Genomic DNA, 72,089 nt, shown 5'->3' on the forward strand with positions numbered 1-72,089 from the left:
AAAACAAGGTCTCGGAAGCAGAAAAACGCCTGTGGGTTCAAAGGGGAGCTGTTCGAACTTCACACCCCCATCTGGGGTTGTGGCGGGATTACGCGGGCATTTTGTTTTGCCACTATCTCTGCTGCCTATTGCTATCAAAAACATGCATGAACCTGATCATTGTTCTAGGGCCCAAGTTATCAGAAAGCTGCAAGCTGTGTGGTGGTCGCCATACATGACACCGATGGTTGATAGAGAACTTGCCATGTGTCCTCACTGTCCAAAGTACAATGTCCGCAAAATGTTTACCCAGCCTTTGGCTCACATTCCCATGCCAGATGGTCCTTTTCGACATCTGGTTATGGATTATGTGGATATGATTGATCGGGTACAAGGAAAAAGATACATGCTGGTTGTTGTTTGCAGGTTCAGTAGGTGGATCAAGGCCTGCCCCACCTCCAAGGCTGATCACAAGGCTGCAGCAAAATTTCTGTGTAGAGAGGTGTTTCCCAGGTTTGGTATGCCAGACACCATTTCATCTGATAATGGTCCGCATTTTGTTTCACAGGTGATACAAGAAATGTTTAAAATCCTGGGTATCAAGCAGAAGTATGGATGTGTTTATCACCCACAGTCTCAGGGGTCTGTGGAGCGAGCCAATGGTGTCTTGAAAACCAAAATAGCTAAAATCATGGCTGATTGCAATGGCAAACTAACATGGGTAGACGCACTTCCCCTGGCATTGATGGCAATGCGCTCCCAAACTAACCGACTAACGCATCTAACTCCTCATGAGATGCTTACAGGGCGTCCTATGCCTCTCCCACAAACTAGAGGACCACCATGGCTCAGCTGGAACATGAGTTGGGAGATTATTTACGTGCATTAACTCAAATCCACAGACTTGTGTTCCAACAGGTGAAAGAAGCCCACGGCAAAGACGAGACACACATTCCCCTTGACGTTTGTGACGTTCAAATTGGTGACCTGGTGTTCATACGGGTGTTTAGGCGACAGTGGAACAAACCACGTAGGGAGGGACCCTTTAAGGTTGTGCTCACTACTCCCACTGCTTTGAAGGTTGAAGGTAAGCCCTTCTGGTTCCACAAGAATCACTGCACCCGCTATAGGCCACCAGACCCACCTGGACACTTTCCAGAACCGTCGGGGTCTGAGCATGCTGAAAGGGCGGCGCACAGCCTCCCTCAGGACACCGGTTCCAGTCCGTCACCGACCTCCTCAAGTTCTGAACCACTATCACCACATGGTCAGAGGAGGTCAGCCCGTCGGCACAGACCGCAATCCAGTGACTCAGAGCATTCACGTGCTGCTGAGACGCCTGACAGGCCCAGTAACCCTCTTACTGACGCAGGTGCTCCTGCAAGTCAGGTGGTGCCTCAAGACGGCACACCAGCACCTGAAGAGCACCATTCGCAACACACACAGGGTTCTGATGGCGGTGTGGCACGTTCATCAGATGGCCCGTCACATGCATGCCCATCGCCACTTCCACCGCAAGAGGAAGTACCAGGCCCATCTGACCCACAAACTTTCACATATCCACCCACGCCGGGAGCGGACTGGTTTACCTCTGATTCAGATTAGCTGCATGTTGGTGTTAACCTTCTGTGGGTTAACAACGGGGGAAATTATAGTAACCACCGCTAATCCTCACACAGTCACCCCGCGACACATATTAGACACATGCGCTTTGGCAATGACGACATTAGCCACTAACAGAGGGATAATAGATAGTGATAATGGGGAAATTAAATACATAATGCACGTCAAAGCAGATATATATGATTATGTGTTAACAGAAGAAATAGGAGCCGAGTCAATGGGTAAGCATTGGCTGGGATATCCCCAAAACGCGGACTGCAGTGGGGAGGGGACGGTGACCATTCAGGTAAGATGCACCGAGACAATGTATAAAAACACACAAACAGGACAGAGCATGTCAGTAGAAGAAGCCAGAATCAACGTAAGATTGATGAATAAAAGACAAAGACGGGATTTGAACAAATTAAGAACAGCACATTGGAACACAAATTTGTTCCAACAATGGATACAGTATTCAATAAGCGATATGTTTGCAGCAAGAAGGCAGGAAAAACGAGACTGCATTGCCTGCTATAATGCTAAAAAACTGCCCCAAGTTCAAATATTACCAGGGAGTAAGATAGGGGATTGTCCAGACATTTCCAAATGTTTTCCCCACTGTACTATGCACATGGCAGGGGGACTGTCGGGGTGGAGTGGAAACAAGAAGGTCTGCCCCAAAAAGCTTGCTTTTGATGATTATGACACACTGGCAGTACTTCCCCCAGTGGTGCGCAAGCCTGACGACCTTATCTTTCCTTTCTGCATAGCACGAGGAGACGAATTGGAGGAGGTTACGCAGAGAGCATCTGCAGTGATGACAGATGCGGAGGGATTGGTGAGATGCAGCAGATTAACATGGTACCCGAAACTAACCACAGGAAATGCCACAGGAACCATCAAAATATGTGAAACCAGTCCAAAAGCCCGAATACAATGTAAGCAAATAGTACCAAACGGGGGACAGGTGATTTATGAACAAAATTCGTCGTATATAGCCCAGTACAGACTGCTGGATTTGGGAAAGGGAACAGAACCATTGGGAGATATCTTTTGGACTTGTGAGAGTAATGCCACTATGTTGCCACACCTACCGGCCAATTGGACGAGCATATGTGCTCCAATAATGTTAACAGGACATTTATCCTTAATTACACAAGAATCAAATTAAACTAAAATACACCTTAGGAGCAAACGAAGTGCTCCTGTCTCCAACCCAGATAAGGACTGGGATGTTTGGAAAGCATGGGATTGGAGAGCATCCAATGAAGTTTATATTACCTGGGATCAGATCCCCTTGAGTGTTCCTGATGATAACACTGCTATAGGAGAAGCCTGGATAGAGTCTGGAAGGGGATTAGGCTCGGTTCCGTTTGCAGGAACTATAGCAAACGCCCAATACATAGCTAGAAACAGTCGGTGGGTCAATCTCCTTTGGTTTAATCAACAGAGATTTATGATTTTCACTGTCAAAGGGGTGGCGCTAGTGCGGGAACAATTACATGCAACGTCATTAATGACCTTACAAAATAGATTTGTGATAGAAACACGCATGGCAGAGGATCAGGGAGTTTGTGATGTAATTGGGGAAGAATGTTGCACCTTGATTCCAATGCACACAGGCGCCAACGGTAGTTTGACAGGAGTCCTGAAAGAAATGAAGCTGCTGCGAGATGAACATGTGAAAAATTCCAATTGGAATACGCAAATTACAAGCTTTTGGGACTGGCTAGGTAAATTAGGATGGCTAAAATACCTAAAAATGGCTGGAATAGTACTGGCCGGAATTGTGTTGGTGGTGCTGCTGGTGATCTGCTGTGTCATACCTTTGCTCCGCCTCCTAGTATCACGTCTTTTTGTTAGCATAACTGGACAATTCCCTGTAGTGTTGCTGCAAAGTCACCCAGACGTGGAAGAACGTATAGGGCTGTATGAAATATAGGTAAATAGGTAGGAAGGTAGATGGTCGCCGCCTGCTCCCCACAAGGTACGTGTTGTAAATACTCACATACATGTTGTAAATATTCTCGTACATGTTGTCGATCGTCATATATACAAAGGAAGGCAAGTCTCTCGTATACATGTTATACTTATATAACCACTAAAACCTACCATGTCTCCATCACAGACTGTTGGAAATGGCGGAAACTTTCTTTACCCGACCACATGTGGCCGTGGATGATTGGTTTGGTCACAGTTCTAGCAGAGGGGACTACACACACACACCCGTAGGAACACACCCACCCCTAGCTGCCAACCCATTTGTTCCAAATAGGCACCTTGGTGACTCCCAGCAGGATGAAAGGCACTTCGACCCGCCGTCAGGGGGGCCTGAGTGGAGCCAGTCTCAGACACCTCCAAGGGGGAATCCAGCAAGACCAGCAGCAGATCTATCCGACATCCAGTGGCCACCAGCTTTCCGCAGACCTCCGTCCAACCCGCAAAGTCCAGACGATCCAGAGGATCGAGGGCATCCTTCGGAGATCCACATCAACCAACCAGCAGTTGCGATCCAACCGATGGCAAGACCTCCATCTGTCAGACCGACCTATCTTCAAGTCGGCCCGGGTGATAGGGCTCATATCTCAGCATTCCTGACCCGGCCTTTCGATCAGTACATACAACTCAGTGATCTTCGGGGTGAGATTGGGACCATGACAAAAACAGTCTACTCTGCGCTGCGAGCAGGTCTCACTCCTATGGCCCGCAAACAGATCCAGAAAGTCAGAAGCTCCGCTCATAGAGGCAAGTACAAACAGAACCTGACTAGGGCGAGAGCAGAGCAAGAGCGACTGACTCAGCAATTGGTCCTTGCCCAACAGACAGCCAACTCTCTGCAAAGGCAGATGGATCGGACCCAGGCTGATTATGATCGGGCTCAGCTAACCCTAACGCATCTGCGACAAGCCAATGCCTCTCTTCTCACGTTCTGTCAAAACAGACTGCGGCGACAAACCACTGCAGTCAATGGAATAGAAGCCATACTGAGAAGGGGGGTGGGGGAACCCACCTTACCCCAGGAAGGACCGGCTGGAGGATTAAGACAATAGAAATGGGACTATCTGAAAGAGGATGTATAACATATTACGATGGATTAAAGGAATGAAAGTAATTAAGGCAAAGGTAGTAAATACAGATATACACTTAGTGCTTGGTTATGGATAAAGGGAATAATGATTAATATTAGTAAATCGGTAACCTTGCTGTGTAGGCATGGTTCAATGATGTATTCACAAGTGCATACGCACTGTGAATAAGTATATTGCTACATAGCACTATGTTGTGATGCTCTATAGCAATATACATACGGAAGTAGCGTGGGTATGAACCCTCGGTTGTAAGCTTAGCCTGTGTCACAGGCACAGGCCTGATGGGTGCTTTTAAATTGGTACAATTTAAGCATTGTCCTAGTGGCAATGAAGCTAGTGAAAACAATAATTAAAAATCTTTCTATAAAAAAAGTTTCAGAGGATTAACCCTCATACGTGTGCCAAGGGTTCACCCTTAGAACAAACCAAAGGTAACTGGCTGCGTGAGCAGAAATGGACATGGTTTGGTGTGTGCTGTTGCAACTGTCATTATGTCACAAGTATATTTACCCTGCATGTTCACGTGTGATTTTTATGGTACGCTTAGTTTAGTGTTGACATGTTGTACTGCTGACGTTGCCACCTGGCGAGGGCTTTATCTCTCAAAATTTACATGTGAGAGGATGTTTCCCTGGCCATGTCTGCAAGGTTCAGCTAGGAGCCGTCAGGGACGATCACGAGAGCCATCTGGATGGGCCAGTCCCAGGATGGATTTTAAGGTGAAGTCGTACAGCTGTCCTTACAGCTGGAACATCATCTTCTCGTGATCCTCACTGTGGGATACATATGTGCTTACTACTTACTTTTGGTGTGGTGTTTTTACCTCTATCATATAACCAGTGTGCTGTACTTCATTACTCTGTGTGTGCACGATATCTACTGGAACGTGGTTTTCTTTGATGGGTGGTCCTTATCAGGACCACAGGGGGGAAATGTGGAGTAAGTTTACCGGGCCCCAAAAGTTATAGAATAAAAAGGCATGCTGTCGAAAATTAAGGCATGCTGTCGACAGTTAAGGCATGCTAATTAAGTAATTAAGAGGTCGCCAAGTGGGGATGGGGCCACAGGAGAATTTTCACGTAAATAAGAACACGAGTACAGCAAATATGTTTTTCGCTCCAATGCACTGCTAACAGTGAGCAATTTTGATAATAAAGGTTTTACGAGATGATGAGTTTTTACAGTGTTTAATCCTTATTTTCTCATAGCATAAACAGGAGGGAAATGTTAGAAAAATAAGTTATAATATAAGAAAAGCTGCTAGAATAAAGGTTTATGTGATGGGGGGAGGCTTCCACCTACCTTTTGGTTCTCAGAACACTGAGTAGCTAGTGAAATTGTTTCTGGTGAATTGTTACTATTCATGTGGATGTTGAAAATGACAGCCTAAGTATTAAAGGGAAAATTTCGCTTTTTTAAACCTGGACCTTATTTCTTGCTGTACATATGTTAATTTAATCATTGTTTTATATGTTTATGCATTTAGCAGACGCTTTTATCCAAAGCGACTTACAGATAGGCAGATAAGGGGGTCTTGCCTAAGGACCCCAACTGGAGGTAGTACCTTTCATGGAGGGGATTTGAACCCAGATCTCCCACATAAAAGGTGGCAATCATACCACTACACTATCCAGTCCCACAACATTTTGGTGTTTTGGACTGTCTGGACTAATTTTCCCATAACATTGACTGGCTAATAATGTTAGTTTCCCATAACACTGTGTGGCCAGCAAACCAAGGCCCCACAATGGAAAGGAAAGACAGACAGGCTTTCGTGAATGTCTTGCAACAGCTCCAAAACTTGACTGAGGCGTTGGTTGTTGGAGCCCTGCTGTTCCCACAGAGAACGCAGCGCCCTGTCGTGTTCTCCGAGCAAGATCCCCTGATTGGATATTGCACTCTGGAGAGCATCTGCTGGGTCCATCCTGTTGGCCAAATTATGCTATTACAGCTAGCTCAACTAGCTGGCTCTTTCATACAACAGAGATCAGGCAACGGGAGCAAGACTGTAGGAAACAAAGACAAAATGTCACGCTGAGAAAAGGTTCTCTCTAAAGCGATATGAGGGAGCCGTTTCCCCACTTAGGAAGTGAGATAATCTGGCGAAGACTGGAGCTCCTTCAGATCCTTAAAAAGGGTGTTCTGATGAGGGTAGATGAAGAACAGGTCTGATGGCAGGAGCGATCCAGCCTCCGAGGAAACCTGCCCCGCCCTCACCTAAAACTCAGAAACCGAACAGCAACAACAGCCAAGCATGATCATGACAGGAAAGATAGTTTAACTGCTAACATTATCCTACTACAGAAACCGGGAAAAGACCCCGTACTTCCATCCAGCTACCGCCCAATATCTCTAATAAATGTAGACCTCAAAATTATTTGTAAAGCCCTTGCCAAAAGAATGGAAATAATAACTCCACTTATAATACAGCCTGACCAGACAGGTTTTATAAAGGGTAGAAACTCATCCACTAACACTCGCAGGCTAATTAATCTCATAGACTATTCTACCATCAACAACTTGGAAACAACAATTGTCTCTCTCGATGCAGAAAAAGTATTTCATCGAGTTAACTGAAAATTTTTATTCGCAGCATTAAACAAATTCGGGTTTGGGCCTACTTCATCAACTGGATGAGGATATTATATAGCTCCCCAAATGCATGTGTCAGGACAAATGATCAAACTTCTCCAAGCTTCAGTCTGCAGAGAGGTACCAGAGAGGGTTGCCCACTTTCCCCTTCACTTTTTGCTAGTTTCATCAAACCTTTAGCAGCTGCTATCAGACAAGATAGAAATATTAAAGGCATCTAACCCCAAAATATTGAGCATAAAATAAGTCTTTATGGTGATGATGTATTACTTTTCCTTCAGAACTCAGACGTCTCTCACTCACATGATAAAACTCATAAATAAATTCTCAGCACTTTCTGACTACTCTATCAACTGGTCTAAGACCACAGTTCTGCCCATTAACTGTAGGTTCCAGAATATACCTGTGATCACTTTACAGTCAGGAAATATTAGATATTTAGGCATAAACATTTCCGCCAGGCTCTCAGAACTAACAAAGCTAAATTATGTGCAATTATTAAAGACAGTAGAGGACGATCTCTCTCGTTGGAAGTCCTTACCTATATCACTTATGGGGAGAGTTACAACCATTAAAATGATGATACGACCAAAAGTTAACTACTTGTTCTCAATGATCCCCATAAAACCATCCGCTACTTGGTTTAAGTCACTAGATTCATGTATCTCCAAATTTCTGTGGAAAAACAAACCACCACGTATTAGTTTAAAAACCCTACAGAAGACCAAGGTCAGTGGTGGATTAGATTTACCTAATTTTCAGCACTATTTCTTAGCCAATAGGTTACAATATATATCAACATGGTTTAAACCTAGCCCACTAGATGAACCATGCATAAATATAGAACAAGCATTGTGTGATAATCTGGAAATCTCTGACCTACCACTTATTAGTCAAAACGTAAAACATCACAAATGTTTCAAAAGCATTAACATCAGGACTTCTCTGACAGCCTGGGGGGAATTTCTTAAAATTACAAAGTCTTTACTTCTCCCGTGTAAGCTTACACCCAGTTGGAACAATCCTGACATCCTGCTAAACAAAAAAATGCTAAACTTTACTGTAGGGAAGAACCAAGGAATAAAACATCTGGACCATATAATCCAAAAAGGATATTTTATTTCATATGGGATAGACAGCAATAAATTCCGAGAATATCAACAACTTAATTCTATAATAAGTTATGTACCTCAAAGAAAACTATTCTCATGAACTGGAAAGCGAAGAACAATCTGTGTATTGACCAGTTTAGAAATTTTCTTTTAGATTATATCAGCATGGAAACAATGTCTGCCTCCTCAAAACATCAATTGCGCCACACCCCAGCGGAGTTGAGGGAGGGGGGACATGTGCAGATGTATGTGATGTGCAAGTGTGTGTGGTGATGACTGGGCCTGGGACTTGCTGTCCTCTGGCCTGCTTGTGCTGTTCTCGATCTGGGGGGGAGTTGCCTCTCCCCGCTGCTCGCGGCTTCACCCACCTGTGGGCTTGTCTTGACTCCCGGGGCACTTGGCCGGGGGCACTGGAGCATGCGCTGGCCCACTGTGCTTGGCTGTCTGGGGCGCCTGGCCCTCTCGGGTCCTGGGTGGGGCCTCTACCAGGGTGTTTGGGGGTGCTGGGGCTCTTGGGGCCCAGGTCAGGTGCACATCCCATATCTGGGTTGCTGGGGCCTGTCAGGGTCGGTGGGCTGTTGCCCCAGGTTCCTGGGGGGCCTGTGCTCTATGCTTGCGGGGGCTCTGTCCAGGGGCTTCCTCTGCAGTCTTCTGGGTGGATGCGTGGTTGTCCCTGCGGTGGGCTTCCCAGGTTCTGTGCTCCGTTGAGGCTGCTGCTGGCCTGGGTCTTGTGGCCCTCTCTACCTGCTTCTTATGGTTGTGGATTATGGCTCTGTACACTTATACACTCATAACTAAGCACGATATTCATGTAGGACCTGTGCCATGTGTATTGCATGTTTATGCCCACACACACACACATTCATTAGCCCAGTAGCATGCTCGCTAAACAGTTGATGTGTTATCCTGTGGTTATCTTCCACGTAAGCTCTTTGTAAAGCTAGAACTGCTTATTATTCATCATTGATAGAAGAGAATAATCCCAGGTTTCTTTTTAGCACTGTAGCCAGGCTGAGAAAGAGTCCGAGCTCTGTTGAGCCATGTATTCCTTTAACTCTCAGCAGTGATGATTTCATGAGATTCCTTATCAATAAAATTGTTTCTATCAGAGAGAAGATTAATTGGATCCCACTATAATCACTGATATATCATCAAGTACAGCAGCTTTAGAAGTATCTTTAGAACCTGATTTGTATTTAGATGACTTCTGCCCAGTTGATTTCTCTGAGCTAACAACAGCAATAGTAGTAGTCTCTTCTAAACCATCAACCCAGACATCCCAAAACCTGGGTGAGAGGAGGGACCTGGGGCTGAAGACAGTCCGGTGGACAGGTGGACAGCCAGAGGACCAGCGATGAGGGACCTAGGACCCAAGATGGTCCGGCGGACAGCGAGACAAACAATGACGAGGGACCTGGGGCCGACGACGGTCCGGCGGACGGCCAGCCAACCACCTATCAAAAAGTAACAGTAACATCCTAAGGATGGTCCGAGTTTGTGTAGAATACCCTCAATGGTAAAAGTGTGTATAGAAGAGGCTCACTGAGGTCTGAGATAGGATTGAAGGTTGGATTGAAAGTCATCAACAGTTGAAAGTTACATGGGAAATGTTCATCCTAGGGTGGTCACCGTAAGACTAACAAGATTTTAGGTCCAGGAGTCTAGAGTAGGCGTAGCTACCTGCTTTTATCCAACCACGGCAACATGTACAACCTTAGCTTGTGAAGGTTAGGGTGTGTAAAACCAAGACAAACTGTAATCATCCAAGGTTGAGGACTTACACCTGTGAAACCTCAGATCGAGGTCTATGTACCCTTGCAAACATTTTCAATCTGAGCACCCTGCCTGTGGTAAGAGAAGCAATGATCATAAGGGAATTAATACATACCACCTCAGAGATGGACAACTAAGGGTGGAGCTACCTATAACTACTCTCAGGAGTCCTGTCATTCACTCACCTTTCATTCCCTCTAACCAAACTGGAGTGAATGTCTCTGACCATCAAGTCAACGGAAATTGTCAATAGTACAATGTGAAAGATGTCTGGGACCCAATGAAGGATATTGTGTGCTGTGTTCTTTTCTACCTTCCTGCCACTGTACATTGTCATCAGAGCAGTGAAATAGTGTGCTGAATACAGGACAAGCAGTTTTTTATTTGTCAGAAAAATTCTATCAAAATTAGGCTCAGAGTCGCTGGATACAATCAACACAAAACATTTATTTCTTGCAAGAAAGAGACAAGTCCGCAACAACCTATCAGGAAGTTGGCCCAGAGTTGTTTGACTCACAAAATGATACTATTGCGATTTAAATTATTTATGTTTACTGGCCATCCAATGTTATGGGAAAACGAGTTCAGACAACAGGGGCCACAGCCATGCAAGGATGGATTTTTTTCATGATCTAATTGATGGAGACATATTTAAATTGCACCCACTGTTTTTGAGAGTTCCCACAGCATTGCAATTCATTTTATATAGAGATGAAATTGAATTGTGCAATCCTCTTGCATCTCTGGCAAACAAAAACAAATTGTTATTGATTTGATACACCCAAGTTAACCCTAAATACAGCTCAAGACTTGCTGCCATTCGTCTGCTTGCCATGGTAAAATCAAAAGATCTTTCTGATTGTGGTATTGATAAGGTACTTGAGAGGATTAATATTCACTTGATTGAGCTGTATGATGGTGTCAAAGTTATCACTGCAAATGGTGAGAAGACAATTTTTGGAGAAAAAAAAAACGTTGATGATGTCATCCCACTAGACACGTGTGTAGAAAGCCTCCGATAAGCCCCCAATAACAACAACACGTCAGCTCTGGACTAACAATGCAATAGTACGCATTCATTCATCCATTTGTCTTAAAGTATTGGTCAAATAAAGACAGATAATGCCGTATTTAGAGGCTGTATTGTCTATGCCCCGTTCTCTCCTGTTATATGGATAAACGTGGCTCTGATGACATTCCCATGATCTTAATAGTGTCCGAAGGACGCTGACTTTCACCAAAATGTTATCGATGAGTAGATGAACGTATTCTATTCCAGAAATAAGGTTCAGGTTTAAAAAAACAAACTTCCCCTTTTAGGCTTTCCTATAAACAAGATATAATTTCTTAAATCAAGTAAGTCTAATCCCTGAAACAAGATGATGTATCTTCTGCAAATAACACAACAGCTTAATAACAAATTTATGTTATTATTAATAACCTGTTCAAATGTAAAAAAACATTTAAAAAAAAGTTTCATATGACAAATGACTCAAAACAAGATATTTTCAAGACTTTTTCACTAACTATATTCAAAATGTATTGATTTAAAACAAATCCCTATATCTTACTTGTTAGGCAATTGTGTCCTATATTAAGCGTAATGAGATATTTTGACTAGAAATGAGACAAATATACTTGGTAAGATTTTTGTTTTTTTTCCAGTGCTTGACTTTAGGACTATGACTCCTCTTCCTGACAGTCACCCAGCCACTGGGGTCCCAGCTGATCGGGTTATGCTATGGGGCAGCTAACAGAGTTATCTACGCAAGGTGGCTCTGCACTGACTAAGGGGTGGTTTTCAACAGTGCAGAGCCGGGCTTCCAATTTAGATAACCTTGCCTCCAAAACTACAAAAAGACTACATTTGTTACATGTACCATTATCCCTAAAGGAGGCAGAGGAGTAACTAAACATCTGACACACGGAGCAGGTGAAAGCAGGAGATGGAGGAAGAGAACTGGTAGCCATGCTAAGCAAAAGTACCAGACACACTGCTAAAAAGTGAAAAATAAAGACTAAAGATCTGTAAGAGTGAGTGTTAGAATAGAACAAGTGTGCGATAGAGTTAACTATGCAAGATGTGTAAATTATAGGGAGAAACTGAGTGATCTTTAATAATTCAAGAAGAGCAAGAAATTCCACAGATCACAATCAAGGTAACAGGAAGTGATGCAATACGTCTTACCGTGAAGCGTTAAACTCACGGCCTGTGAGACGCCACACAAACACCTGTATCCAGTTGGTGGAGCTCTTATCTCTACCCACAGATGCCACTGTCTATGCTCAACAACGGACATTTACTGAACTCAGTGCAGCATGAAAAATATTATAGGTCCTCCACATCATGAACACTGAACATATGCGTCAACACGAACTTCACATTTCAATTTTCATTATAATCGCCAAGTGATGTAGAAAAACTAGACCTTGTTTTCGAATGGTAACATGTAACGATCTACAGAAAATAACAGGCAAAACTAGATCAATCAACATGTTATCTCCTAACAACAACCTTTGTTGACTTGAAATAACACTAAAATCAACTCACGAGCTCAAGATAACTGTAAAATAAATCATTACAGGCAAGGCTGCTCTTGGCTTCTGTAAATTTGTGTGTGCAACTATTCAAAATGTGTACACGTTTGCCTTAATAACCACCAAAAACACGGTGAAGCCATCACAAAGAATAATTCCAGTCAAACACGTCTTCCGTTCTGCAGATAACGTTCACCTACGCCTTTATTTTGAAGATTCCAACAGGAAGTTCCTTTGTGGAATCCTATAAGATTCTCTCTAAGACATTCCTCAAGTGTGACTTTTTTCTTTTTCATGTGCTTGGACCGAGAGGGAATGAATATCTGGCTCAACAATAACCAAGAAAACAAAACGGAAAAGAAGACGAGAGCTCTGCCCGCGGAAAAGTTTGCAGACACTCACAGTGGAGACAAAGCGCGCAAATCAGATGCCAGAAACTAAGACTGAAAGGAGAAAGTACAGGAGGAGCTGCGAACGAAGCTGAGCTAACTTTGACAAAACTAGAAATGATGTGGTGAGTCACATTTGGAAGCTCGACGAGACTGCTTCGACTTTTTCTTTCAACCAGTTGACAGAAATCTAAACTGGTTGAATACAGTTTAAAGTTCAAAACAGGCCGTAGCTCATTTAAGCGTAAAAATCGCTACTGATACAAACAAGAGGCGATTCTTTTCTGATTAATTGGACATTAACTTTATTATTGATTGAAGTTGGAGTATGTTAAAACCGTATCCTTTGCATTCAATCACATGTTTACAGGCTATCTCTTGTCATTACTCTATTAAACGTTGACTGTCTTTGGTAAGCCAGTTTACATTTTCAAAACAGTAGTTCTTACATTTCAAATGTAGTTTAAACGGTGGTTAAAAGCATAGTTGGTGTTTCACAGAACTTTGGTAGCAGATCAAACCTGTGAGAGGCTGAATGCAGCTGACTCAGCATCAGGCAGAGCAGACCAGGCCACGTTGATGAGCACAGGTGCCCTCAGTCTGCAGTCTCTGCAGACATGTCTCTGCTGGTATTCATTCCATTAAAATATACTTGATTAATTGCCAAAGGGAAATGATAGTGCTGTACTCTAATGCTATTGTTATTGACAAACAAAAGTAAAAAATCAACTGACAAACATGTAGAAAGTTGAAGTGTAGCAGAGAGGAAGGTGTGGTAGAAATATCCAGAGGTTTCCATCAGTGGGTTGGGGTGTTGTTTCTGGAGCTTAGCAACAACTTAGCTGATGATGTCACACACACTCGGCAGACAACATGGACAGAAACTCCAGAGTTGTTCGTGCAGCCAGGTCCAGGATTCCACCATCTGTTGTTAACCAGCTCTGTAATCCTCCTCCTTTACTGTTAGCGCTCTGTCTGCCCGGATAGTCTTAAAGCTGAGCAGAGAGCTGTTAGAGTTGTTCCTGCAGCCAGGTCCAGGATTCCACCATCTGTTGTTAACCAGCTCTGTAATCCTCCTCCTTTACTGTTAGCGCTCTGTGTGCAGTCTCTGTCTGCCCGGATAGTCTTATAGCTGAGCAGAGAGCTGTTAGAGTTGTTTATGCAGCCAGGTCCAGGATTCCACCATCTGTCGTTAACCAGCTCTGTAATCCTCCTCCTTTACTGTTAGCGCTCTGTCTGCCCGGATAGTCTTAAAGCTGAGCAGAGAGCTGTTAGTTGTTCGTGCAGCCAGGTCCAGGATTCCACCATCTGTTGTTAACCAGCTCTGTAATCCTCCTCCTTTACTTTTAGCGCTCTGTGTGCAGTCTCTGTCTGCAGTCTCTCTGCCCGGATAGTCTTAAAGCTGAGCAGAGAGCTGTTAGAGTTGTTTATGCAGCCAGGTCCAGGATTCCACCATCTGTCGTTAACCAGCTCTGTAATCCTCCTCCTTTACTGTTAGCGCTCTGTCTGCCCGGATAGTCTTAAAGCTGAGCAGAGAGCTGTTAGTTGTTCGTGCAGCCAGGTCCAGGAATCCACCATCTGTTGTTAACCAGCTCTGTAATCCTCCTCCTTTACTTTTAGCGCTCTGTGTGCAGTCTCTGTCTGCAGTCTCTCTGCCCGGATAGTCTTAAAGCTGAGCAGAGAGCTGTTAGTTGTTCCTGCAGCCAGGTCCAGGATTCCACAATCTGTTGTTAACCAGCTCTGTAATCCTCGTCCTTTACTGTTAGCGCTCTGTCTGCAGTCTCTGTCTGCCCGGACAGTCTTAAAGCTGAGCAGAGAGCTGTTAGAGTTGTTCCTGCAGCCAGGTCTCTGCCTGATATTCCTGCCAGTGGTCTCACATTTCCCCTGATGATCAAGGGAAGAGATGATTTGAAGAGATGACATTCCCATCTTTATTCTCCATTTTGTTCAACTCAGCTTGATTTGCGGTCATATTCCAGACATTAGTTGGGTTTCGGAAAGCTCAGTTAGTTGCTCCAACAGGTCAACAACTTTCCCGTTGCCATGGTTACATATCATAATAGATGTTTTAAAAAAAAAAAAAAAAAACATTCAGCAGCACAACATCCAAACAGTAAAGAAGCTCAGTAGAAAATTTGAAGAAGACGAGAGAAAGACACAGCATGTCCAGAGCTGCTGCCTCTAGGGCGGCGCCAATCAAAACAAACTTCAGGTGCCTTGGTGTGGTGCAGAGGCTTGGCCACTCATCTTTAGGTAATGTTAAAGGATACTCCCTTCATAGTCCCTCATAAAGTGCATCGCTTTCAATAATGTGCTATAAGTTATATCTTTATTTCTAGGAAGGCCTCTCTTTGCTTCAGCTGGATGGTTAGTTGGGTTAACCCAAGACATGTCGAGCATCATATTTGTGCTATGGCCTACTCCCTGATTTCAAGCCTCAGAAGATGCTGCCAACAGAGCTCCAACCCGTCAGGAAAAGAATAGAGAACACCTGAGGGTGTCCATGGGTGTCTGGCACTGGGACAGGCCCTGTGAATTGTGGGGTGAGATCCTTGTGAATTGGGCTTGCTTCCCTCAGAACACCTCAGTTTGTTTAGTTTTTTTTTTTTTTTAAGCCTTTTCAAAACACTTTCTGTTGAACTGACACATCAAAGCAAATCTAGAATTAAACTTTGGCCTGTTTGTGAATGTACGCGAGTCAAACATTATTTTAGAAATATTATGATGGAAGTGCCTTCTGTGAGATCAAACATATACGTTTTTGGGGTGCAACTGCCTTTTTAATGGGACATTATAGGGCACTCTCAAGTGTCGCTTCAAACTCGCTACTTTTAAAACACTCGGAGACTCGACATAACACCAAACTTTCCCCGTATGTAAAGAGCTGGATCTCTACACACGAATCCAAACGTGGGTAACATTTTTGTGTACAAGAAGTCTTCAAATAATTGTTTTGTCGTGAGTGAAAAACAATATTATCCTTGTATGTGACAATTGAGCCTCATATAAGAAACAATACTAAAATCAAAAGCTGGGAAAGTCCATTCATTCGACGATCGACTGTCCCATTTAAGAAGGTAATCGCACCCCAAAAACCTATACGCTTAATCTAACAAATTGCGCTTCCATCATAATTCTGCTTTTAAAAGGAATGTTTGACTCGTGTATGTTCACAAAAGGCCAAGGTTTAATTCTGGCGCTAGTTTTGCTTTAAACCTAATTGTGGGGTTAACCAAACCCTAAGCCTGGGCTTTGCTATTGTACTGTGGTTTTTACTTTGTGTAGGCTAATTAAAAATTTTAAATGTTTAAATTGTCAATGTTTTTTAACCTTTTTGTTAGTGGTTGGGGAAATGTGTTAATGCGTCCATTAGGGGTGTGACAATACACTCAGCTCCCAAGAGAGCGAGAACGAGACGAGACTTTAAGAAAACTACAATGACAAAATGACGGGACCAACTTTTATTTAACCCAGCTGCACATGCATTTTGAAATGCTTTATTATAACTCTTTACATGCATGATGTAAGCAGGAGCTTTTTGTAAACTTCTTCTTCTTCCACAATTTGAAACTAAAATTTATAAAATATTTCTTTCTTTTTTTCAAATCAAAGTTTTACTCTGTCAATAGTGTGAACAGAGCCTGACCAAGTGTGTCACTGACAACTTGCTGCAACTCCACAGCCGTGTTCTTTTTTTAACAATATTAGCATGTCCACATTCTCTGGCAGCAGTTTTGATGCACATTGACTGTCTCCTGCTGTTGAAAATATGCGCTCACTTGGCGGGGGTATCTTCAATGGTAATACCGGTATTTTCATTCTGGCTGCTTGCTGCTTCCCCTCCTTCTCCTCCTCTTATTCTTCTCCTTCTCCTTCTTCAGGTTCTGGCAGGCTAGACATAGCAAAGGGGCATTACTGCCCCCACAGGTCATAAATACAAGTTTGGATAGCTGACAAATCTCGCGAGACAGATTTTTAACGCGACACGAAATATCGTCGAGTTTAATCTTACGAGATCACACCCCTAGTGTTCACCCAACAGCTGTATACTAGTCGTAGTCTTAACCAGACATCATTTATCTAGCATGCAGCCCCACTGCTGAGGTGGGATTTAGCTTTTTCAGAGACTACACACAAGCCCGCCTTTGTTACCTCAGAGTTGGTTGAATTTTCAGAATCTGTAACTGTGTGTGGGATGAGACAAAAGCAAATGAAAAATATGTCCAACCATGAATTGGTTGCACCCCTCATCACATGTTCTCAACTTCGCTTTGCCAGCAAAAACTTAAAAAGCTGGGATGCACATACTGTATGACACCAGCTACCAGCCCTGCTTCTTCTGTTATCTTTTTACTTACTGCAACATGTGGGAAGTCGGGTCACCATCTTATACACAACACAAATGAGGAAGTCAACAGAGGATAGCAATTCTCATGCTTCACACATACAGGAGAGAGAGGAAATGAGAAATGAAGAGTGAAAAGACGAGACCCACGTTTTGTGTAACTACGGGCTACCTGTTAGATAGATCACTGTTAGATATTGAGTACTTCTCAAAATTCAAGGTGTTTAGGTATGTCAGAAAGTGTCCTCAGATCTGTCAAATTGATTGTTAATGTAGGAGCACGTGTTTAAGGTTTAGGCAGGACCTCATTTCTGATTTATTGATCTATTTTCTGGATGTAGATGGGCTGCACAGCAGTCTGAAGACTGAGATCCTCAGGAAATGCTGAACAACAGAAAATTATGTTATTCTGATTACGACACGTCCTCATATGATGATGTTTATCAGTAAACACAGCAAGCCTGATTAATGTTGGTATGAAACTGTCCAAAAATGCACATTGCTGCCTAAGTTCTGTGAAGCGGACTGTTCACAGTCAAGGCAGTGCATTCAAAGATCCTTTCCTCCAGTTTCTGCCCTCCATACACGCTGTGTGACTTCATACCAGAGGGCATTCAGTCAGAGGGTTCAATAGGAGGCGAATCATTAGCATTTCTCCCAAAAGGTCACCCTTGACCTGTCAGATTGGTGTGTTCTTGCCTCATTGGTGTTGCATTGGCCAACAGATGTGTCATGAAATGACACATCTTCAGAGATTTGAACATTTGAGAAGTTTTCCAAACTCACTTTTATTTAACAGACCGATCACCATATGATTCTCAGTTTTCACACCACCTGAAGCATCAACACTCAGTGAAAGCTGTTCCAGAGTCCTGTTTCCCATCGTCTTCCTTCAGCCTCCTTTAGTGACTCTTTTTAACGCTTTGGGAACTGAGGACACTGAGTGTTGCAGTTTTTCACAGGAATCTGGGTCCATTCCTGCTGAATCCCAGATTTCAGCAGTCCGTGCTTGATGTCTGTTACCAAAGATGATGGGTTTTGTTTTTGTTTTTGTTTTTTTTAAATGGATTTAACACAGTTTGGTAGAAAGTGGGGAGCCACCACTCATTCTTACTTGATAAGACTTACCCTGGCCAGGATGTTAAAGCACTGCCTACCATTTCAGTTGAATGGTTTCTGCTGGGAAGGGACTGGGCTAAGGGCAGGAGTCACTGGACAGACCTGGACTCATGCAGTAAGAGCCTGTTGCTCTCTGAGCCCTACTCTCTTCCTCACAAGTCTTTGAGGGTGTTGCTGGTTTCAAATTCTTGATCGGTTTCAGTTTTATAAATACAATTAAGTTGGAAATCCTATCTTTCAATCATCAAAACACAACTTACAGTTTGGATGGATTGGCAGATTGTTTCAACTGAGATGAGATCGTTCTTCTAGTATTGGTTTTAGTCAATTGTAACTATTCAACAGATGGAGCCGAGCTCAGTACTGGGAAAAGAAGCAGCACATTCATAGAATAATGGATAAGTGTTTTTTTTTGTTGTTGTTGTTTTTTTTCTGTTTGACAAAAAGGGCATGTCAGAGAAGTCTGCTGGAAATGTATGAAATAATTAAAATAACTATTTCTGAGCATATAATCTGTACAACAGCCTCAAGTGAGCCATTTTCCCTCATCAATTCTGAATCCTTGAAGAGTTGCAGATGAATTTCTCTTAAAAGCAGTTTTTCTTTTTCCCCTTCACCTTTCATACTCTGTGCAAGTGAGGATTCCTGTTTTTCAGTGGTTCGAGCATGTTTTAATGCATACAGTGTTTTCTGTCTGAACACTAATCAAGCTGCTCTCTTTGTTGCACAGATGGAAGGAGAGAAGGAGAGACAGAAGCAGCAGTGGGAAGAGAAGGAGAGTAATGAGGCAGAGGATGACAGGAGGAGTGACGATGAAGGTGACAATGAAAATTCTGATGGGGCAGTTCTGATCTGGCAAGAAAACTGTGACCAGGATCATCTGGGCCTTCCTATCATGCACTGGGAGGCACTGAGTCTGCGCATTGCTGAGCTGGAGAAGCAGGAAGAGAAGAAGAAAGCAAAGGTCAGAGTGAAATGTGATGCTGTTCCTTTATTCTCTCAGTGGTGGAGTGCTGGCAGAGCAGCGTGCTCCGAGCCCACAGGGTTCAGAGTGCTGGGGTCTCTGATAGAGGTGTGTTCAGTGACAGCACCCTCTGTTTCTCCTCTCTGTTCCAAACAGAGATGATATTTGGGTCTAACTTCTACATGTACGGCAGGGCACTATGACTCAAAACGTTCTCACCATATCCGTTTCTATATAAATGCTGTTGGGTAAACCAGTTCCATTATACCAACATACTCTTTAGTTTTAGTTCATGTGTTTCCAGCCAAAGTTGTATTCCAAATGATTGCAGGATGCCTTCATATTTCCTTCCTGGTTGACGTTCGTGTGGTCGTCACAGGGCTGCTGCCCTCTGAAGAGTCTGCGGTTCCACCTGCTGCTGCACCACATGTGGAGCGGGCTCTGCCTCCTCTGACTGCAGCAGCGGACGGTTTCACCTGGTGCTTTCTTGAGAAAGAATTTGCTTTAAGTGTTTCTCAGGTGGCAACAGCAGAACAGGCAGGGCCTGAACAGAAGTTCTGCAAAAATGTTTTAAAGCTTAATGCCAAATTAGCTTTACTCTATCTCAGCCTTGTAATATTGATTAAAGCAAACCTTTCAATAGTTGTATTTAATGAATCTCTTTCTTCCTTCTTAACAACAGAAAGTGTTGCCCCTGAGCCTCTGTTTTTATGTTGTAAGGCAACATGTTGCTGAGCTGCATATCTGACAGGTTTGCATTTCTGGACTGCTTAGAGATTCTTTAGTGGGGCCAGGTAAAAGAAAGGCACAGTAAGATTCTAAAAGTAACACGCACATGAGCATGGCATCACATTTTCTCAAAGAAATAAATGTCAGTTTAGCATTTTAGGCTTGTGTGCTTCAATGGGCTCTCTTTATGGTCTTGTGTGGATATCTATGGATGTTTCAGGTGATGAATGATCGAGTATAGCTGTAACATGAGGTTTTAAACCAACTTTCATGATGTGCTGTCATCCATTTTTTTCTGCTGTATCCTTGAACTACTTGTTAGAGGAAGAAATATCAAGAATTATATTGCATCATTGTGACAATACTGGCTTATTGCTGAAATGTAAAAGGCTCACATAGACCTTCAGCAGCAAGCATGACACCGATGGAGCCACTCAGATGTTCCACAACCAGCAGGAGGTCCCTGGCAGCTGGGGATTGCCCTCTGCCTCCCAGGGCAAGCCTTTGTATCACTGTTAACACACTCATTTATTCAGTTGCAGTCTACCACCAGGAGATGGCACTTTTTAAGAACAGAAAAAAAAATGCATTTAGACTTTGTTTGGAAGGCCCATTGTTCAGACGATGTAGTATCCGCATGCACTTTGAAAAATCTAGATAATATTTGACACCTTTGGAGTGACAGTAGGTGGCTTATTTAGTAGAAAAAAATCATCAAAAATTGCAGTGAGATACTAATCACTGGAAACAAAACATCTGAAATATTGAATTAAATGTGCTGGACACAATTCTTTTAATCGACGTTTCGGCCCCAAGGCCTTCCTCAAGATCAGTGCTTATTGTCAACATATTTAAGAGCCAAATTAAAATCTAATGTAACACTGCACCTAAATGAGTTTGAAGTGCACTGCTTCATTTAACATGCTTATCAGAAGTTTAGTGATCAAAAGCACCTATTCTCATCTTAAGTATTTTTATTTTTTTCATTGAATAGCCAAGTGTTGATGTTCCTTTCATTTCATTCAAAGGAAACAGAGTCTTGGACTGGTTTTGTGTTTGCATTTGTTTTTATCCCATTTATTTAGTTGTCATTTGCCTTGTCTTGTCTTCATGTTTTTATAAAGTCACAGTCATACAAAAAATCATTTCGAACTTAAAAATTGCACCTCTGGAGCGCACAAACAGAGCAATATTTTAGCAGTTCACGTGTCAGAGCGCTCAGCCTCTTGTCCATCACTGATACACCCAAAAAACTGCAGAGTCATCAGAGTATTTCTGGAGATGACAGGGTTTGTACTGGAAGTCTGAGATGTACAGAGTGAAGAGAAACTGTGGTGCTGCTGACCACCCTCTCAAACACATGAGAACGGAATTCTCAAACATAAGAACGGAATTCTTACAGTTTGTCTGGTGGAAAATAATCTTGAATGTTCTAGGATGTTGTGGAGGGGTGAATCTTTATTTCTCTGCAGCTTTTCACATGACAGTGTAGGCTGAATTATGTTAAACACACTGGAAAAACTGACAGCGAGGGGCTCTCTGCTGGTGATGTGAGGGAATGTGGGTGAACCTATCCATGGTGTGCAGGGGGCAGGACAACACCATGCTGTGGAAATGGCTGTTTTCATTAACACAGACTGAGAACAGCAGATGAAGCTCCTTGTTTAGTTGATATCAGTTCCCCCTGTAATTGTACATATCCTCAATAGCTTGGACTGAGTGGAAAGCAGCAACAGGTCAGCAAAAAAGAAGATGAAGCAAAAAGTCATCAGCACACACACTTGCACTGAAACACCATCAGTAAATGCTCCACAGTCATTTCTGACATGTTCATACGTTGTTGCTCCAGCTGATGTTCCAGAGACTTTACAAGGGGTATGGTAGAAAATTTGGTGACAAAGCGGTCCCGTCTTGTGTGTGCGAGCACAATCAAGCCGGTATCGCTGAGCTTACCACTCAAACCACCGGTGCTGTCCTCACCCAGCTGATCCATGATGCAAGCCAGATGTGTGCAAGGACGCAGGGATGCTGAGCCTCCTCCGTCTGGTATACTTATATTACAATATGTGAAAGAATTTTTGTTCATTCTTGGCTGATTGGTCAGGCTGGCTGTGGATGGCTCTTAGAGAAAGCAGACATTAAGTTAAGAAGAGAACTCTTAATTTGATCGTCAAAGGAGTTGTCTTTTCAAAATATTCAAGCACCAAAGTGTACGTTTTTGAGAGTAATCAAATAAACATTTCTGAAACTTCCTCTTAGTGTTTTTCTCACCCAACTAAAATGTGATTCAAACACAGAATGTTTTTCTCTCTTTTCTATCCTGCTGTACAAAGCTCTGCTTACCACACACAGCAGGCTGTAATGCATGGCTGCTGTGCTTTTCAGACTGGAGCTTCTGTGGAGAGAGGCAGAGACCCAGTGGGCAGAGCTGAGGACAGAGGGAGGAGAACGGTTAGCTGGGAAGACGGCAACGACGCCTGCAACAGCCACGTACTGGCACTCACCTCTCGGTAAACAGACACCCCTCTAACACAATGAAACGATGTTAAAACTGAGAAATGTTATCGTTTTTTAACTTTTTAACAGACTCCTTTTAAATCTGATAGTAGCACCATGGTTAATAAAAGTTGTGTAAAATTATGTAATGCTTACCAAAACACCTGGCAGAACATTTTACATTTAATTAGGTCAGTTGGCAACAGGTTCCAATTGTGACTGAACCAGAATCCTCGAGTGGGAAGAGCGTTACCACACTGAAAGACTGTGGGCAAGTAGTTTAAGAGTTCACCTTTTCTTCAAGTTCCATTGTGTGACATGAAGAGGCATCTGTTGACAGGTTTGCTTTTATTAGTGCAGAATGACTCAGATAATCTGTGTTTGTCATATCAGTGACACTGAAAAGTAAATTGGCCTCCCCCAGCCTCTCACACTTTCACAATCCACAGTCTGAATTTGAGATTAGGATTATCATAAGTGATTGTGTTTGAATGTGCAGCATTCATTCTTCCCTTAACCTTTAACAGTTCCATACACCATGTATAAACAAGCTTCTTTCCTGGGGACAAAATTGGCAAATAGGGTCAGCTGGGTGCCTAATTCTTGGTGTGAGATAAGCTTGTGAACAAACTCTATACTGATGATTGTGATTTTTGAAGCCGTAGTTACATTTGTTCAAACTTCTTCCCAGTCTATTTCCAGTCAGGTATTAACATTTTTTCTATCTCTAGCTTTCATTCCCTATGTGGACCTATAGGAGTTGAAATTGTTTTAAATAAAATAAACAGTCTAACTAGGAGCACTTGGTATTCACCTTAAATTGGAAAGTTCTTTTAAACCTGGTCCCCAGAGGGCTGCATTGACTTTACAGGCTGTTTCTTTCTGAAATAGAAGAAAAGGGTGTGTTTTATCAGTGGTAAAAAAAAAAGTAAGCCCCATTCACATCCTGCAGGGTTGTGATACCTTTTTCCTCCCAATCTTTGTTGGTGAATGGTTTCCTTCCAGACAGCAGCTGATTATTGTTCCACAAACAGTCCCTTTGCTGTGTACCTTGCTCTGTGTCAAATAAGTTGGAAAAACTTTCTTCCTCACACATTAAGGCTATTCAAGACTGTTGAATGTCTTCTCAGCATCCAAAATAAAAGGCCACAAGCTGGCAGAGTGTTGCATATATTTATTTATTTCCTTTGTTTAGCCAGGAGGGTCAATAGAAATGTCGGTGCTGCCTTTGACTACATTTTGATGTTGAAGCTCAGGAAGAGCAGTGGGCAATGTGGAACCTGAAGAGGATTTGACGAGCTTTGCAGGATGAGCCATTTGAAATATAAAGATCATAATCACTTTTTGAATTTCTAATTCATTTTGTGCTTTTTTTCTCTCTTAAAAAAAAAAGTGGACTTGAAATGATCCCATACTGTATCAACATCGGCCATACTAGAGGCCATCACTATCATAAACTTCATGTAACAATGTAACAATACGTGGTTTACTCTTCGGCATGCTACAGGATCTCACACGAACAGATGCACAGCAATCACTAACGTCATTACAAGAACTCCATCTGCAGAGAATCTGAGGTCTGCGTATCTTAAAATTGCGCCACTTAGAGAGCTTTTTGCCAGATTTTTGTTGCTGATGTTAGTTTAGCAGGTAAGAGTTCATAACTTTTTGGTTTGCTGATGGAATGAATACAGATGCAGTTTAGTTTTCATTGATCATAAATTGGAAGCCCTCCTCCTTTTTGGTTCAGTCATCACTGATATATTTGTTTAGCCACATCTCTGAGAGGACCATGATGTTACAGTCAATTAAGTCAAATTTGTGGAATATCTGTTTGTACTTTTCAGACCATGATACTTTGTTTTGCTTCAGAGATAACTTCAAGAAATTGTGTTTTCAGTGAGGGCGAGTTGATCCTTTTCAGCTAAAGCCCCAAAGACCCAGCAATCTTCCATCAGTGGATGTTTTTTCTTCTTGGCCAGCAACACAGGCAGTAAAAGTTTTGGATTTGTTCGCTCCACTTTACAAATACAAATACAAACAATTTTACAAACAAGAACCAGTCCGGTGCTGGCTTTGCAGGGAGACTGAAGGTAAAAGTAGAGATTGTTCCAACTCTAAAAGAGCAAAGTCTTAAAGCTGCTGTGCGTAACTTCTCCATGTCTATGAATGAATATCCGTTTCACCCAAGCCACCACAAGAGGAGATAATACAACGCTGATTAAGCCATTCGGCTCCTCTAACACCTCGCAGTATTTTTCAGTATTTGTTCTTTTTGTATTTGGTGTTGTGGTGCGACATTCCCGTGCTGGCGCACAGGAAATTATGTATTCTACTCGGTTTTACCTGACAACGAGGAGGGAGGAGGAGGGAGGAGGAGGGAGGAGGAGGGAGGAGGAGGGAGGAGGAGGGAGGAGGAGGGAGGAGGAGGGAGGAGGAGGGAGGAAGAGGGAGGAAGGAGGGAGGAGGGAGGAAGGAGGGAGGAAGGAGGAGGGAGGGAGGAAGGAGGAGAAGGAGGAGGAGAAGGAGAAGGAGGAGGAGGAGGAGGAGGAGGAGGAGGAGGAGGAGGAGGAGGAGGAGGAGGAGGAGGAGGAGGAGGAGGAGGAGGAGGAGGAGGAGGAGGAGGAGGAGGAGGAGGAGGAGGAGGAGGAGGAGGAGGAGGAGGAGGAGGAGGAGGAGGAGGAGGAGGAGGAGGAGGAGGAGGAGGAAGGAGGAGGAAGGAGGAGGAGGACTGCTAAAAGCAACATAGCTGAGAACCCAAAGAAGACAGCAAGAGGTTCAGAAATGGATCGCACTGCAAAGAAAAGGAGAAGACTAACCAGAATTTGCATCGGCGTCACTTTTCCTCGATAGAGAGCTGCTGCGTGAGTTACAGCAGACTGCAAGAAAGCTGGAGAGACAGTGGCGATCCTCTAATTTAGAAGAGTCTCAATTAGTCTGGATGACTCAGAATTGTCTGCTTTTAAATTCAGACAAAACTGAAGTTGTTCTCTTTGGACCTGAGCGCTTCAGGGAGAAATTGTCTAGTTATATAGTTACTCTAGATGGCATTTCCTTGGCTTCTAGTTCTACAGTGAGGAACCCTGGAGTTATTTTTGAGCAGAATTTATCATTTGACGCACATATAAAACTGGTTTCTAGGACTGCCTTCTTTCACCCTCGTAATATTGCTAAAATCAGGAACATCCTGTCTCAGGGTGATGCAGAGAAACTAGTCCATGCTTTTGTTACTTCAAGATTGGACTACTGTAATTCCTTATTATTGGGCTGTCCCACATATTCTCTGAAAAGCCTCCAGAGTTCTAATGAGAACTAACAGGAGAGATCATGTTTCTCCAGTTTTAGCTCCTCTTCATTGGCTCCCTGTTAGATTCAGAATAGAATTTAAGATTCTTCTCCTCACATATAAAGCTCTTAATGACCGAGCTCCATCATATCTTAAAGATCTCATTGTAACATATTTTCCTAACAGAGCACTTTGCTCCCAAACTGCAGGTTTACTTGTTGTTCCCAGAGTTTCTAAAAGTAGAATGGGAGGTAGAGCCTTCAGTTATCAGGCCCCTCTCTTGTGGAATAAGCTGCCAGTAAATGTCCAGGAAGCAGACACCCTTTCCACTTTTAAGATTCGGCTTAAAACTTTCCTTTTTGATAAAGCTTATAGTTAGGGATGGCTTAGGTAATCCTGAAACATCCCATAGTTAAGCTGCTATAGGCTTAGACTGCTGGGGGACCTCATCTGTCACACCTTTCCTCACTTTGCTCTCTTTTACCCCTGTTTAATTTCTCAAATGATTTTATGTACATGTGACATTATTGTGGTTATGAACTTGTGTTTCCCTGTTCCAACAGGTATCCTTTGAATGGTGTGATGTTTTTCCCCCCTCTTTTCCCTCTTTTCTGTCTTCTCAAACCCCAGCTGGTCGAGGCGGATGGCCACCCTTCCTGAGTCTGGTTCTGCCAGAGGTTTCTTCCTGTTAAAAGGGAGTCGTTCCTTTCCACAGTCGCCTCAGGCATGCTCAGGACGGGAGATTGGACTGAAGACAAGTTTCGGTGCAATCTGTTGGTTTCCTTAGCTAGGATATTATTTTTGAATTGGCTCTATATGAATGAATTGGATTATTTTGAAATTAATCAATTGGACTTCATTGGATTATAATTACAATTAATTGAATTCCAATTGGCTTGAATTGGACTATATTATTTAAAGTGCCTTGAGATGACAATTGTTGTAATTTGGCGCTATATAAATAAAACTCCATTGAATTGAATTGGGGGTTCATCGTACTGCTCAATTTGACATTCAGGGACTGATTCTGGTTCCAACACATACAGCTGCATCACGTGTGTCATGTCATGTTTGAAAACCTAGCACATTACCGGCGCCCGACTCGTATTACATCATGTAGCCTTAGAGTTTACCTCGACCCAAGTATGCATACTCGCGGATGCATCTGGGCCCTGGTTACCCTGCTCTCTGTGGAGTTTATCTCGACTAACCTGAGTGAGCTGACCTTTCCTAACATACAGCGACTCGCCTACACCAAAGATTTCCTCCTATATCTTGCGCTCCACCTCCACCATGCTTTCCCCACAGAAACTATACCCGAGGAAATACTTTGGAACCATTATGCCCACAAAAAGAAGGTAATGAGAAGAGGGAAGAAAATGGTAGAATTAGGGCCAGACTGAAGAGGGAAAATGGTAAACATCAAGTACTCCATTGGATTGCCTCAATACTTGCATTCATTGAAACATGATAAAAATTACAGCTACGACATGTTGCACATTGATGGCTTCGGAACACTAAGACACTAAGCTCACTGGCAAACAATATGGCTATGGCATATACTTGTATGTAAACAGATGATGATAATCAAAGATCATCGTCTGAGAGGAGCTGTGCAACAAGGACATCGAACTTCTGGCAGTTTCCACAGCTCTTTTTTTTTTTTTTTTTTTTTATCATGGTTTTCATCTATCCCAGGGCCAACCCAAATACAGCCCCTGAACACATTAAGAAAACCTTCAATGAACTGTAACTCATTTCCCCAAACTATCCAAAAAAATCATCCTGGAAGATTTCAGCTACTTCTCATCTGGCCAGTCACTAAAAGGATTTCAGCAGTATGACACCTGCACCACCTGCCAGGAGAAGACTTTGGACAAATGCTATGGATCTGTTCCTGGTGCATACAGATCCATTGCCCTTTCCGCTCTCAGCTGTGCTGATCACCACACCATCCTGCTGGCATCAGCGTGCACACAAACTTCATGCAGTGGAGCAGCAACAGCATTGCAACACTGCAAGGAGATTCCATAGACTGTGACAACCTCCTTTCCACCTCCAGAAACATCAGTGATTAAGCGAACATGGTATCTTCATACATCTCCTTCTGTGTGGACAGCAGACCACACAAGATGATTTTCTGTAGCTGATGACATTCCGCTACAGTTTTCTTTTAACCCCAACAGAATCGATGGTCTGAATGTGCTGCATGATTGTTTGTCAGCTATAAAGGTCTGGCTGTCCAACAATTTCCTTCAGTTAAATACCAGAAAAACTGAGGTTCTCATTATTGGGCCAGACAGTTGTATTTCTGCTGTGAAGGACTACGTTGGGTCTATATGTACCAATGTATGTTCCTTCCTGAGAAATTTGGGCATTATCTTTGACCAGCATATGAGCTTTGACAAACGCATTTATTCTTTGTCTCACATTTGTTTCGTCCAACTCATAAACATTGCCAAACTGAGAACCATGGTGTCGCAGGCCGAGCTAGAATCGATAATTCATGCGTTTGTGTCATCTCGGCTGGACTACTGCAACTATATATTCACGTATCTCAGCAAGGCAGCTATTGACCGTTTGCAGTTAGTGCAGAACGCTGCAGCCAGGCTGCTGACTAAATCTAGGCGGAGTTGCCATTTAACGCCTGTCCTGCCTCGCTGCACTGACTTCCGGTTAGTTTTAGGATTCATTTTAAAGTCTTGATTTGAACTTTTAGAGCGCTTTGTGGTCAGGCACCAGATTACGTGTCTGAACTTCTTCGCCCTCATGTCCCTAGCAGTTCTCTCAGGTCTGCCAACCTGGGTCTTCTGGTTGTGCCTCGAACCAGGTGCATAACCAGAGAAGACAGAGCCTTCCAGTCTGTCGCACCCAGGCTGTGGAATAGTCTTCCTGAGGACCTGAGAGTTTTAGCTACCGTGGACATTTTTAAAAAACATCTTAAAACATACCTGTTCAGGCTGGCTTTTAAGGAGTCGTAGTGTTATTTTGACTGTTTCTGTCTGTTGGTTCTGTCTTTGTATTTTTATTTTAGTTGTGTATGTACTTGTTTCATGATACCTTGACGGTTCTATGTGAAGCACTTTGTGAGTTTTTTTCCTCTGCGAAAAGTGCTATATAAATACATTTTACTTACTTACTTACAAGGAGGTAACAATATTCCCCAATAATAAGCCCCGGATCACCTGAGTTCAAAGAAATACTAAATAATAAGAAAAGGATTTTCTCACTGGTACAGAGTCTGAAAAGAAGAAAGTTAATAGGCAGGTTTGGCGGGCCAGAATTAAGCCAAACTGAGGTATAAAAACAAGATGGAGGAGAAATTTGCATAGGGAAGCCTCCCCTCAGAATGACAGGGGATCAAGAACATGACATCTATGAACACTGCTCCTGTCATCCACAGAACCATTCAGGTAGCAGGTCACAGTCCAGCATTCCTCCCCAATGATCTCAACTCCTTTTTCACCAGGTTTGAGACAGACAACGCCATATGTCTCAATGCATTCACCTCCTCCCTCAAGCCCACGGGAACAGCACCTGCTTTCAGCACAGAAGAGATGTGAGAGCCCTAAAAAAAACAAGATGAGCATAGCACCTGGCCCAGACAACATCGGTGGCCATGTCCTGACGTGCTGTTCAGAATGTGTTCCAGCACCTGTGTCAAAGATTAATGGACAGCAGCACAGTTCCCCAGCTGTGGAAGCACTCCACTGTGGTCCCCATACCAATAAAGAACACAGCTCACGCTCTGAATACGAGCCTATGGCTCTCACCTCATTAGTTTTGAACGTCATGGAGAGGGTCATAAGCCCACTGAAGGACCCTCGCCAGTACCGGGCATGCAGGGAGGTTGATGATGAAAAACTTTATATTATTGACACAACGCACAAGCATCTGGAACTCCCCAACACCACAGATTTCTCATCTGAATGGGAAGAAAATCAAAGATATGGTGGTGACCTCCAGCAAGCAGAGGGAGCTGGCTGCAGAAACTGCATTATCCAGGGGCAGACAGTAGATGTTATGGAGGAGTATAAATACCTGGGCACTATTTTTGACAGCATCCTAAAGTTTGTCTTCAACAACAAGGACATTTTGAGGAGGTGTCGGCAGCGGTGATGTCTCGTGAGGAAGCTCAACAGCTTTGAGGTTTACATGAACCTTTTACTATTCCTGTATTGAGAGTAAAGATGTTCACGGCTAAACCATTCGTCGGAACAGCGCATATAGCTGACTGTGTGAGTTGAATAATTTTCATTTGGGGCAGGAGGACACTTATGTTTCACCACGCAGAGACACTGATCTAATGTGTACAGCGCTGCCGGAGTTTGCATCTATAGTGGGAGCAACGGCAACAAAAAGAAGGGAAGCATGGCAGTATTTCACCCACCTGGAAACAAAGTCGAATGCACATTATGTGGAATGAAGCTAGCTTACCATGGTTCTACCAGCATGATCAAGACTCACTTCCTAAACTGTCACAAATATATTGCATTTCAGGAGAAAAAAGAAAGCCAATGAAAAATGACTGGTTTTGTTGTAGCTAAATGCTTGTGTGACAGCAAATCTCACCTTCTCCATATCCAGTTGGTTTAATGCCATCAGCCTGCAACACAGGTCCCATCTGCAAATCATCTGACTTGCTGTTAGACCACTGTTATTCTTGTGTGAGCATCAAACATTGTGGACAGCGTGCAGGATCTTATGGGACGCCTCCTCCCAGCTCCACTGCCCAGGCTGCACGACACAGAGGAGCTGAAGGACCTTTGTTCCCAGGGCTGTTCAGCTCCTCACCCCACAGACTTCTCTTCCATCCCCTACCCTCCACAATTTAATTTCTATCCATCCATCCATTTTCTATACCCGCTTAATCCGTCGCTCGGGTCGCGGGGGGCTAGAGCCTATCCCAGCGGTCATCGGGCGAGAGGCGGGGTACACCCTGGACAAGGTGTTTCAACCAATCATATTGTTGACAACAATAGTTATGTATTACATTTTGTGTTTTTTGGTTTGAGAAATACACTTTGTCAAACTGTTCCCTTTATACTTAATATTTATTGGTGTATGCTAAATATTTCCAACATACTGTATGATGCTTTTAAAAAGAATTCCGCTATATCATGAGTGATGGAGACATGTCCTAAGTGACACATATGCTCACTACACTTGTTTAGGACGTTTAGGATGTGTCCATCGGTGTATGTATGATGGAGAAATAAAGGACTGTGTAGCCTGTAAAACTGTCAAACTTATCTTAGTTTAGGGGCCACACGCAAATGGATCAGACCAGTAAAATCATGGCATAAATAATGAATAATGACACATTTTACCTTTATATTTGTGCAAATAAGTACATTCTGAAAATGTTAACAGCTATTGAATTATATTTTTTCAAACATTTCTTGAAAAAATTAATAGAATTTCAGCACTATCATGCAACAATTTCCAAACATTTCCACATCTGTGTGGAAATCCTGTCAACCTGAACAGACTCGCCACACCATACAAACTACTGTGGGAGCTACCAAGAACGAAGGATAAGTTATCTGTCTGCCTTTTGAATGAATAAAATTTCTACAAATAAAAAAAACATTAACATTTTGGCAGTGCACGAGCAATAGAGCTCCACCGACCCAAACTATTTTATACTGAAGCTGCTGAATCATGTTCAGGGTCTTAGAATATTTTCACAGTAACTATTCATTTTCACATTGATTTTCTGTATTCTTCATGGTGACGCAGCATTTTACGTGGAGGCTTACAGTTTACTTTGCTCCTGAAACTTGGCATCTTTTCGCTTTCACAAGTACATCAATATCAGGTGTCAAATCCTGAGTAGTAGCCACATTAAGTGCTTGTGTGTGAGCCTTGAGCGTAGCTGTGATTTAATGATGTTCATCACAAAAAAAAGTTGTTCTCAAAGGTAGGTTGTCCCAAACATGCACAAAACCTTTGTAGCTAGTGCTGTCAATTTGGGATACCATGGCAAGAGATTCTGATAAAATGTGCCAAAGCCCATCGAGGAAAATTTGTCATTTAAATCTGAATCACACTGCAAGTCAATTATTTCATGTTGGATGTCGACGGGCAGATCAGCAGCCTCGACTGTGATTGGCGAGCGAAAAACTGCAAATTCTGTCTCAAGCTCACCAAAACCCTGAAATTGTTGCTCAGATTGTCGCAGCACTCCCGTGACCTTGTCTTTGTAGTGATCCATGTCAGCGCTAACGCCGTTTGCTTAATCTCTGATGATCACCATTTGACAGCTGTCTCCCACGGTCAGCTTCAACGTTTGTATGCTGTCAAAATACTGTGACAACTTTTTGTTCAGATTATTAAAGTGCTCTGTACTAGCCACTATAAATGCAAGATCTTGCAGCCATTCTGTCGATTGAAATTCCAGCAGTGGTTTGCCCTTTTTCTCCATGAACTGGCCAATGTCCTCTGTAAATCAAAGAAACGCTTCAGCGCTGTACCTCAGCTTAACCACCTGACTTCAGTGTGGTATGGAAGGCCAAAGGGAACGTCCTTATCACTGAGCAGGCAGTCAAACTGATTCAGACCTCCGGATTGGATGACATTAACACACCGGACAACCACTTACATGATGTGACCAAGCTCACAGCACAGGTCCAGTCCACTCCGACCCTGTCCAGCGCTCCTACAACACAGTTGAAAATGTCATCTGCAGTTGTCGTGTCCATCATAGGCACCAAGTCCAGGAACTCCCTGTGATGGTCAAAGTCTCATCAAAACCACAGAGGAAGATTGACAGTTGAGGCACATCTGTAATGTCCGTGTTCTCATTTTACAGATGCAACCGAAAACGCAACAAATGCCTTGATTTTGTGCTTCAGTTTGACAAAGAGCGGGGTAGAATAAGGAATTGTCTGGGCCAACAACGCCACCTGGGGACTTGCACCCCAAGATATAACAACTGGAATACAAATATGTATACGAACACAGGGTCGTGACTGAGGAGGCAGAGACAGTAACGTAAATAAAATTTATTGAAAATGCTGACGAATAAAGCAAAACTGTTCCTGCAGAAAGAGAGAAAGGGTTAAACACACGATACGTTTGTAAAAAAAATTTATTAACAAAAAGGAACCTAAAAGGCAGACTATAACAATGCTAAAATCCAAACAAAAGAAAACTAAAATCAGTGGGCTGGAGCCTCGGTGGGAGGCATACTACTGGGTGAGTGTGTCCCTCCTTTTTAACCTGGGATGCAACACTACAAAAAGAAACCACTACAACCACACTAGAAGTGCCCCAGTGTCTACTTGCATGCAAAATGGGAAGTGAGGCCCTCACCACGGTGCCTAGCCTCCCACCTGATGACAATCAGGCCACACTGAAACTGAAAGGAACAAACAAAGAGTTAACAAAACCAGCAACTTAATCCATAAAACAATATTACAAATGTAACTGGGACAAAATATACTTAAACTAACCAAACTGAATAAACAAAGAACTACACAAAACAGAACAAGGGGGAAACAAACCAAAACCAAAAAAAACTAACAAAACAGCACAGCAGCAAGTAAACCTAAAATACAAAACAACACATGTTAGTGAGAAGCCAGATTTTAATTACACACACAGACAGGATGGGAACCCTACTCACCACCTTGATCAGGTAACTGCACCAGCTCAGCAAGAGGATGAATGGAGCCATTTTGAGTCTTTATATAGTCGCCCCACACAACCTGGGGAGGAGCTAAGGGAGGTGCCAAAGAGGTGGCCACCTGAGTTGCATTATACTTAGGTCCACTACAATCTGGCTGTCCAAGTCTACCAAAAGATCTGAAATCCTATCTGCCACAGTGTTTCTCGTCAGGCTGGTGTACCATGGTTGTGTGGTTGGGAAGAAACTGAAAAATGACTGGCTTGCTGCATCTACTTATACAATTACTATGTTGAATTTCATGGTCTGGTATTACTTCATTTTCTTAAGTCAAAGATATAAATATGTCTTCCACCCCTGAAGATATTTATTTAAATTTCAGAAACTTTGTTCGAATCTGGACTGCTTAATTTCATGTAAATAATTAGACATCATCTTGTGATGTCTCTATTTTCCAGCTTGTTGTACTGTGAGTTAGGAGAGTGGATTGTAATGGATTACAAACTGTTAATCAGACATGACTGTGATAAGCAGCATAACTCTGTTGATTGTTGTGCACCTTCCAGCCTGCAGACACAGACGAATCTGCAGCTGTGCTTCATCAACAACAGTGAAAGTGAGGAGGAGGAAGAGGAGGAGAAAAAAGGAAAAGCCGGTAACAAGGAAAGCAACAACTCCTGGGTAACCATTCCACAATCCAACACAACAAAATACGAATGTCAAGACTAGCAGTGCACTGATTACTCTCATTTACCTATCGATGAAAGAATGTATAGAGGAGGGAAAACAAATGGAAGCAGCACCACTCATCTTCTTGTCCGGTGATTGCTCACCATTTCCTATCCCATTGTCCCTCTTCACTTGTAGAGAGCAACTGTTCAGATTTGTGAGGACTCTCAGCATCCTGCTAAGCCCAAGGTACCAAAATCAAGAGGCTTCAGGGACACTCTGAGGAACCTCCGAGACCGACTGAGAGCTGACCACAAATCAGTAGTAAGACTAATCTTAGAAGTTGGAGCCAAGCATATCGTCATGTGGCAATAATTAATCGTTTTTGTTGCTCTGCATGGATCACACTGTGATGTTTCTTGCATCTAATTTTTTTTAGTTATCTTCTTAATGGAATTTATTTTTAAAAGATACCATGTGCAATATTAAATATGAATGTTGTCATTTGATGCATTGCACCAGAGTTAGCTTTAAGCTAATTTAATACCTTAGCAGGTTTTATTTAAAAAGTTCCAGCAATAAAATGTCACAACACACTTATGCTCATATATTCATATACACACACCCATGCTATTCAAATGAAAACCAAGAGTCATTTAGTGCTTACAGTTCCGAGATTGTTAAGTTCGTTGTTAATAGAATTACAGCTCTGAATGTTATCAAGCAGGATGTTCCACTGAATTGAGGCTTTCGCAGAGAAAGACGACTGCCCTAAAACAGAGCCACAGAATGGTATGGAATGGTCTCAAGTTCAAGGTATTCTTGAGGATTTTATGGATTCCTCTGAGAAGAAGTTAAAAAAGTGACAAAACGGAACAATTTTATAAGACCTTGCAGTGGTAGGGTTGCATAGCATTTGTTTATGTACAGACTCCAGTGGTTTGATGACCGTTTGTGGTACAATATGACATATGGGAAAGAATCATGAAAACCTTTGCAGCATCCATAGAGAGATGGCCTCTAATGGTAAAAAACAGATTAAGAATTCCATCTGTGTTGGTTACAGGGACAATATCTAGTTTCCTCTCTTTAAAGTTCAAACCCACCTTATTTACTGAATCAAGAAAATAAAGATTAAAAGTAGGAGCATTACTAGTCTTATCACCAATTAATTCCCCCTCTATTTTTAAGATGAACTTCACCTGAAATGTGTGGTTGTTTTCCCATGAGATTTGCTTTACCATTACCTTTGGTCACATCTAATGTGCAGATAGAAAAAGCAGATTTGGCTTGCCTCATTTCTTTTGTTGTTGTTCTTTATGCATTTAGCAGACGCTTTTATCCAAAGCGACTTACAGGTAGGCATGTAGCGTAAAGGGGTCTTGCCTAAGGACCCCTACGGGAGGTAGTACCTTTCATGCAGGGGATTTGAACCAGGGTCACCTACAGGTCACCTACATGAAAAGTGGCAATCTTACCACTACACTATCCACTATTCTTTTATTTTATTCACCTCTAAAAAATTTGCATGTCTGGAACTCTTTTTGATTAAATAGTTTTTTTGCTGCACTATCTCTATCCCTCATGGGTTTTCTATAAATTTTCATTTAGCCAATGCAGGTTACATTTTCTCTTTCTTTTCCTCTGGACCTGTACAATAAAATGATCCCTGACAGAGTTTGACAATTGCATCAGCAAATATCTTACAACACTTCTCAAGATCTTGTCATGTCAAATCACTCATTTCCTGGCAGCTGGCCTTCCTTTTGATATAAAGTAAGAAACATCTTCAGGACTTTCCTTGAAGTAGAATCTATTCTTGGTCAGCTTTCTTGTCACCGGGGTGCAGTTATGATCAAACTGTAACCTGTGGTTATTCTTTCTGGTTATATTCGTGAATATCAGGTCAAGTTGGGTACAAGATTTTTTTTTTTTCTAATCCTTGTTGCACACTTCACTATCTGATCCAAGTTGCAGTACAGTATTTGTGTGTTCTGTTTTTTAACATTTCCCTTTTTGATTTATCCGATAGTTCTCACTATCTAAATAAGCCTTATTATACCTTGTTTTGGGCACCACCTTCAATCGAAGGAAAAAGACAGAATCTTACAATTCTGGTATATCAATTATTAATTAGTAACTAATAAATTCCAGTCTCATATAGTCGCTACTCGTGAATTCTCGTTTTGCTGGACTCACACATATGTAAAGAACACATACACAAAAATCAGTTGATTTTATATATGTATAAATATGAACCATTTATTAAAATGATATGACCAAAGACATGAACCTTAAGACAACAGGAGAAATGCTTTGAATATGGATGATCATATAAGAAACACTTAGTGAGTTGAAAAGAACTAAGGGGGGGGCATGGATGGATACTGGAATTATTCAAATAGTCTAGGTTTATTACTATTTGAATTTAAAGGCTAACAGCTTGGGTTCATTTATCATTTTAACAGTGAATTCTCTCGACACCCACCGCATACTGAAATGTAAGAACAGGGCAGATCTTACGGTTAGGTCAGCTCCGGACCACAGGTAAAGCCAGCGGGTCCAACTGGGTCTCTCTCGGTTCCGCGTCTCGCGGCCTTCGTTGTGGTTGACTTTCAGGGACTGGACTGGTCGCTTTCCTGCGCCAGAGAATGGCTTCCTTCTGGTAGCTTGAAGACGAACGGGTGGTGGGTCGGAATTCACCGCAAATAATGATAAAACTGTCCAAGGGTCGAGTTGGTTTTGGTTGCTGACCAACTCTGATGAGGTGAACTTAAATTCACCAAAGATTGACAAAAAGGTTGACAAGCTTAACGCTGGCTCCTTTTGGTGATCAAAAATAGGTGAGGATGCTGCAGCAGCAGAGTTTAAAACGTGCTATAGAGAGGAGACAGGATGACGGACGAACAAAAGCGCAAAACTTTCTACTACATTCTTCCCTTTCTGTCTTTGTTCAGACCTTCTTCCATCTCATCTTCCTCTCCTGCCATTTCCAAAGACTCTCCGCAAGACTCTCATTCCATCATTTTAGAACTCTGTTCTTCATGATTTTTTCTACTCTCTACAATATTCTCACTTTTCCTCGCGGTTTCCGAAGTTTAATTCGCAGAGGCGGGGCATGACGTAGGCCTACGCTACACTTTCAGCCAATGGTATGCCTGAAACTGTTGTGACGTCTGCCTGGGCGTATTTTGTAAGGCGACCTGCAAGGAGGGATTAGACTCCTGCATTCCTCCGTCTCATAAACATTTGTTCAGAGGATTCTAAAACACCATAACTTCCATCCATCCATCCATCCCAGCCGCTTCACACTCGGCTGCGAATCGCTCCAGTGAGAGCTGAAGGTCACGGCCTGACGACGCTAACAGAACCACATCATCCGCAAAAAGCAGAGACCCGATTCTGAGGTCGCCAAATCGGACACCCTCAACGCCCTGGCTCCGCCTAGAAATTCTGTCCATAAAAGTTAGGAACAGAATCGGTGACAAAGGGCAACCCTGACGGAGTCCAACTCTCACCGGAAACGTATCCGACTTACTGCCGGCAATGCGGACCAAACTCTGACACCGGTCATACAGAGACCGAACGGCCCCTATCAAGGGGTCCGGCACTCCATATTCCCGGAGCACCCCCCACAGGACTCCACGAGGGACACAGTCGAACGCTTTCTCCAAGTCCACAAAACACATGTAGACTGGTTGGGTGAACTCCCATGCACCCTCCAGGATCCTGCCGAGGGTATAGAGCTGGTCCACTGTTCCACGGCCAGGACGAAAGCCACACTGCACCTCCTGAATCCGAGGCTCGATTATCCGACAGATCCTCCTCTCCAGTACCCCCGAATAGACCTTACCAGGGAGGCTGAGGAGTGTGATACCCCTATAGTTGGAACACACCCTCCGGTCCCCCTTTTTAAAGAGGGGGACCACCACCCCGATCTGCCAGTCCAGAGGCACGGTCCCCGATGTCCACGCGATGCTGCAGAGGTGTGTCAGCCAAGACAGCCCTACAACATCCAGAGCCTTGAGAAACTCAGGACGGACCTCATCCACCCCTGGGGCCTTGCCACCGAGGAGCTTTTTGACCACCTCGGCAACCTCAGCCCCAGAAATGGGAGGCCCCGTCTCCGAGCTCTCCGACTCTGCCTCTTCCAAGCACGTGTTGGTAGGATTGAGGAGTTCCTCGAAGTATTCCCCCCACCGACTCACAACATCCTTAGTTGAGGTCAGCAAAGCCCCGTCTCCACCGTACACAGTGTTGACTGTGAGCCGCTCCCCCCCCCCCCCGAGACGCCAGATGGTGGACCAGAATCTCTTCGAGGCTGTCCGGAAATCGTTCTCCATGGTCTCACCGAACTCCTCCCAGGCCCGAGTTTTTGCCTCAGCAACCACCAAAGCCGCAGCCCGTCTGGCCTGCCGGTACCTATCAGCTGCTTCCAGGGTCCCACTGGCCAAAGAGGCCCGATAGGACTCCTTCTTCAGCTTGACGGCTTCCCTCACCACTGGTGTCCACCAGCGGGTTCGAGGGTTGCCGCCACGACAGGCACCGACCACCTTACGGCCACAGCTCCGATCAGCCGCCTCGGCAATGGAGTCACGGAACATGGCCCATTCAGACTCAATGTCCCCCATCTCCACCATAACTTGTTAAGATATAAAGGGTAAAGATATAGCATAAAATTAGGACATAAAGACATAAAAAACAACATAACATAACATGATGGTTATGAGTCTCAAAATTCAGATGGATATGTGTAGAGTTAAAGTATGAATAACAAACCAACCAATGTTATTTTCCTGTGTTAAACACAGAATATAATAAGAAACAGCTGAAGCATTGGTTAAAAGTTGCATTATTTCATATAAATGTCACATGTCATATGCAAGTTGTTGACTTCGTTTTGGGTTTAACTATTCAGTACTACGGACCGCTCGGGGGCAATGTGGCTCCATAAGCTGATTAGTCATTTTCCAAAATAATTATTTATTTCGTATCGTTCCACGTACGATCATGAAAAAGGTATTAAAATGCAGCTTGTGATATCACTGAGAACATGAAAGAACTTGTACAAAGATATAAAGCACATTTAATACAGTTTCAAGATTCAGCTAAAAAGTGATTCTGGGTGAGATCCTTTTGAGAGGTCCATGCTGCGACTGTCTCTGGCTTGAGTCAGTCAGGGCAAACTGTCACCATTGTTTACTTTGACCCATATAGGGTCGGAAGGGCCCTGTTCTGGTTTTCTCCAATACTCTCCTGAGTGGGTCTGTTGTTTGTTCAGCTTAGTTAGCACTGAGCTATTAATGCATTCACCAAAATTTATGGCACAGGTGTGTGGAAAGAGGGGCTGAGAAAACTCCCCCAAAATGCTTTCATAGGCCGAAGGTTGGTGTAAATTTCTCTTCCTTGATGTAGAAATCCCCCATCTGGTATTTCCACACTGAGCATCCACACAAAAGTATGTTGCAGTCATTTAAAATCTTAAGTTTGTATTAAATTCCACACTTGAGTTCGCTACATCTAAAATCCAATCATTTGAATTTAAGTCCTTAAAATGTCTAAAAGTATTTTAAAATTTCATAAAATGTCTTAAATATGATTGTGAAAGGTCTTAAAATGTATTAATGTTACTTTTATTTAAAACAAATGCATAAGCTTCAGTCTTGCTTTTAATTATTTGGATTTTTGAGGACGCTACAACATAACAACAAAACAGAACTAAAGTACCTGTGCACCCCGGTCACAATTTATCCAACTAGCAGGGGGGGATCACCGGCAGCATGTGGCTTCCGCCATGTGTTCACTCCCAGGCAGGTGTCTCTCGTTTGTGTGCGCTGTTATCGACACGTAAACTCAGATCTGACCACATATATTCTGTCATAGCTGCAAGCTGCTGTTGCATATAAACAATGTCCCGTTAGCGGTGTATTTTCCTCTGGATTCCGCTTAGGAAACGACTGCAGTCTAACCTTACATGCACTGACACACGCATTAAATTGATGAGAGTACACAATGTAAAAAAAACGATACTGTGCACCACGTCACCTGTTACTCCGTGCTCTGTGACAGTCGGCTAACTTCACACATAGTTTGCTACTGATAGTTTTGTGAAACATGGCAGGATATTTATCAGACGTGGACGACAACTTTGAGTACGATGGACGTCCTTACCGGAGTGAATGAGCTGTGCTGCAGCAGCACGCGTCGATGACGTCATACCAGTAGACGAGTGTGTAGAAAGCCCTCTATAAGCCCCCCGATAGCCTCCAATAACAACAACACAGCAGCTATGAGCTAACAGAGCTATAGTACACGTTCATTCATTCATTCTTCTTAAAGTATTGGTGAAATAAAGACAGATAATGCCTTATTTAGAGGCTGCATCGTCTAAGCCCCGTTCACTCCGTTATATGGATCTCGACTTATCTAAATATCTTCCGAAGGACGCCGACTTTCACCAAACTGTTCTCGGTGAGTAGATAAATGTATTTCATGCCAGAAATAAGGTCTAGGTTTAAAAATACCGGAGTTCCCCTTTAAATACCATAATTTGTCTTTATTTTGGATGTAATGTTTCAACCAGTTCAACTTGAGGACTATGGTAGATGAATATTCATATTTAAACCTCCTTAACAGTCTGACTTACATAATACATTTCTGTTTAGGTAGTAAGGTTTGTAACACGGTGTGGTGTTTTCAAACCCTCTGAGCAAATGTGTGTTTAGACAAAAGAATGCAGAAATGTCTTTGTTTTATCAAACTCTTAACACTAGAATTGAAACTTCTTTTCGGACGGTACGGTGGTGTCGAGAGAATTCACTGTTAGTAATGAGAAATGACCCCAACGTTGTTAGCCTTTAGCCATAAATAGTGACTAAAATTAAGACCCAGTTTTAGCAATTCTGCTACATTTCTCCATTCTTTTGCTTTTTCCCCAAACCATAAAGTGTTCCCTCTACCACCATACACAGTCCCCACATTTCTCTTGTTTGTGCTCTGAGGTTCATGGTTTTGGTTACATCTCTCAATAATTAGTCTCTGTTGAATGCTTCTTTATGTCATTTTGTAAATTTGGACCCTTAAATTGATTTAATAGTGAGAACGCTGCCTATAGTATTTTCTGGTCCTGCTACAAGGGTATGCTGAGTTGGATTCACTGATCAAACTGAGTGAAACTTTATCATTTTGTAATTTGTCTTCTTAGATTCCCTTGAAACATTTTTTCAGGCTTTAGTTTTTAAGGCTAACAAATTTGAAAGCAGCTTTAAGACATTCAGCTGGTAAAATCAGATCAGATGGTCATGTTCCAACGAAGTATTTGATGGTTTCATCATTTCGCATGAGCTTCTCATATAGAGTGAAGGCGAGAGCCTGAAGTTCAGTGTCACTTCAACATTAATCCCCTTTGTAAGGTTACCTCAAGCTCCTGAGCTTCTGTTGCAGACATGTCAGGTCTAATGGCAGTTTACGAGGTGGATGAATTTTCAAACACTAAGGGAATCCACATTAAAATGATCATTTCCCATCCAAAGCCATAACAGGAGTTGGACTTAATTTTGAAGGAGGGATCTTGTGGTGTATGCATTGGTGCCAGAGATGGATGAGTGTGCTCAGCAAGGCCTGTTCCTTCGTTTGCCTTGTGTTGTGGAAGCCCTCTTATCAGTGTTATCCAATATCCTTTCCCACAATTAAACAGTTTTTCCGACTTGTTTCTGGTGGGGGTTGCTTTTCTTTTTTAACTGTTTTTTTTTCTCTTCGTAACCTTTGTGGACAGAATTTCCCAGCCTTTAAATCTGAGGCCATGGTTTTAAGGTGGAAAAGGCTGGACTTTCCAATCTTGGTTGGAGGGAATTTGTTGCTTAAGTATTAGTCGCAGTATGTTAGGGTGTTGTCCCCAGCGGGTTGAGAATTGAACGGGAAAACTGTTTTCTGCAGTGATGGGACTCAGCCTGTTATGATGAACATAGTGCCTGATAATGTTTATTATGTTACTTGGGCCATGTTCTAACCCTCACCTGTTTGTGAGCAGATGCAAACATACTGAAGGGAGTTAGGGCTCATCCTTAAGAACAGGGAGAAGAGCTCAGTCATCCAAGAGAAGCTCATAGTAGAGGTGATGCGATCAAAAGACGCTGGGCTGAAACTGTGCTTATGCCATCCTTTCAGAGCTTGGTTTCAGAACAATGACCCCTTTCTGCTGACACAAATACTAATATTTAGTTGGTCATAAGTTTCAGCCTAGTTTTCACCTGTTAGTCAAATGGTATTGGATTTCATTTGAATTTACATGTTGCTCTTACTTACATCATTAAATCGTATTTATGTTGAGCTCCAATTGATGGATCGCTACCATGAATAACTGGATTCATCGTGTTGCTTCACTGAGACGATGTTGGATCGGTTGGTGGACTTCATCTCATTGTCTGACCACTTTTGCATGACTTTGCCCGTTGAGCTGTTTCCAATGATAAACCACACATTGTTGAATCACGTTAAACTTTGACCCCGTTTTTCCTTGGGAGCCCACAGTAGTTTAATCATGACATTCTTGACTGAGTTTTGTAACCTCAGCCTTTAAAGTGTTCTGTGGGCAGTTCTCGCAGCTGGGGTCGGATTACAAGTTACAAAATCTTTCTAACAAAGGGCAGGTACAGTCCCAGGCTCATTGTGGTTAAGTTTGTATCCTGACAGCGGAATATGTTTGAATAATGTCCAGCAATTATTACAAAAGGGGCTCCATAATGTGTTGTCGTCTCCTCAGCCTGCAGCTCGTACAGAACCTGAAGTCCGGAGGAGACATCTGGAGCTCAGTGATTTGCAGAGTTTCGGTATGGAGGACCTGAGGGGGCTCTGCACATCTCTCAGTCAGGCAACACAAGGTAGTCTGCTGCTTTCTTTACATCCTAATTATCAGCTTTTTATTTCTCAGATACACCACACCTCTGAAACACTTTAAACTTAATTTTAAGTTTTAAATTTTCATGTGTCCTTATCAGACCTGAGCTCGGAGCTAGTGAGTCTTCTCCATGTTAGAGACCAGCTGAGGACAGAGCAGGACGCCATGCTGCTGGAGGTGCAGGACCTGACATCTCTGTAAAGAGTCCCCCGAGCATGGCTACGTGCAGACTGCGACTCCCTGAGGGGGCCGGGACCTTCAGTATGACTGTGGCCAGTGTTACGGGTTCACTGGGGGAATTTCTGTCGGCTGTGATTTGAAACAGTCTTGTCACAGAACAGTCATACAGCCACATGTCCAGCAAGTGTAGTGATGCTGTGAAAGAAACATCACTTTTAGAGATGGTCAGGGATGTACGTGACCACACATAAATGTGTCCTGGACCTGCCCCCTCTTCAGCTAACGTCACTGCACACAAGCTGCAGGGTTTAAACTATTTTCTTTTTCTCTTCTGGTGAATCCTGATTCTGTATGCTGCAGAGTGCAAACACAGTGCACCTTTACACCTTTTGTGTTCACGGTATCAAAGAGGGTGAGGGTTGTTTTGCATCTGGTCAGAAAGTTTTTTTAGGACAGAACAAAAAAATGCGAACATAGCACATTGTCAAGTTTCCTCCAGTGTTGGAACAAAGTCTATCCTGTCTATAAGAATGCTTGCCGTCTTTCTTTGTGAAATCAGCAGCCCATAAAGTATCTTATGATGTACTCTCTTGTATCCTGTTAAGCTGCCATCACAGAAGTCAGTAAACCTGTGGTGGAAATTTCTGTTAACAAACATTTCAAAAATTGAATTTGTACTTCATGAGGGAGGTATCAGCTCTGAAGGAGTCTCAAATTCATGACTTACTTATAGACACAAAGACAAAAGTGAACAACCTGCATGGGACACATGAGTTGCTAACTTAACCTCTAAAGCCACCTCAGTTGTTTGCAACTAACCAAGTAACCTCCTGTAGATAAACATGTATTTATATACAGAAAAAAAAGAATAACACACCCTTTCTCTGATTTAGAAAAACAACTCCCAGCACCTGCTAAAGAAGAATGAATCATTTTCCATCACGAGCCCCCCCTGCATCCGGGGCCTGTGCTACAAAGCAGGATTAGTGGCTTAGCAGGTAGCTTCAGAACCACAAAGCTGGTTTACTTCTTACCAGGATATATCACCATAGCAGCTTAGGCTTGGAGACCTGATCTGCTCCAGAGCAGGTTGAGGAAGCAGCACATGTAAAGGCACCTCCTCCTGATCAATCAATTCTCTTTAAAAATGGGGGGGCATTAACTCAGAGTCAGAGAGCGGCTGTCTCACTGTTAGTGAGTGAAAGACCAGCTCACTGTTTGATTTCAGTGATCTCCATCACAGTTGTGTACGCATAGGAGACTACCTAACCTTAAATAGCAACTGATAACTTTTTTTGTTCGGTTTGATTTTAAGATTGAAACTAGAATTAATTATTCTTATTTAAAAAAAGATTTCCCGGAAGTGTTTTAGTGTCCAGTTTATCAAACTCACCAAACTGCATCAGATCTTATCATGTTTATATCCTTTGATTTCATTGGACAACTGAAACCCTTTTTTTGGGACATTTTAGAGGCTGAATGACAGAAAATGAACTCAGACATGTTCAATAAACCCACTTGCTGGTTTGAATGGTTGTTCTCTTACTTATTTGAAGCTCAGAGTATTTATAATGGTCGGTGTGTTAAATTGGTTCAGATGCCTCAAGATTACAACGCATTCATTGCAAATAAGTCACAGTGCTGAATCACCAGATGTACCCCAGCTTTACTGATCAGGTGGTGATATTAATCAGGTCATTGCTACCTTTATCTGGTTGTCTTGTTTTGTTTCTTATTTCCTTCAGCTTTCCTTCCTACCACAGGTGTGTCATTCTCAGTCTGATGTAAGCATATGATTGTGAAGGGCCTGGGATATTTTCTCTGAACAGGTCCATTCTCTATCTAAAGTAAAGGTTTATGTAGACAGTGGGGCTGTTTGGGTCTTAGAAGGCTTTTTTTGTAAGCAATGTACATAATTGAATAAATTACTCAAATCTAAATCTCCAAAATGAAAAACATCTCAACAAAGCACAGAAGTCTCACAGGGCTTAAGGTATTCCGGCACAGTGCCGGATCTCCAGCGTGTGGCGTTTGACTGCAATTGAAAATAAATAAAATGCAAATGTTGAAGCGCACGCGACAGAGAAGACTATGAGGGGCCGTACAAGACATAATTCATTCTGGCCCTCTCACATACATACATTCTCCTTTCACATACATATATTTCACTCTCTCATACACATACATTCTCCTTTTACATACATATATTGTCACTCTCATACACATATATTCTCCTTTCACACACATACATTCTCCTTTTACATACATATTGTCACTCTCATACACATATATTCTCCCTTCACACACATACATTCTCCTTTTACATACATATATTGTCACTTTCTCACAAACATATATTCTCCTTTCATACACATACATTCTCCTTTTACATATATACATTCTCCTTTTACATACATACATTGTCACTCTCTCACACACATATCTCCTTTCACACGCATATATTCTCCTTTCACACGTATATATTCTCCTTTCACACACATACATTTTCCTTTCACACATTTACACATTACACATTTATTTAAAATTTTTAATTTAAAGAATATATGTGTCTGAAGAAAATATATAAATGTAAAAGAAAAATAAATGGGTGTAAGAGAAGATAATATGTGTGTGAGAGGAGAATATATGTGTGTGAGAGGAGAATATAAGTGTGTGAGAGACAGTATAGTGGAAAAGGAAGTAAGTATAGTGGAAAAGGAAGGCAACTTATTTATGTGTGCTGTGATTGGCTGTTCAGAAGGGACTAGGTGGGACTACTCTTGTAAAAGGACGCCATTGTTTCTCTCATGCGATGGCATTACTAGCATTGTGTAGAAGCTGATAGCTAATCACTGAAACTCTTTAGTCGGCTTAATAGAGCCCCCTGTCTCAGAGAACAGGGGAGCTGAGTGTATTCACTTAATTTTAAATGGAAATAGCCCCCCAACAACTGGAAAACTCGGACGTGTGTGAAAACTACTGCAGACTGCTTTCCTGTGGCAGTTCAAAGAAGGTTTAATGAAGATCAAGGATTGATTGATGCTCACTTCAAACTTGGAAGCTGTAAGTTTTGCCCTTTCTTATGTTGCTTTACTGTTTATTTTTCATGTTCGACTGGCATCAGGCTGTTCACGGCTAACCGGGCTAATTTAGCATCGCTGGACCGATGACATTTAAAAATGTTACTGAGGGACAGCTAAAGGAGCACGAGGTGGTGTGTAAAATGTCTGTATGAGTTTTAAGTTACATGTACATGATATGAATAGTAGAGCTATATAATTTAATGCTGAAGCTAACGTAAGTTACTATGCATAGCACGGCAGACAGCTAAACCTTTAGCCCATGGATATAACTGGCACAACACACTAAACCAGCCTCCTGTAAGTTAGTCAAAATATTTTATATTTTATCAGTCTGTTAGTTTTATAAAAAGTGATAATACAGGAGGCACATTTTATGAGGAATGCAGGACTTGAAACCATTATTACATTTGTATGACATTTGACTAAATGTCCGAAGTGAACGCTTCGATGACGTCATTCTGCGTAATAATTAGCCGTGTGCTTCTGTTTGTTTGAACGATGGACAGATAAAGAAAGATACATTTGCCTGTGTGCCTACATGTTGTGTAGGCCTGCACGATTAATCGACTTTTCATCGTCATCGCGATGTGAACGTTCACGATAAACGCATAGCAAAAGCTGGTCTGTAATGCTACGACACTCAGTGTGCTGGCTAGTTGCAGTTAACATAACAGCTGTTTAACGTTTTGTTCCTACCCAAGCCAGTCATAATGAGTAATGTACTTCTGGTCATTTTCACAAAAATAAAACACCCATTGTCTTTTATTATAAAGAAAACCATAAGGATAGAATTCACTATAGCACCGGTAAAATACAATTTTAAAGCTTTTTCGTGACTAGCTTATTCTTCTAAGGTTTTGTTCAGGTGCCTGCTAGAGCTGCACGCCAGTCGCGGGAACGCGTATTGCTAAGGCGGAACCATACCGATCATTTATTGTAGTTATTTCTAAAGCAAATGCGTCTTGAAAACATTGACTTGTTCTTTGTGGGGTTAAGCTGTGATATGTAGGCTATATAATTAACTAATAATTATATCCCAGATATACTCGGCAGGGGATGCACCTGATGGTCAAATGGGGTTACACACATTGTATTTAGGTCTGTTTGTGCATATGAACATGAATTCCATACATGTAACAGTGTATCTGGCTAAAAAGCCAGGGGATCCAAATTTCGGCAGGTCCAAAATTAACTATGCGCGTTCCCGCGACCGGTGTTCCGTCGAGCCGCGTTTCCCCGTCAGATACGGTTTCCCCTGCATTTCTTCGCCGCTCCGCGCTGCACACGCGGCAAAGAGCGCGCGTGCCTGTTCAGCGCTCGTAACCAGCGAGACGTGCTTGCGCGCTAGACAACTACAGACACCGTGAAAGCTAAAACAACGTCTTTCAGTGTAGTTGTCGTAGTTTTTTGCACTTGCGCCGTCATCCAAAACATTCAAACACATACATATATATTCATATAGGCTATTTTTATATATAGCCTTCATATGTGTGTATGGATGGATGGATGGATGATGGATGGATGGATGGATGGATGATGACCAAATAACACCCATCAGATACTGTTCCCCCTGTGATAAAGTGGGGGAACGATATCTGACGGCCAAATAACACCCGTCAGATACTGTTCCCCCTGTGTTAAAGTGGGGGAACGGTATCTGACGGCCAAATAACACCCGTCAGATACCGTTCCCCCTGTGATAAAGTGGGGGAACGGTATCTGACGGGTGTTATTTGGCTGTCAGATACTGTTCCCCCTGTGTTAAAGTGGGGGAACGGTATCTGACAGCCAAATAACACCCGTCCGATACCGTTCCCCCTGTGTTAAAGTGGGGGAACGGTATCTGATGGCTTTATTTCACTCGTCAGATACTGTTCCCCCTGTGTTAAAGTGGGGGAACGCATCCTGACAGCCAAATAACACCCGTCAGATACTGTTCCCCCTGTGATAAAGTGAGGAAACGGTATCTGATGGCTTTATTTCACCCGTCAGATACTGTTCCCCCTGTGATAAAGTGAGGAAACTCATCCTGATGGCCAAATAACACCCGCCAGATACTGTTCTCCCTGTGTTAAACTGGTTGATGGCGCCATCACTTTGAAGTAGTAGCACCATCAATTGGACCGTAATATTATTTCATAGAAACGTCGCAGTTTTTTACTATTAATGTCCCCTAATTTAACATTGTTTCTTCTCCCTTCTTTCCTATTAGAAATTAATGATCACACCTTTTACGAGAAGAGTAAAGCTTTTGAACATACTTTAATTTGGTCCAGATTTTATATATGTGTACTATAACAACATTGAAAGACATATTGGCTGGACAACAATTAAAACAAACTTAAAACAAAATGACAGGTGTAAACATAGGTATATCAAGTAACATAACAATGTAACATAAATAAAAATATGGTACTTTTGAAATCTAAAATAAATAAAACAATAACAACAATTTGCATTATTACAATCGTAAAATCTCCTCTTCCCTCAACAGGCTACACAAATAAAAGCATCTGATGTGTCTGGACATCCAGAGCAGACATGGTGAAACCACCTCCCACACACATCACAGGATATCTGCAGAACAAAAAGATTTAGATTTATTGTACAATTTTATCTTTCATGTCAATAACGCATAGCGTATGTTTTAAAAATTATAATTGCCTAAGAGTGTAAAACATTTGATCTTAGGATCTATATGCAAGATGAACAGTGTTTAACAAGGTTTAACTCTAGTGTGCCTATAGTATAAAGGCAGACAGATTTCTATTGTACCCAAAATTTTTATAAGTATCATTCTTAAATTGTTATTTTGCCCCTCCCCTGTAGGATACTTTTTTCTGCACTTTCTTTAGGATTGCTATTATCATTCCTAAATATAAAAATGATGATAATGGAAATGTAATAATAGGTCAAGTCAGTTAATCATCCGTTTACTTCCTCTCGTAGTTGACTGATGCAAGGCCTCACCCATAAAGATCTGTATCTTCTACAAGAGCTCCTTTGTGGCCCTTTGGGAGAAAGTCCCAGTCACAGCAACTTACTTGTGTGTTTATTGTTTTCTTCAAGCCATATCTGGAGATTATGTACCCTGACAACATCAGAGTCGATGTAAGCTTACTACAATACACTTTCAGACCCTATCCATCTATAACGTTTCATCACAGGCAAACATTTTTCTGTGCCAAAGCAAAAAAAAATAAAAATTGCTAATCATTAGCCTTCTGTCCTTTCACTTAAAATATATCTCGCTGTCTTTCATGGACTAACACAAAAGTTTCTTTCCCTGCGTGACATAAGGCCATCTCCCATAACATCAATCTCAATTAATGTCCTCATATGGAGGTACATTCACATATGCCTGCTTCAAATGCCAAAGAAACACTTTGTAACTCCTTAGTTTTCCACAGTGTGGTCCAGGAGCTACACAAAGCCTTCCCTTGCACCTCTGAATTTTTATTTCAAATGTTTCATTTGCATTCTATCATCATTGTAGCAGCAATATTATTACCTATCAACTTTTATTTTCATATAAAATATTCCTCTTAAGGTGCAAACATTTTGTAGAACACTGTGTTGAGAAATATGATTATACCCAAATGATGCTCTTATTGTCTTCTGGATCGTCCACATTTTCCTGTCCACAGATACAGCAGGTATCTGTCAAGTCATCTGCAAGGGTAAAATGGTTTAAACACAGAGCTAAACATAACTTTAACTGATGTAGTTGTTATCTTTTATGAGAGCTACTTTTGTCACCCACCTGATGCCTCCAGGACAGTTTCTGCAATCTGCCAACGTAGCATATCCACATCCCCACGTCCAGCAGGAAAAACAGGCTGTTGTCCCATCAGTATATTCTCTACAAACTGAAAGACAAACATCAAACACATATTTCCGAACATGTATCTGTACTGAATATAGGAGTACATTTTTTCATACCTTTATGTCAAACACCCCGTAAGAGCTGGAGTCAGGTTGCAGGGGATGTGGAAGTGTGTTGCACTCCCACCTTGACACATTCATGCCTCGTTTCCTTAGAAGAGCTCTAAATAAGAGAAAGTTATTAGCAATTATCTAATTGAAACATACCTATTACACAAAGGCCTGACTGCAGTTAAATTCAAGCAGAAGGGTTTGCTTGCTTTGACTAATAACCTTTAAAAAAAAAAACATATTTACCCAAAGTTCCTTGAGTTCCTTTCTAACTTTCCCAAAAATTATTATACGTCATACATATTCACTTGTGTATATGATTTAACCAATTTGTTATGTAATTTGGCTTCATGGCTCATCTTGGAGGATTTTATAAGTACAATTTATATAATTATCCTGGCGTCAGATTTTTATTGATACATCTCCAAGAAATATGAAGCATAACAGGAGAAAGAGCATTTTTTTTCAAGGACAATTATGTGCCGTTTGTAATTGTGATGTTTGCTATTAAAAAATCTTCCCTTTTTTTATAGACAAAAATGGCTGTAGATCACAACAATTACAATGTAATACTTTATACCACAGACAACCAGCACCCACACCTGATAAGGCATACATAGTCGTATAAAATACTATATAATATTATTAATATAAAAATATACTCTTCAAGGTTTGCCTGATGTAGAGCTACTGATGGCTACTGACCCAAAAATAATACAGCTTTGTTATGAAAATAAACAAATCACAAAACTGACACATGCCTTGACATGTCTTTGCATCTCTTCAGCTTCTGACTACTTTCCCCAAGTGAGTCCAGCAGAAGAGATTTCCCCTGTTTTGGATATATAATCTGGAAAGACAACAACAGATATGATTTGTTTAAAAACTGTCATCCTTGTATTGCCAAAAAACTTTGACTGAAGCAAAGGCTTTGGAGATGAAATATGTCTTTATTGATGATATGCAAACACTTACAACAGCAAACCAGTGATGGTTGTCATTAACAATACCATAAACAGTGCTGTACTCTGTTGGATCCCACTGAAATAATTGAAACACAGTGATGTCAGTACCATGATGCCTTTTAAGTTAATTGTCAAACACTTAAAAAAAACCTTGAAGCGTGGAAATTTCATTTGCCACACAGCTGACATGGCAAATGAGTCCATGTACAGCACTTTGTCTGCTGAGGATTTGTTGTGCTTTCTCTCCAAAAGTTTCATGTAGGCATTGATCACCTGAAAATATGGATCTTTGCTTGTTAAATTGCACAATCATATTATTGTAATGCCCATCCATTGCAATAACATTTCTAAATTGTTTACAGAAACACTATGCGTTTCACCTCGCTCTCGAGTTCCCTTCCTGGTGCTGTACGGAAAATGTCTTGGTAATAAAGCTTATAAGGCCCAATTTTTGAAAGAATAACAGCTGATGTCGTGCCATCCCAGGCTTTCTGGATATCTAAAATAAAAAAGAAAAGAATTAAGAGTTTTTGGATGTGAAAGTCTTACAATACACGTTCATTATATTTATTAAGAAAAGTTTCCAAAACATACACTTCTCTACTTTTGTAGAGCCTGAAAATGGTGGCACAGCAGTATCTCTTTCAGCTTCAACACCTTGAAGGGTGGAGGCTGGCTCCTCTGCAAGTGGAAGGGTGGGGACTGGCTCCTCAGCAGGTGGAGGGGTGGAGGATGGCTCCTCAGCAGGTGGAAGGGTGGAAGCAGGTTTTTCAGCTTTTTTTTAATGTTCTGAGGGATAATGGGTTGTTCTTCAATGAAAATTCGAAGCTGGTCTGTGTTAACTTTGGGGAAAAAAGCGGTTGGGGATTGTAGATCTGCGCTTTTGCCGACAAGGTGAACTATATTGTAAGGTCCGGTCCAGTTTCTTTCCATTTTTCCACCCTTGCGCTGTTGGCTTCTTATGTTGAGCCGTAGAACTTTGTCTCCAACCTTGAAAGTTTGTGATTTTTTTTATTTGGGCTCTTGTATTTGTTATGAGCTTTTTTCATGTTTTCTTGAACGATTTTGTAAATGGTGTCCCTTTTATTTATGGAATCCAACACCGACTCCTGCCCCAGAGTGTCCTCAATCTTGCTGTCAATCTGGGGCAAAAGAAAAAAAAAAAGATGTGTAAATTTCAAATACCTTAAGAAGGTGTTCACTCTCAAATATTATTTTTTTTTCTGAAGTGAAAACATGGTGGTAATCCATAACCACAACAAATTAGAATAACATTTCATGTTTTTTAGGACTGAAGGAAGTATTATAAACAGGTGGATGAACTTGGTACACGAAGTGTGAATTATTGGGAATTTCTTTTACTAAAATATAAATCATAATAGCAATTTTCTTGTCCATTCATAATGTAATGTTTTACATAATGATAAAATACCACCAGAGATACTGCAGTGTTAATTTTAAATATCTAAAAATTTCGATCAAGAGTCAAGAATAAACGTGACCTAAAGTAATGTCTTAACTTATGTAATAAAGACAGATGAAATCATGTCTCACCATCATGTTCTCTGGAACCTCACATGGCAGACGAGCCTCTGTTCCAAAGAGGAGGAAGAACGGTGAAAACTTGGTGGTGTACTGTTTTTTGGTTCTGAGTCCAAACATCACCGCATCCAAATAAGTGTCCCAAGTGTTTGGTCGCTCACTCACAAGTTTGCAAAGTGCTCTGAAAAGAAATATCTTATCACTTTCTTGCTAAATTAACTGAAAGAAGCTGCCAGCCACTACATCAATGTGAACAAATTTACCAAGCCAGTGCTGGGAGTATTCGACCTAAAGAAATTGATAACCAATTCCGTGTCACAAAAAGGGGCAGGGGCACACAAAAGGGATTCCACTGCAGCTGGCCATTAACTCCATGGCAGCACAAGATCACACCATGATAATATGAAAATTTGCAACAGCACAGAAAATAATGGCATCAACACTTGCTGGAGAGAAACGTATCGAAAGCCAATCTATGTTTCTGTACATGATGGATGACATCTGTCACTCCCAGCTCACAGGCAGATTAGTACCACATTGTCAAAGAGGACAAAGTTTGTACTGGCGTAATGTTCATGCAGAATGTTGAAAAGCCTGCGCTAAAGTAAAAAAAAAACTTTGAATAATTACATATAAATTCTAAAATTGTAATTACCATTGAATTGTCCCATTGAGCTTTTCTACCAGCCCATTGGTTTGAGGATGATAGGGAGCACAAAGGCTGCGCTCAATGTCCAGCATTTGGCAAAGCTCCCTGTTCAACTGTTAGTCAAAAACAAATAAAAGCTTTAACAGATAATTATCAAAAAGAAAACATTTTTATCACTAAATTTCTAACTTAACTGAACTGTTTTATATAGCATCTCACTCCAGTCCATAACACTAAAGTATTTAGCAACACACCTCATTGACAAATTCTTTCCCCTGGTCGGTCAGGATTCGCTTTGGGGCCCCGAAGCGATAAAAGAACTTTATGATACACTGTGCAACATCTGCTGCTGTTTTGGACGGCAGAGGATAGGCTTCGGACCATTTCGTGAAATAGTCAACCATGACTGCTATGTACTCATTCCCAGCCTCTGTTTTAACAACCTTTCCTATAAGGTCCATCCCAACTAGTTCAAATGGTTGACTCACCTGAAAAAGGAAAAGAAAACAGAGAATAGCACTTTTGACCAGGGATAATAAAATATCCTTCATGTCGTGTTTTGAAATGTGTGTCACTTACTTCAATTGGGATGGGTTTTGTCTCCTGCTTTATTGTCAGTGCACCTTGCTGGCATTGCACACATTGACTGACCTAAAGAACCACAATTTCTTTAAATAAAATGTTAACCATCACAAAGCTGTTATAAGCTAAAACAATACATAAATGAATACAGATACAATACATGCATTACTCAAAGAACTTGAATTTTGAAAAAACATCCCTTTTGGACATAATATAAATAAGTTCAATAATATGTTATGGGATTTAAATTTGTTTTCTGGTTTTTCTGTGTTTATAGTTTTCATAATTTGTTATTTGTGTTTTGCCCAAAATAGTATTTGTTTTGATTAAATCAAACTTATTTATGTTTCATTGTTTTTTTTTTATTCCCTGCATTTAGTTATTGTTAGTTACATTTGCATTTATGTTTCCTATTTCCCTGCTAGTGTTGGTCCTCCTTGCTCCACTGTTCAGTCTCTTTCTCCCTCAGCTCTCCCCTCACACCTGCACCTTCTTTTCTTAGTATCACTGGTCCATTGTATCAGCATTCAACCTCCAGTATTTAAGCAACTCTCCTTGATTCGATTCTCACATAACCCTCCAGTTATTCTCCATGTAACCAGTCCCTGTTTGCTCCTTGTTCTCGCTGTCATCTCCTGGTATGCAAGTTATCATTTATGGTAAAAATTCCACCAGATAACTACTTGTCGCTTCAACCCATAGCTTTGGTGTACCACACCATCTATTAACTTGACAATTACATTTTTAAAGAACAATGTACCCTGTAAAATACTGTACTATAATAATGTACCAGACACAATGGTTTCCTTGATTTATAAGAAATACATACCCACTTACCAATGTCTTTGGACATGCCTGGCCAGTAAAACCTTCTGGTTATAGCATCTCTGGTTTTAACTATGCCACAGTGGGCACCAAAAGCACTGGCATGAAACTCCTTAAAGATTTGTTGGGCTTCCTCTTTTGCAGTCACAACTTTGCGGTTTGACTGGCTGCTTCCCTTGCAGTAATATAATACTCCATCTGTCAAAATATCACAAGATAAAAATTAAACCAAAGCATATACATTGCTTAATTAAACAAAAATAATTAAAAACATAAGGAACTACCATTTTCAATATGAATGTATGTTAATGGGAGGTCGTGATGTGGTTAGTAATTTTCTAACCCACATACAGATTTTAAATGCCATTAATTTCTTAATTGCTTAGTGCGACAGGCTAAATACCTTGAAGTAATTATTCAATTGGTATATTATTGTGGCTAAATGGTCTTGCTGATAATTCCAATGTAGTGTAAAAAAAAAGGAAATACGGCTATAGGTACGATACAATTCTATATACCAGAAATTACTTATCGCTATATATATTAGGGAAAGACTAGAGGCCTTTGAAAACATATACTCACCATCAACGGCAAAGTCCGCTGCCCGCCGCCTTATGGTATATTTTTGACTCTTAGAAGAGCCTTCGGGGTAGCTTCCAAGGGATAGATATCTCCTAATATTGCTAAATGTTAACGGGTCCATTTTTCTACCATCAGTCTATCAGTATCTGTACCTCGATATCTGTGGGGCCTATCTATGTAGGGGACATGGGCCACGGTGTGTATTAATGAGGTGCATGCGGCGCTTGATTGTTTGTGGTTGGTGCTGAGGCAGGGGATCACGTGGATTAGGCGTGTGAGAGTAGAGGCTTGCCCTCACCTGTGGCACAGCTGAGTGAAGCTGACACCCCACTCACGTGAAAAATTCCAGCAAATAGATTAAATGGTTTGTGCCGTTAAAACTGTCGTTTGTGCTGCTTTGGTTTCTGAGATATGAATTATAATTTCGGCCGATAATGTCATGCATGACGTCACCATCCCAAAGATAGATCTTTCTTGCTCCAAAACAAATCAAAGTGGTCTACTTTTTAGCTCCGTTTGTATTGGTTAGGCTCTTATTTCTCCTTTCCTCTGAAAAACAGAGGGGCTATAAAAGTTTTATATTCTAATTGAGAAATGAAAAGTAATGAACTATGACTTCTAAGGTCACGCATAACAAAGTTACTGTTTGAAAATGTAATATACTGGGTACTTTCAAAGGAGAATAAACACTTTTGTTAATTTGTAAAATTAACTCTATGTTAACAATTGAACATTCTGATATCAAAAAATGCCTTTTTTTCACACAGCTATTTGGTCAAAACAAAAGAAAATGCCGATTTCTGGTTAAGGATATTAAACAATGGTATAAAAGTATTTGCCTTTGATCTGCAGTTCTCAGAAATTTCATCCATATCATCTCTTTTATTCGCGATGTTACATGCAATAAAGCCACGAAAACATATATGTGGATCTCAGCGTATTTTATTTGCAACAACCTGGACGTGCGCATCATATACCGTTCCCCCACTTTAACACAGGGGGAACAGTATCTGACGGGTGTTATTTGGCTGTCAGGATGCGTTCCCCCACTTTAACACAGGGGGAACAGTATCTGACGGGTGTTATTTGGCTGTCAGGATGCGTTCCCCCACTTTAACACAGGGGGAACAGTATCTGACGGGTGTCATTTGGCTGTCAGGATATGTTCCCCCACTTTAACACAGGGGGAACAGTATCTGACGGGTGTTATTTGGCTGTCAGGATGCGTTCCCCCACTTTAACACAGGTTGAACAGTACCTGACGAGTGAAATAAAGCCATCAGATACCGTTCCCCCACTTTAACAAAGGGGGAACAGTATCTGATGGGTGTTATTTGGCCATCAGGATGCGTTCCCCCACTTTAACAAAGGGGGAACAGTATCTGACGGGTGAAATAAAGCCATCAGATACCATTCCCCCACTTTAACACAGGGGGAACAGTATCTGACGGGTGTTATTTGGCTGTCAGGATGCGTTCCCCCACTTTAACACAGGGGGAACAGTATCTGACGGGTGTTATTTGGCTGTCAGGATGCGTTCCCCCACTTTAACACAGGGGGAACAGTATCTGACGGGTGTTATTTGGCTGTCAGGATATGTTCCCCCACTTTAACACAGGGGGAACAGTATCTGACGGGTGTTATTTGGCTGTCAGGATATGTTCCCCCACTTTAACACAGGGGGAACAGTATCTGACGGGTGTTATTTGGCTGTCAGGATGCGTTCCCCCACTTTAACACAGGGGGAACAGTATCTGACGGGTGAAATAAAGCCATCAGATACCGTTCCCCCACTTTAACACAGGGGGAACAGTATCTGACGGGTGTTATTTGGCTGTCAGGATGCGTTCCCCCACTTTAACACAGGTTGAACAGTACCTGACGAGTGAAATAAAGCCATCAGATACCGTTCCCCCACTTTAACACAGGGGGAACAGTATCTGATGGGTGTTATTTGGCCATCAGGATGCGTTCCCCCACTTTAACAAAGGGGGAACAGTATCTGACGGGTCAAATAAAGCCATCAGATACCGTTCCCCCACTTTAACACAGGGGGAACAGTATCTGACGGGTGTTATTTGGCCATCAGGATGCGTTCCCCCACTTTAACACAGGGGGAACAGTATCTGACTGGTGTTATTTGGCCATCAGGATGCGTTCCCCCACTTTAACACAGGGGGAACGGTATCTGACGGGTGTTATTTGGCCATCAGGATGCGTTCCCCCACTTTAACACAGGGGGAACGGTATCTGATGGGTGTTATATCAGGATGCGTTCCCCCACTTTAACACAGGGGGAACAGTATCTGATGGGTGTTATTTGGCCATCAGGAATGCGTTCTCCCACTTGAACACAGGGGGAACAGTATCTGACGGGTGTTATTTGGCTGTCAGGATGCGTTCCCCCACTTTAACACAGGGTGAACAGTATCTGACGGGTGAAATAAAGCCATCAGATACCGTTCCCCCACTTTAACACAGGGGGAACAGTATCTGACAGGTGTTATTTGGCTGTCAGGATGCGTTCCCTCACTTTAACACAGGTTGAACAGTACCTGACGAGTGAAATAAAGCCATCGGATACCGTTCCCCCACTTTAACACAGGGGGAACAGTATCTGATGGTTGTTATTTGGCCATCAGGATGCGTTCCCCCACTTTAACACAGGGGGAACAGTATCTGACGGGTGAAATAAAGCCATCAGATACCGTTCCCCCACTTTAACACAGGGGGAACAGTATCTGACGGGTGTTATTTGGCCGTCAGGATGTGTTCCCCCACTTTAACACAAGGGGAACAGTATCTGACGGGTGTTATTTGGCCATCAGGATGCGTTCCCCAACTTTAACACAGGGGGAACAGTATCTGACGGGTGTTATTTGGCCATCAGGATGCGTTCCCCCACTTTAACACAGGGGGAACGGTATCTGACGGGTGTTATTTGGCCATCAGGATGCGTTCCCCCACTTTAACACAGGGGGAACGGTATCTGATGAGTGTTATATCAGGATGCGTTCCCCCACTTTAACACAGGGGGAACGGTATCTGACGGGTGTTATTTGGCCATCAGGATGCGTTCCCCCACTTTAATACAGGGGGAACAGTATCTGACGAGTGTTATTTGGCTGTCAGGATGTGTTCCCCCACTTTAACACAGGGGGAACAGTATCTGATGGGTGTTATTTGGCCATCAGGATGCGTTCCCCCACTTTAACAAAGGGGGAACAGTATCTGATGGGTGTTATTTGACCATCAGATACCGTTCCCCCACTTTAACACAGGGGCAACGGTATCTGATGGGTGTTATTTGGCCATCAGGATGCGTTCCCCCACTTTAACACAGGGGGAATGGTATCTGACGGGTGTTATTTGGCCATCAGGATGCGTTCCCCCACTTTAACACAGGGGGAACGGTATCTGATGGGTGTTATTTGGCCATCAGGATGCGTTCCCCCACTTTAACACAGGGGGAACGGTATCTGACGGGTGTTATTTGGCCATCAGGATGCGTTCCCCCACTTTAACACAGGGGGAATGGTATCTGACGGGTGTTATTTGGCCATCAGGATGCGTTCCCCCACTTTAACACAGGGGGAACGGTATCTGATGGGTGTTATTTGGCCATCAGGATGCGTTCCCCCACTTTAACACAGGGGGAACAGTATCTGACGGGTGTTATTTGGCCATCAGGATGCGTTCCCCCACTTTAACACAGGGGGAACGGTATCTGACGGGTGTTATTTGGCTATCAGGATGCGTTCCCCCACTTTAACACAGGGGGAACAGTATCTGACGAGTGAAATAAAGCCACCAGATACCGTTCCCCCACTTTAACACAGGGGGAACAATATCTGACGGGTGTTATTTGGCTGTCAGATACCGTTCCCCCACTTTAACACAGGGGGAACAGTATCTGACGGGTGAAATAAAGCCATCAGATACCGTTTCCTCACTTTATCACATGGGGAACAGTATCTGACGGGTGTTATTTGGCCGTCAGGATGCGTTCCCCCACTTTAACACAGGTTGAACAGTACCTGACGAGTGAAATAAAGCCATCAGATACCGTTCCCCCACTTTAACACAGGGGGAACGGTATCTGACGGGTGTTATTTGGCTGTCAGGATGTGTTCCCCCACTTTAACACAGGCAAGGCAAGTTTATTTGTATAGCACAATTCAACAACAAGGTGATTCAAAGTGCTTCACAGAGACATTAAAACAGAAGAAATAAAAAGCATGATTTAAAATTTAAACAAAAGAAGGAAATAAGAACAATAGATAAAATCAGAAAAAATTATATATATGAAAGATAAAATCAATAGTTAAAACATGATTCCGTTTTGAAACTCAAGCTTATTCAAATGCAGCTGAAAATAGGTGCGTCTTCAACCTGGACTTAAATACACTGAGTGTTTCAGCTGATCTGAGGCTTTCTGGGAGTTTGTTCCAGACATGTGGAGCATAGAAGCTGAATGCAGCTTCTCCATGTCTGGTTTTGACTCTGGGAACTGATTTAAAAAAAAAAACGGATCCAGATGACCTGAGGGGTCTGGAAGGTTCATGGTGGGTCAGGAGGTCACTGATGTATTTTGGTCCTTGACCATTCAGAGCTTTATAGACCAGCATCAGAACTTTAAAGTCTATCCTCTGATGGACAGGCAGCCAGTGTAAAGACTTCAGAGCTGGACTGATGTGCTCCACTTTTTTGGTCTTAGTGAGGACTCGAGCAGCTGAGTTCTGGATGAGCTGCAGTTGTCTAACTGACTTTTTAGGCAGACCTGTAAAGATGCTATTACAATAATCAAACCTACTAAAGATGAATGCATGGACTAGTTTTTCCAGGTCCTGCTGAGACATCAGATCTTTTAGCCTTGATATATTCTTAAGGTGATAGTAGGCTGACTTTGTTATTGCCTTAATGTGTTTGTCCAAATTTAGGTCTGAGTCCATCACTACACCCAGATTTCTGGCCTGGTCGGTCGTTTTTAGATTTATAGATTGAAGCTCTGTGGTGACTTTCAATCGTTTATCTTTGGCTCCAAAGACAATTACCTCAGTTTTGTTTTTGTTTAGCTGGAGGAAGTTGTGGCACATCCAGTCATTAATCTCCTCAATGCATTTTCCAAGGGCCTGTACAGGCCCTCTGTCTCCTGGTGACATTGTTATATACATCTGTGTGTCATCTGCATAGTTATGGTAGTTTATTTGGTTGTTTTTTATAATCTGTGCCAGTGGGAGCATGTAGATGTTAAACAGAAGAGGTCCCAGGATGGAACCTTGGGGAACTCCACATGTGATTCTTGTCTGCTCAGATGTAAAGTTACCTATTGACACAAAGTACTTCCTGTTCTCTAAGTATGTTTTGAACCAATTTAGTACAGTTCCGGAAAGACCAGCCCAGTTCTCCAGTTGTTTGAGTAATATATTGTGGTCAACTGTATCAAAGGCAGCACTGAGATCCAGTAAAACTAAGACTGACATTTTTCCACTGTCTGTATTCAGACATATGTCATTAAACACTTTGGTCAGAGCAGTCTCAGTGCTGTGGTGCTGTCTAAAGCCTGACTGGAAGGTATCATGGCAGTTATTTTGTGTTAAAAAGTAATTAAGCTGTTGAAAAACCGCTTTTTCAATGATCTTACTTATAAATGGGAGATTTGAGATGGGCCTGTAGTTGTTAATTTGCGTCTTGTCAAGATTGTCCTTTTTCAGCAGAGGTTTAATTACAGCTGTTTTTAGTGGCTTTGGAAACACACCTGACGTTAAGGACAAGTTCACAATCAGTAACAGGTTTGACTCCAAAGTCACAGGGGGAACAGTATCTGACGGATGTTATTTGGCTGTCAGGATGCGTTCCCCCACTTTAACACAGGGGGAACAGTATCTGACGGGTGTTATTTGGCTGTCAGGATGCGTTCCCCCACTTTAACACAGGGGGAAACGGTATCTGATGGGTGTTATTTGGCTGTCAGATACCGTTCCCCCACTTTAACACAGTGGGAACAGTATCTGTTGGGTATTATTTGGCCATCAGGATGCGTTCCCCCACTTTAACACAGGGGGAACGGTATCTGATGGGTGTTATATCAGGATGCGTTCCCCCACTTTAACACAGGGGGAACGGTATCTGATGGGTGTTATATCAGGATGCGTTCCCCCACTTTAACACAGGGGGAACGGTATCTGACGGGTGAAATAAAGCAATCAGATACCGTTCCCCCACTTTAACACAGGGGGAACGGTATCTGACGGGTGTTATTTGGCCATCAGGATGCGTTCCCCCACTTTAACACAGTGGGAATGGTATCTGACGGGTGTTATTTGGCCATCAGGATGCGTTCCGCCACTTTAACACAGGGGGAACGGTATCTGACGGGTGTTATTTGGCCGTCAGGATACGTTCCCCCACTTTAACACAGGTTGAACAGTACCTGACGAGTGAAATAAAGCCATCAGATACCGTTCCCCCACTTTAACACAGGGGGAACGGTATCTGACGGGTGTTATTTGGCTGTCAGATACCGTTCCCCCACTTTAACACAGGGGGAACAGTACCTGATGGGTGTTATTTGGCCATCAGGATGCGTTCCCCCACTTTAACACAGGGGGAACAGTATCTGATGGGTGTTATTTGGCCATCAGGATGCGTTCCCCCACTTTAACATAGGGGGAACGGTATCTGACGGGTGTTATTTGGCCATCAGGATGCGTTCCCCCACTTTAACACAGGGGGAACGGTATCTGATGGGTGTTATATCAGGATGCGTTCCCCCACTTTAACACAGGGGGAACAGTATCTGATGGGTGTTATATCAGGATGCGTTCCCCCACTTTAACACAGGGGGAACGGTATCTGACGGGTGTTATTTGGCCATCGGGATGCGTTCCCCCACTTTAACACAGGTTGAACAGTACCTGACGAGTGAAATAAAGCCATCAGATACCGTTCCCCCACTTTAACACAGGGGGAACAGTATCTGACGGGTGTTATTTGGCTGTCAGATACCGTTCCCCCACTTTAACACAGGGAGAACAGTACCTGACGAGTGAAATAAAGCCATCAGATACCGTTCCCCCACTTTAACACAGGGGGAACGGTATCTGACGGGTGTTATTTGGCCATCAGGATGCGTTCCCCCACTTTAACACAGGGGGAACAGTATCTGACAGGTGAAATAAAGCCATCAGATACCGTTCCCCCACTTTAACACAGGGGGAATGGTATCTGACGGGTGTTATTTGGCCATCAGGATGCGTTCCGCCACTTTAACACAGGGGGAACGGTATCTGACGGGTGTTATTTGGCCGTCAGGATGCGTTCCCCCACTTTAACACAGGTTGAACAGTACCTGACGAGTGAAATAAAGCCATCACATACCGTTCCCCCACTTTAACACAGGGGGAACAGTATCTGACGGGTGTTATTTGGCTGTCAGATACCGTTCCCCCACTTTAACACAGGGGGAACAGTACCTGATGGGTGTTATTTGGCCATCAGGATGCGTTCCCCCACTTTAACACAGGGGGAACAGTACCTGATGGGTGTTATTTGGTCATCAGGATGTGTTCCCCCACTTTAACACAGGGAGAACAGTACCTGACGAGTGAAATAAAGCCATCAGATACCGTTCCCCCACTTTAACACAGGGGGAACGGTATCTGACGGGTGTTATTTGGCTGTCAGATACCGTTCCCCCACTTTAACACAGGGGGAACAGTATCTGACGGGTGTTATTTGGCTGTCAGATACCGTTCCCCCACTTTAACACAGGTTGAACAGTACCTGACGAGTGAAATAAGCCATCAGATACCGTTCCCCCACTTTAACACAGGGGGAACGGTATCTGACGGGTGTTATTTGGCTGTCAGATACCGTTCCCCCACTTTTTTTTTTTTTTTTTTTTTTTTTTCACTTAGTCTGAATACCTTTGATGCCAAACAGATTTGCTTTGCCAAGGGAAGTTTTATAAATGTAAAGCTCCCCTTGATGCCCATTTATTTATTTCTGTTTACAATATATGACATGTAATAGAACTGAACCGGACCGGGGGACAAGGAAAGAAGAAGGGGAAACAGAACAAAAATAGAAACAAAAACCAGACAACCAGCTGCTACACCTGTAAAAAACAAAACAGACAACAATCCATGGCCTCTGAGGGGAATCCAGCCTTAGCGCCACCAGTAGCACCTGAAAGCAGACAAGCAGAGAAAAAACAAACACACAACCAAACAAAAACAAGCACATGAAGCGGCAATCGCATACAACACAGCTGTGAATATAGATGACCTGAGACGACATGATAATACATCAACTGCTTAGCGAGCATGCTACTGGGCTAATAAATGTGTGTGTGTGTGTGAGAACATGCAACACCCATGGCACAGGACCTACATGGTAACCGTGCTTAGTTATGAGTGTATAAGTGTACAGAGCCACAATCCACAGCCCCCCCCAGCAATCAGAAGTAGGCAGAGAGGGCCACAAGACCCAGGCCACCAGCAGCCCCCACGGAGCACAGAACCCAGGAAGCCCACCACAGGGACAACCACGCATCCACCCAGAGGACCGCAGAGGAAGCCCCCGGACAGAGCCCCCATAAGCATAGGGCAGAGGCCCTCCGGGAGCCAGGGGCAACAGCCCGCCGACCCCGCCAGGCCCCAGCCGCCCAGGCATGGGCCGTGCATTGGACCCGGCCCCGGGAGCCCGAGCGCCCCCAAACCCCCCTGGCAGAGGCCCCACCCAATACCCAGGAGGGCCAAGCGCCCCAGAAAGCCACACAGTGGGTCAGCGCCTGCCCCAGCGCCCCTGGCCAAGTGCCCTGGGAGTCAAGACGTGCCCACAGGTGGGTGAAGTCGCGAGCAGCGGGGAGAGGCAACGCCGCCCCCCCCATCGGGAGAAGCACAAGCAGGCCAGGCGACAGCAAGTCCCAGATCCAGGCCCAATCATCACCACACACACTTTCACGTCCCATACATCCACACGTCCTCCCTCCCTCAACTCCGCTGGGGTGTAGCGCAGCGGGCACACCAGGGGGCCAGCAGCCCCCCAGCCACCACAGACCCCGAACCAGCAGAACAATTAATTAATCCTCTTGGCCCCTCCCGCCCCGAGCAGCAACCAGGAAGCAGGGGTGTGGGAAGAAGACCCCTCCCCTCACCCTTCTGGCTCTTCAATATTTTCTAATAGTGAGCGATTAAAATTGAGGGGCAGCCAAACTTGTAGAACTGGGAGCGCGGACCTCTGGGCAGCCTACATACCCAAAGAGCCCCGCCCACCAGATGCCACTCAGTGTAACCACCCCCCAAGACCTAATGTGTGTGTGTGAGTGTGTTTGATAAGTAGTAATGTCTAAGGTGTAATTAAAACAGGGGCGGGGAACTGCAGAGTGCAACCAAAGGGGACCACCTACGTGGCCCCATCCACTACACTCCACAGAACACACACGCCCCCAAAACCCTTCATGTGTGAGTGTGTGCTGTGTACAGGAGCCAGAAGGGAGAGGGGTATGGGGATATACACCGGGGGAGCTACTCTCCCCCGGAGAGGGCAGCCAGGGACTGGCTGCAATAGGCATCCCCGCTACCTGGGAGCCAACCCAGGGCAGGAGGGGCTGATGTCCACCGTTCCCCCACTTTAACACAGGGGGAACAGTATCTGACGGGTGAAATAAAGCCATCAGATACCGTTCCCCCACTTTAACACAGGGGGAACAGTATCTGATGGGTGTTATTTGGCCGTCAGATACCGTTCCCCCACTTTAACACAGGGGGAACAGTGTCTGACGGTTGTTATTTGGTCATCAGGCCATCTATCCATCCATCCATCCATCTATCGTATATACACACATATGAAGGCTATATATAAAAATAGCCTATATGAATATATATGTATGTGTTTGAATGTTTTGGATGACAGCGCAAGTGCAAAAAAGTACGATAACTACACTGAAAGACGTTATTTTAGCTTTCACGGTGTCTGTAGTTGTCTAGCGCGCAAGCACGTCTCGCTGGTTACGGGCGCTGAACAGGCACGCGCGCTCTTTGCCGCGTGTGCTGCGCGGAGCGGCGAAGAGATGCAGGGGAAACCGTATCTGACGGGGAAACGCGGCCTGACGGAACACCGGCAAGCAGCTGAATCGAACATTTTTGATACCCCGCCCAAGTTGTAGCACATACATGATGAAATGACTGACAACCAACTTTTACGACTTAATAAATTTTGTTATGTTTTATGGGTCAATGTGATCAGAATGCAATGAAGAATGAATACATATCAAATATGTCTGCTTGGTTTTCCAGGACCAAAACTCTGTATCATGATACTTTCAACAAAGATATCATCCTCCTTCCAAGGCCATCAAGCTGTGTTGTCGTCAAGCATCGCACAAAGCAGCAGCCACATGAACGTGGACACATATTGAATGGATTTGAATTTCATAAATCCTGGGATCAGAAAACTCTCATTGAACAAATAAGGGATGCCTTTGGAGAAAATCATGTGAGGTAAGCAAACTGTGCACCAGTCCAAACTGTGATGAAGTGATTCTACTCAAAAGGAAAAAAATTAAGGACATCTCTTGGCATTTCCAGTAGTGAAAGTGTCATAAGATAATATTTTATATACAGCAGACAAAACTTAAACTGCACTAGCCCATTGTTCATACATATTTAATTTTGTGGCATTGCTTAAATTTCTCATTATTTTTTTTCTGGCTGCTGGTTTACTGTCTATCTTAAGACAAATGGTAAATGGACAGTCAACACATCAGTGTCAGTGTGTCTTGTGCATTATGTCCTCTTCAAAAAAGTATCTCAGCCTAGAATTTCTGATGGCATGTGGCAACAGACTGATTTTGCCAAAACTGCGTGTTGGACAGGAGCTGGATGCAGTTCTCATCCTTAAAGTATATAAATCAAAAGCCCTGTACATCAGACCATCAAAGCCAATTTTGGTATGTTGCATCACATCTGAAATAACCTGCAGAACATTGTGACAATAATCCCAGGGTTGGGAAACACTGCTTTATGGGAGATTTTTCACTTTCAGTAATTATTTACTTTCTTTTTCTTTCCAAGGATGACATTGCAAGCTACAGCAGTGAAGACAACAATGGTGAAGAAGATACTGGTTCAGCAAGGCAGCTGCGCTTCTCATCTCTAAGACAAGAACCATGTTCAGCGACTGCCTCTGTATCAACCTGTACTTCTGCAGTTGACCCTTCTGCCTCATCACCCGGGTGTGGAGCATTATTCACTCAAACGCCTGTCTTGACACACCAAGGCACTATGTCCTTCAACCACAGCAGCATGTCAGCAAGCAGTTCTTCCAGTCACTTGCCTGTAAGCTCACTGGAAAGCTGCCCCTCCACCAGTCAGCCTTCTACTTCATCAGCAACTTCAGTTGATCCAGCTCTGGTCCTGAATTGGCAAACTAGCCCAAGCTCACCCTACCGAAGCAGCGTTTCTAGCAAGTCATTGTTCTGCATTACCCTCTACCTCAACACAATCTGCAAACTATGACAACTACCTTTCTGTGCTGGCTGCACTGTCTGACATGTCTTCCGATGAAGAGGAGTTGAACCAGGCTATCCTAGCAAGCCTGCAGAGTGAAAGGTGAGTACAAAATGCAATTTTTTTTTTTAGGTAGGTAAACATGCAGTTTTGCTGTGTTATTGCTGATCTTTTTCTTCTTTTTTTTTTTTTGTCCTCCCGTGCTCCCGATGGCCAGTCCATCACTCTTTTTGATATGTTTACTGTACAGCTCTGCTCTTTTTTTCCTCTCCTTGTTTTATTCCGTTCAGCAGCGCTGCAGGTGTTTGACAATGTGAAAAATCCTAATATTCTGTTATTGTTTATGCTGGCACATATGAAAATAAATCCCATAAGGCAAAAATCTTTTCTTTTTTTTTTTTTGTCACACTACTTATTGAATACGTCACAGACTCTCAATAGAGCATTTAAGTCTTAATGGTAACGGTCATTAATTGGTTAATAAGTGTCGGTCATAAAAAAAAATTCAAAATGTGCATCCCTACTACATATCCAAACCTTGTGACTTTGTACAATATGAAATACTTATTCTACTAACACACACATTATACTCAAGACTAGCATGTGTACTCTTAACTTACATGCATCTTGTTTGTTTCAGAATGACCACAGGTACCTCTGTGCCAGCAAGAGATATTTTGCAAGATCTTGCATCAAAAATAAACCATCAAAAGAAATGCAAGTTCAACATTAACCGTTCCGCAGTCCTGGATGGGGCCATCAGAGGTTTTAAACGAGGGACATACGATCCATATCACGCTATTTCAGTCACGTTTTCTGATTATATGGGAGTATCTGAGGAGGCTGTGGACTTGGGTGGACCAAGAAGAGAATTTCTACGACTTCTAATAGAAGAATTGCCCCAGTCTCCAATGTTTGAGGGAGAAGAAGGCAAAATTAACTTGGCCCTTGACAGTACTGGTATGTTTTGATGTCACTGAGATGCTGAATTCAAATTAATCTAGTGATATAAAGTATACATATTTTATATGATTGCACAGGTTTTTGTTTGGTCTTTGGTTGCATGCAATGTCAAATGTATATTAATTTTATTTTCTGTAGCCATGAGAGAGGACAGGTACTTCATTGCAGGTAGAGCCATCGCGCTAAGCCTCGTACACGGTGGTCCTCCAGCAGCCTTCCTGTCTCCAACTCTCAACTCTCCAACATTGTAAACTTTTTTTAGAAATCAAAATGTAAAGCTTTTACTGTTGTACTGTTTTACAGTTTAAACGTACACTATTTAAGTGTAGTTTGTTCAAGTGGGTCAGTGTACTTTATGTGCAATGTGAATTTTTTTTTTTCTTCTGCTCTCTGTTGAGATGCTTTTGTGTTGCGTCATTCTCCTCCTGACATTTCAGAGATCCACTGATGTTGTCAGTTGAGTCATCCAAGTCAACAAAAACAAGTTGTTAGAATAATTAATAGTTCAATAAATTTATTGAGTTCTCCATATCTGAAAACTTCAATAAAATTCAGTTTCATACAAGTTTCAGTTTTTTGGTCACAATTTTTTTGAACATTTAAAGTAAGAAACATGGCTGTAAAATGAAAACATGACAGTTTTAGGTTACAGAATCACGTTTATGAATGTCTTAATACCCACATCTATAAAAAGGAAGAAAACAACAACTATGAGCTAAAACTATGACAACATGTGCAGTGCTGTACTGTCACAAAGATTGGCAGGGAGTTCCTCATTTTGCTTTGCATTAACTACAGTAAGTAAATATCTTGTGTGAACCTTTTCTGTCTTCAGTCTTCCTCAAATCATAAAATATCTGAGAGGGGTTTTCTTTCTTGGACCCTGGTGCTATGATTTTAGGATTGCCTCTCAAGGAAATGCACAAGGTTGCAAAATAAATTTATACCATGATTTCCATCGTCTTCAAATGGATCAAAAGTTTGCTGAAGTGTATCTATTGTCCTGTCATTGACTGTAATGTTAATTGATGGAACTACAACATTGTTTGACTGTAACTCTGAGAGTGATGTGTTATTAGTACCAAAGTCACTGTCTATGTCCCAAATACCATTCATAGTTGGGTTATGGATTCCTGCATTGTTGACTATGCCCCTTTGCCACAGCTGAAGAGGAGTTTGCCCACCTTGTGTTGAAAGACCATGGTTATTCCACTGGTTTTGAAATTCAGTGGCTGCCCTCCGAATTCGTGGCAAATGAATATAATGAAGACAAAATAAATGGAGTTCATTTAGAGAATCTAATACACCATGCTCTTCAATAAAGTTGAAAAGATTAACAAAATAAAGTGACACGACTCGGTTGAGCTCCGCCCACAATCTCTCGATTCTTTGATTATGCACTGACCTGCCAGTAATAACACTACGCCTATTTAATCCTCTTCTGTGCAGCATGAAACAAGCAACACCAGTGTTTTCCAACCCTTAATCACATCTCACCCGAGGCGGTAATCCAAAGTTCTGAACACCAGCAATGAATAGTGACAAAACATTAGAGCCTCTGTTGTTGTCGAGACAAGCAAGGTAGATGATTGTTCGACTGAAACCATCAACACAGCCATGGAACACCATCCTCCATCTCACAAGCTTGTGGTTTCCATCTATGTGCCTAAAACAAATTGAAATCAGAGTAAATTATTTGTGGGTAAAATGTCACTTGTCCAAGGTTTGGCATTAACAATATAACAAAAAAATAAATAACCTTTTTTTGTTACACTTACTGTAATTTAAAGAATATTTAAGTGATTTTTCTACCAAGACTCAGAAGTTGTTCTCTTGGTAATTTAGTCACCATAATTGATTGGGGGTTGGAACACTGTAAATTCGCAGACGGATTGCATGCCGTCTTCTGAAGGACCGTCCAAGAGGGTCGATTTCTTGTAGACTTTGTCTAACACGCCATCTTTGAATGCGTAACCCACGTGACCTCAGACTACCATGCACATATCGTTCACCGGCATTTGTGGTAGACTGAAGAATTTCACCAACAACTCCGTTCAAGTTGTCATTTGACAGTGTTCCATATATCAGTGGCTGAATGCTGAGGCGCTGTCTGTGCCTGTAGAGAGTCCGACAGCTTACCCCTAAGCATGTTGCAATGCTCTGCCAGTTCATTCCAAGTCATACTAAATGAGAGATTTGTTCTTGTGAAATATTGTCTGCCTTGATGTCCAGTCCGGAGAGATGGAGGCAATAGGACATATCTGTTCTCAAACAGGGCTCTTGTTTGCTCAGGGTGTCTGGTTTGAAAAGCAGTCAACAGAAAGTTAAGAAATCCATGTAAGGACTGTAAAGTATTGATTGCTTCTCTATTTCTTGAATCTTCCACAAATCTTGGGATTGAGAGAAATCCAGATAAGGTTTGAATGTGATTACGAAGTTCTCCATACAGCCTCCCATGAACAAAATAATCTGTACCTTCTCCATGCAATCGTTCAACACATTGTAAGACATTGTTAAAAAAACAATCTTATGTCATTTTCATTGCTACTTACTCCCAAAATGAAAAACTGGGAAAATAGGATAAGAATGAATAGCATCATTGTAAAGTTTTGCTGTTTAATATTTGGCTAGGTTAAGCTGAGCAAGCACATGTATTTCCTGGTTTGAGATTTACTTCCTGTTTAAAGAGGGACTTCCTGTGTCCATGAGAAAGGATAATAAGAATGTGAAAAGAGAATGTATGTGTGTGTGAGAGTGAATATATATATGTATGTGAAAGGAGAATGTATGTGTGTGAAAGGAGAATGTATGTTTGTGTGTGTGTGAGTGAATATATATGTATGTAAAAGGAGAATGTATTTGTGTGAGAGACTGAAAATATATGTCTGTGAAAGGAGAATGTATGTACGTGAGAGGGCCAGAATGAATTATGCCTTGTACGGCTCCTCATAGAAGACGTTTGCGGAGGTGGTCTGTATGACCACTAAACCGGTCGAGGCTGGGAACGGGTGAATTTACGACACTGGTTCACCCACTGAGGTACGAGGATGAACAAATGTACTTTTGATACTTTCGAATGTTAACGGGCCGATTTGACGAGCTTCTTCGCCATGTACAGCCATTAAGACCGGAAAAAGCAACTGCCAGAATATATGTTCTGAGCGGAATTTTTTGGAGGTGCACGTCAGGCTACGATGTAGGGGTCCACGTTGACATCGTCGAAATGACAGAAGTATAAACTATGCTTTAAGATGGCGGAGTAAGTGGCAGTGTTTTGTTTTTTTTGCAGGCTCTGCTATTAAAATTTTGAAACCGTCCTAGACAATTATCCTTCGACCTAAAGGAGAAAAAAAAGCCAGCAGCACAAAATAATTGCACAAACTAGTCCTGAGCCCCACGGAGTTTTGTTTTTTTTCGAGGCTGACCACTTTTGCTCTCCTGAACGAGATGGCTAACGTTAGCAAAGCAGCTAAAGTGCCTACGCTAACAGACTATGACAACAACCTGACAGCCCTGCAAGAGGCATGTGATGACGAGGAACTTTGTCAGTTACCAGGGGACTCATGACGCAGATTCAGGGTCTTTTGGATTCCAAGAGGTTTTATTATCAAACAAGCACACAGAGCACAGCAAGGCAGGGCTATCTCCAAGCAGAGCAAAGAATGGGCTGTGGAAAACCTAAGCACTCTCCTCAGTAACTATGGCGGAGGAGGAGCGCAGCTATGAAAGTTACAAAACATAAACCTCTCCAAACTGGGAGGAAAACAGAAAAGCTATGAACGCTCTCCTAACGAGGCGGATTTAAACAAAACAGAGGCTCTATGAAACTTTGACTAAACTTAAAGCTCTCCTTTAACGGAGGCGACTACGAAAGGTTGCAACTAAAGTCACTCCTTGAAAACGGAGGAAAAACAAGGCTATGAAACTTACCGTTTAGAATAAATAAACTAAAGCTAGGGATAAGAATAAATTACAAATCAAGATAGCACTGCAGGCTCGTGGAACTATGGCTCAAGGTACAAGACAAAGGGCTGGTAATGATGCTCATGTGGAGAGACAAA

The 72,089-nt window shown here is 42.5% G+C and overlaps 1 protein-coding gene and 1 long non-coding RNA gene across 3 annotated transcripts; both read left to right on the forward strand.

The window, feature by feature from the left end:
* Nucleotides 1-13,063: 13,063 nt before the first annotated feature.
* On the forward strand, nt 13,064-44,919 carry LOC140282387 (schwannomin-interacting protein 1). Its single transcript, XM_072376967.1, has 7 exons — nt 13,064-13,199; nt 19,269-19,502; nt 22,617-22,741; nt 34,210-34,324; nt 34,511-34,636; nt 43,074-43,191; nt 43,309-44,919. The coding sequence occupies exons 2-7, from the start codon at nt 19,269-19,271 to the stop codon at nt 43,407-43,409; spliced, it is 819 nt and encodes a 272-aa protein (XP_072233068.1). The 5' UTR covers nt 13,064-13,199; the 3' UTR covers nt 43,410-44,919.
* A 1,249-nt stretch (nt 44,920-46,168) lies between these two features.
* LOC140282218 (uncharacterized) lies at nt 46,169-68,588 on the forward strand. 2 transcript variants are annotated; one of them, XR_011909825.1, is made up of 4 exons: nt 46,169-46,451; nt 65,854-66,057; nt 66,631-67,167; nt 67,706-68,588. It is a non-coding gene; the product is annotated as an uncharacterized lncRNA (long non-coding RNA). The 2 variants fall into 2 exon arrangements; XR_011909824.1 differs by having other exon boundaries at nt 65,854-67,167.
* Nucleotides 68,589-72,089: the final 3,501 nt, after the last annotated feature.

Source organism: Leuresthes tenuis, unplaced genomic scaffold (genome assembly GCF_036924035.1).
Source record: "Leuresthes tenuis unplaced genomic scaffold, fLeuTen1.0.hap1 SCAF_22, whole genome shotgun sequence".
Lineage (NCBI taxonomy): Eukaryota > Metazoa > Chordata > Actinopteri > Atheriniformes > Atherinopsidae > Leuresthes > Leuresthes tenuis.

Excerpts from the sequence above, each read along its gene's own strand:
- LOC140282387 (XM_072376967.1), top strand. The coding sequence starts at position 19,269 with ATGGAAGGAGAGAAGGAGAGACAGAAGCAGCAGTGGGAAGAGAAGGAG. Across the intron at positions 34,325-34,510 it reads AGGAAAGCAACAACTCCTGG|AGAGCAACTGTTCAGATTTG; the intron begins GTAACCATTCCA and ends CTTCACTTGTAG. Across the intron at positions 34,637-43,073 it reads GAGCTGACCACAAATCAGTA|CCTGCAGCTCGTACAGAACC; the intron begins GTAAGACTAATC and ends TCGTCTCCTCAG.